The sequence below is a fragment of the Sturnira hondurensis genome, unplaced genomic scaffold, assembly GCF_014824575.4.
Source record: "Sturnira hondurensis isolate 20B ecotype Veracruz unplaced genomic scaffold, ASM1482457v3 Scaffold0008723, whole genome shotgun sequence".
NCBI lineage: Eukaryota > Metazoa > Chordata > Mammalia > Chiroptera > Phyllostomidae > Sturnira > Sturnira hondurensis.
The window spans coordinates 5,762,842-5,815,500 of NW_028081354.1; the positions used below are offsets into that span (position 1 = coordinate 5,762,842).

The following is a 52,659-nucleotide window of genomic DNA, read 5'->3' on the forward strand; positions in this document are numbered from 1 at the left end:
CCGAAGCTGGTTGTTGAGAAAAACTATCCAAAACTCAGCACACAGGCATATGCCTTCCAATCCAGAGGTTCGGCGCCCCTCTGCTTTCATTTGTACAGATAACCCGGCCAAAGGCTTACTTTAGAGCTTCCAGTCAGTCAGGACCTCGCCAACTTTTCTTTTCAATTACTTTATTGTTGTTCAATTACAGTTGTCTGCATTTTCTCCCCACTCCTCCCAACTTTTTATTTTCTTTGCTAAATGTAATTTAAATGGTCACTTTCAATACAATTGAAATGTACAATGTTTCTGAAAATGTGTTAATATCTTTGTGATTCATTAAAAAAAGTCAACTTGTTTTTTTGCCAGTCTCCAACAACTCCCTCCACACATGCATATTTCCTCCCACCTAACCCTTTCTGACTTCTTGGAACCGGCTTCCTACCTTTACCAGAGCCTCTAGTCCACATTTCCTCATCTACCCTCCCAGAAACCTCTGGCTCCTCTCCCTGCACCTCTTGTTAGTGCTCTAGAGTCACTGACCTTCCTGCTACATCTACTTAATGTCAGTGTACACAAAGTATTATTCCAGTAGACACTGGGCTGCATTTTTGAGACAATATCTAGGGAAATTTTCCCTAAAAGATAGCGACCAAGAAATTCCAATTACATAAGAGAGTTAAATGCTATACAAAACCTTTCTTGGTTAACTGGAATATTAATCTCATTATCCAGAGAACAAAAATGCAACTGGTTCCCTAGAGCCAATTCTCCAGACTGCTCTTAAAAACACCTTTTCACACCTCTGTGCCTTTAGGCGGCATTCTCACTGCGTTGAATACTGGTCCCTCTTCCTGGTTCCAAGAACCACTACTTATGCTTTTAAGGCCTGCCCGACCTCCCTCTCCTCCTTGTACTTCCACATTACCCTGTATGTGCTGCTCCACTGGAACTTTTCAGACTGTTAAGTCAGATGGTCGTCATGCTGAGTATAACCCGCACCCTCCGACTCCGAAGGCAGGAACTGGTTTTTACTCACTCTGGAATCTAACTTAGTCCCAGCACAGAGAATATGCAACAAAATGCTTTTTAAATTAAACTGAATTTTAATTTATAAAATTTAAAACTCTCCACAAGTATTAACCATGGGAAAATACAGAAAATCAGGTGAAGAAAATAAATAGGTAAGGGAAATTCGCATTACTGTCTTTACGTCTAATAAGGTCTCTTATGGGGACGCTCAACAGTTACAGTTCATGTTCAGAGAGAACCAAACAAGAGGATGTGTACTTAAGCAGAAGAGACTGTGGTTTGGCATAAGGAGACTCGATTGCTTGAAGACACAGACAGCTCAAGGAAAATTGCACAGCTGAAAAATGAAGTTTTTGACAAAGCATTGCTCTGCACACCCAGATGCGGAGAAATCCTTAAGGCCTGTTGCTGCTGTACCAAGGCAAGTGTAGTGGAACAAGAAGCAGTCTTCAGAGATCAGGAGCAGAGTCCCTAATGCCAGGAGCAAAGTTGCCGTGGTGAAAGTTCTGCTCTTCCTACCTTTTCTAAACTGTAAGAAAAAAAGTACCTAAATCTGGAGAGGAAAGAATCAGACAGCAGGAGAGGGGGCAGAATTCTGAAAAGGTTCATTTCATTAAAGTAGGAAGGAACTTTGTCCTCCATTCAGAGATGACTCTAGGAGGCCCGACTGGGAAGTTTCTTGAAGGATTTACTCTCGCCAAGAAGCCCTCTTGCTGTTAAATGAAGTTAAACATAGCTTAAGACCTGTTTTAATATTCTCACAACCACTTTAAACTGCCATAATATACCACAAATTTATATACACTCTTATTTACAAAAAAACAAAACAAAATCCCACACACAAAATATTCATCCAAAATAGTTATTTTTTTTAATCCCTTGAAATATCATCAAACTTGGTGGAAGTTTTTTCAATAGGTATTCTTGTGCATATTTCTCCTTAAGTATACTTTATCCTCAATGCATGACTTGTAAAATTAAGAGAAAAACAGCAAGCAAGTATACAATGCAATATGCATTTCATTCTGTTCCAAACAAGCAGCTTAAAAAATAATAAAAAGACAACATACATTAAACAAAGTGCATCAGTTCTAAGGAGTTAGTATTAGAAAGAGGCCTAAGGACAGTGCTGGAACCTGCCAGAAGTTCTGCCCTGTCAGGCCTCTGATTGTCTTTAGAGAATACTCAACCCAAGAAAGACAGGAAAAGAAATGAGTGCTTTCAAACCTCAAGAGAAACACACACTCAAACTATACTTTCCTAAAGACTTCTTGCAAAAGGAGCTGAAGAACTGTCCAGTTTTACTTTTGTCTAAACTTTTAACTGCCTTCAATCTCTGGCTTTGTGACCTGATTTGCCCCCAAAGCCTACCCTCATCCTTTCAACACTATTTGCCACTCTGTCAAGCTAGGCATGCAGTGAGAGTGAATAAACCACGAAGTCCTCAGGGCTGAGCTGCCGCCACCCTGAGAACAGGAGCCCCCATCAGCAATGGTGGCTTCATTTTACTACTAAGCATCGTCCTTTGCCTCCCACAGCTCAGGGTCACACTTTACTGCTGGCGTTAAAGACCTGTCCTGCAAAGTTACGGCTTGTTTCCCTTTTAAAACAGTCCTTTGTGATACGCTATAGCACCAGAATAGACCCAAAAGTTGTGTTAAGTCATAAAAGACATAAGGAGAGGGAGTTTTAGGGCTACTTCTCCCTTCCCCCAACCCTCACTCCTGGTTTTGCTGGTTCTTGTGAAAACATAAGACTTCTGAAACACTGGAACCAAGAAAATCAATCTCCAGTGCATTTACCGCCCACCAACCTTCTGTACCTTAACTCCTAAGGCAGCCCTCAGCAACAAGGCTACCTACGTGGTCTGGCACAAGTACAGAGGAAACCCCAAGTGAGCATATTTGAAACCAGACCATTCGGACTGGGCTTTGAGTTTTGAACTTTTCTGCAAAATTTATAAGGTGGCTTATTATTTGAATAAATTAAAATTTCCAAAGTATGCACACTTTCACATAGTGGGCAGGAATCATCAAAATTCACTAGCAAAACATTGCAAAGAGAATAAAGTCAAGGAAGAATTACTACTGCATGAGTATAATTGATTTCTTTTTGGTTTTGCACGAGGCTCTATCCTAGTTTCTGAGCCAGCACAATGAGTATGACCTGGGTCCAAAAACATTCAAAAGGGGGTACCCAGTCCCCAGCAAGATTTGTACTTCACTTGTTAGTGACATCTTTTCCTTCATCTTCATAAGGCCAACTATTCACACAGAACACTTTTAAACTTACACATACACACACACACAGCATCCCTAATATACAGGTCCAGAGTTCAGACTCAGTGTGTATTCCCATGGTTGAGGCTAACTCCTAACCACTCTCTCAGAGCTTCTATGGGCATCAATCAAACCAGCAAATGGTGTCTTCAATATAAAAGTCTTTGGTGATACATGCCAAGTAAATATACATGCCTGTGACAGTTTTCCTAATGTCCCCATCTAGATAAATCTTACCTACTGTTAACAATTCCCTGATGTTCTCTATAGTCCCTAGAAATACTTTTTGGCTTGAGATAGGGAAACAGTTCTGAGTCCTACACTACCTAAGGCCTTCTAAAGCTTTTCATCTATATTCAGGTACCACACTAGTGACTGAATTGGTACAAGAGAGTCAGTAAAATGTATTCAAGTCCTTGGGAAGCTTTGGTCTTTGCAAAACCCTGTCCCTCACAGTGAGAATAATTTTACTTTCAGAAGAAGAGGCATATAAAGGCCAAATTCTGAACATAGTTTTCTATGTTTGCCTCTATCATAATTCAATAAATATTTGCCAAGAAGACCATCTTTTCCAGAGTTTGGTAAGTATCCTTCTCTGACCTCATATATTTTATAATATAGATGCTGGGAGCCACCTACATTACTAAAGAAAGTCAGATAGGATAAAAGCCCCCGTTTACGCATTTCCTGCATTACCCATTTCAATTCTGCTTCAACTGAGAAGGATAAAGGTAATTTACAAAGGAAAATAGCATAGTTCCCACAAGCCAATAAAATATAGTCAAAATGTCACAGCCGATCTTCATGCGCTGAGAAAGGTTTCCCTAACACATTCACATAGCAGTAACAAGCTAACTTGGTCAGCTGCCTTCAAGGCCCAGGAGAATGATAGTTCATTCACCTGTCTCCAGCCTGGCAATTCAGGATCAAAAATGGATCACGAAATCTTGCTGACCTCAAGTAGGCCATAGGGCCAGCTAAAGGTGAAATTCCGATAAATGCAGTACCTCACAATGTACCTCTCATAAATTTAAGAAGTTGGTACCTTTAAAAAACAAAGTTCATGACAGCAAACTCACAATTATTAACAACCACACCTAAAACAAAAACAAAAACAAAGCAAACAACTAGAACAGGAACAGAACCACAGAAATGGAGATCACATGGAGGGTTAGCAACAGGGGAGTGGGAGGAGGAAAGAGAGGGAAAAGGCACAGAGAATAAATAGCATAGATAGTATGTAGAAAATAGACAGGGGGAGGGTAAGAATGGTAGAGGAAATGTAAAAGCTAAAGAACTTATAAGTATGACACATGGACATGAACTAAAGGGGAGAATGTGGGTGGGAGAGGATGTGCAGGGTCTGCAGAGGGGAGTGAAGGGGGGGGAAATTGGACAGCTCTAATAGCATAAACAATAAAAAAACATTTAAAAATAGACTAAAAAAAAACTCCACCAACAGTTCAGCACCTATGTGCAACATACAAACATTTCACCCCAACATGGTAACTTAGTATCGGGCTTAAAATGGTTCAGAATCATAGGAATCAGACTCAGAGCTATCCAGCCCGACCCAGCAGCTTTATGAGGCAAATGGAATCTAAACTTTATGCGCTGGAGTAGGGTGGGGCGGCAGCAGGGCGTGGAGAGAACCCCTGTGCCAACTTCCCAAATAAATATCCTCTCTTATGTAATATCTGGGAGTGGAGGCTGGGGGTATAATTCTTCTGTAATGCAGTTGCCTGATAAACTGTATCTCAGTATAAGAATGCAAGAAATATCAAGGAAAACCCTTACTTTTCCAATTCAGAGTCAGCCTCTCTCCAGGAGAAAGCTGAGTTTGAGTAATAATGGCATACACAGACAAGCTGGTTGGGCCCCAACTCAATCCAGACCAGATTACTCAGGGCCATTTGCTTCATCTCTCAGGAGCTTTTCACCTGTCACTCGTCAAGGGAGGTGTTCTGAATTCTATGGTTTCTGGGGAAGTCAAAAGAGAGGCAGTTATAACATCCGAAGGCGGGGGGGAGGGGGGGGGAGGGCAAAAGTAGATTTACAGTCTTGAGTACATGAAAGTTTATTCTTGTATTATTTATTAATTATTATATTATTTTCTATATAAACAGTAAATCCACTTTTGACCCACCCTGTCTGGATTCATTGTTACATGTGGAAATTCCCTCTTATAAAAAATAAATCTCATTTTCCTAAGACAACAATGTTAATTAATTTGACATTTTTTTGTCCCACTGATCTTCAAGAGGACAAAAAAATGTCCTGGTGCCTTGACTGCTGAGCTCTCAGGAAATTTTATTATTCAAGCTATATCTCCCCCTCCAAAGTCCATCTGCTTATCATGCTAATTGTTTCCAAGCATCTCTGCTCCTCTTCCATGGGCATAGAATTAATCAAATTTTTAAAAACTAGGTCTCTAAGTTCAAGCATACCAATTTTTACTTAAATATAACTTCTTTCCAGGTATATCTGGTAGCCTAAACAAAGAGCAGATGTTTTAATACACGGTTTGGTTGGAGGGCATGAGTTAAGGTGGTTCATAAATTAGCCAATGAAGAGAGGATTCAGACTACAGAATGTCTGCCAATTGTCCATAAAAACAGGTGGGGAATAAGGTGATGAAAAGGAAAAACAAATCACAGTCAGTTCATATTTGTAATAATGTTAGCCTATATTGGGTTGGACAAAAAGTTAAGTTTGGTTTTTTTCTGTATGATGGCTCTAGTTGTCTTTAATGTCATTTGAAACAATTTTGTTAGATTGTATTGTAACAGGTGTCATATCAGCATGCATTTTTTAAAAAACATCAAAATTGGTGAATTTTTATATAACCATTTTAATGTTGAAGATGGAAGAAAATAAGTGACATTTTTGGAATATTATGCTAAATTTATGATTTCAAGAAAGGTAAAAATGCAACTGAAACACCCCCCCCCCCCGCCCCAAAAAGAGACTTGTGCAGTGTATGGAGAAGGCGCTGTGACTGGTCAAACATGTCAAAAGTGGTTTGTGAAGTTTCATGCTGGAGATTCCTCATGGACGATGCTCCATGGCTGGGCAGACCAGGTGGAGTTGACAGCGATCAAACTGAGACATTGAGAACAATCAATGTTCTACCACACAGGAGATAGCCAACATATGCAAAATATCCAATTCAATAACATTACTGGTGAAAATGAAAAAAGGTGTCTTTTATTTTATGGAAAAAAACTAAACAAACTTTTTGGCCAACCTGATATTTTTATAGCTATTTAGAATTAGCCAGCATATAGTTTTAAAACATTTTAAAGTCTAAAGAAGAATAATTATATTATAAATTTGCAGGTGACTAGCATAATTTAAAAATATATACTTAGCAGAGCACACCATTCAAAGGAAGCAATCTACATATATGTCTTTCCTCTTTCCTCACGGGTGGGACAGTACAGCAAATGCCCTCCTTCTGTAATAGTTGGCAGTGCAGTCATTAAGTGAAAATCACCTGTAGTTTCACATCAGCTTGAGCTGGATCGAAAGAAAACACCTAAAAGAAAACTCAGTTATTGAATGGGAATCCTCAGACTACAGACTAGATTCAATTTAAAGATTTAACTGAAGAAAATGATAAACCTGATTAGGCAAAGAGGTTTCTAGAATCCTTAACCACCTCTCAATCTTTACCTAGCCACCTGAGGAAACAGTTACAGAAACTCCATGCTCTGCATAACCCTCCAAAACCTGTTCTTTCTGTTGTGCTTCTACACTATCTGCCTGGAAACACGGAGAAAGAAGGGGAAGTGGATTTAATCACGGGTCCAAGGAATACCTACTGACTTTTAGACAAAGTAAAGACTTTAGAGATGAAACAGACCAACAACTTGAAAGAAAAGTAAACACCAAATAAAAGCCACTAAAGTCTCTCTGAAAACTAATGGAGAGAGAGCAATTAAACTGCAATACCAACAATCTTTGTGATACTTCTTAAAATAGGTAGCCCAAGCTGGGTCAAGATGGAAAACACTGACAGCGGAGTTCTTAGATCAGGTCAGTTAAAGAACTGGTAGAAGAGCTCACACAATGGTTTTGAGAAAACGGTGTTTTTCCCCCTCCAACATCTGCCTTAGTTTTAGTGTTCATGTAGCTTAAAAATGACACCATACAAAAATCCTCACACATGACTGCAAACACAATTATCGACAGAGGTAGTAAACAAAGGAACTCCTAAGAACAAACTTTAAAATGGATCAAAGTGTGACTGCAAATTTAAAATCCTAGAGCCACATAATCATCCCCAAAAGGAACCGTTTTAATTTTTGAAAGCTCAGAAACACCATGACAATGGAGGGCTTGCTGATTTGCCTTAGGCACGGTCCCGAATCAGTGCTGAAGTAAAGCTGTGTCCTCTCTTTCCAAGAAAGAGAAAGCAGAGAACAAAGTTCAGTCTACAATGGGAAGAAGCAGAACAAAAAGAAAACCACCAAAAGGGTGCTTTCCAGCAGTCCAGATTATTCTTTGTTAAAACACCACTGGAAATGCTTATTCTTCTTATATTGAGTCTTTTCTTCACCATCTTTGTTTTTTAAAAACTGCCATCAGCTGAATGAGAGACACCGGACTCTTCACTGGCAGAAAGAAGAGCCACCTCTGTGCAGTTGTTGCTTCCTCACTGTGGGTCCTCCTTCCCTGAAAGTGCAAAGAGAACAAGTCCACACCTGTAGGGCCCAGAGCCCCAGCACTATTTCAGCTCCACTGACAGAGCCGGCAAAGGTTTTGCTGAGTTTGTGCTTCAAAGATACAGCTCACTTTGGTTGTCCTTCTTAGTTGGCAAACTGCTCATAAAAAGCAAACTTGATCCTCTCTATGTGATGGCAAAGTTTGATGGCAGGGCCTAATTTTAAGTCCATGCACTCTTGAACGGTGGGAAGGGTAAGGAGCAGCAGGGCCTGCCCATCAATTTCCTGTTAAAGCACAAAAATAAAAATTATCTATGATGTGCATGCAAATGACAGCTCAATCATGATTCACTCTGGCTTTGTCAAAATCACTGTTCCTGCTCTTTCCTTTCATTACTTTTCTGTTTTGAATAAGTATCACACATTTCCTTTTAGATATCTCTCACAGTCCTCCATACTAATGAATCTTCAGAATTAATTACCAAGTTTTACCTAGGATAAGAATACATTCTACAGTTTCTGCTCAGTAGAAATTTAGTAAACTGACTAGCCTTGTAACTGGCAATTAAATGTGCCAAAAAAAAAACCCAAACCACTTTTCTAGAGGACTCTTTCTAAATCTGAAATAAAGTATTAACTAAACTTCAATGTCCTGATATGCAGCATTCATATAAAAGCCCAATTAAGTTCTTTAAAGACGTTCATTTATTAATCTCCCCAAGTATCAAAACCAATTCTATTTCAATATTTATTTAAGGCCACAGGTGTTTGTGTTTCGGAAAACCTGCCTTAAAATTGATCATGACTCTAGAGCCTAATACATTACAGATTTTATTTTTTTGAAACAGGCAAGCTGTCATTTTGGAAAACAGGGGGATAATTAATCATAGCATACTTAATTTTAAGCCATTTAAATATCTGAGGGATAGAAAGATATTCTTAGGAAAAATGGGAATGCAGTAATAATCTGCTTCAACTATGGCAGAAATCAGATAACTTTTTCACATTGTACTACTCCTAAAAATGGAACTAAAATAATTTTTTCTTTTGCATATTAATATTTTTCCTGAGACCTGTACATAAATTGCTATTATACCCACAGTACTTTGCTACAGAAACATGTTGCTAAGAGTTAAAGGCCTTGGTGGTTACCTGGTCTAAGAATATCCTCGCCAATGGGGCGCAGTCGGTGGATCTGATGAACCGCACCACATCCGCTACGCTCCACTTCAGGGGGTTGCTGTCCAGGTGAAGCCTTTCAGCAACTTCGATCCTTAGTTCCTTCATTCCCCACAACAAAATCAAGCCAAATGGTGTAAGAGCTATTATATTCTTTAAAAGTCTCTCGATTTAAATTCATATCCCCTCAAGGGAGGATTTAAAGTACTTTTAAGGCCCTGGCTGGTGTAGCTCAGTGGATTGAGCGTGGGCCTGCGAACCACATGATCGAGGTTCGATTCCCAGTCAGGGCACATGCCTGGGTTGCAGGCCAGTTCCCAGCAAGGGACTCACGAGAAACAACCATACACTGATATTTCTCTCCTTCCCTTCCCCCTCTAAAGATAAATAAATTAAATCTTAAAAAAAAAAGAATAAAGTTTCAGCCCCAAGACCTCTAATCATTCGCTTTACCAGATAAAACTACGTGTGTGCGGGTCGAGTTCTGTGAGACCACCAGCTATCCTGAGGGAAACTTCAAGAAGGAACACACCAAGGCACATCATAATTACATTAGCCAAGATTAAAATGAAGGAGAGAATCCTAGAAGCAGCAAGAGATAAGGGTACGGTCACCTACAAAGAAGTACCCATCAGACTGTCAGCAGATTTCTCAAAAGAGACCTTACAGGCAAGAAGGGGCTGGAAAGAAGTATTCCAAGTCAGGAAATCCAAAGACCTACAGCCAAGATTGCTTTATCCAGCAAAGCTTTCATTTAGAATGGAAGAACAGATAAAGTGCTTCTCAGATAAGGTCAAGTTCAAGGAGTTCATCATCACCAAGCCCTTATTATATGAAATGCTGAAGGGACTTATATAAGAAAAAGAAGATGAAAAATATTAACAGTGAAAGGACAGCAAACTCTAAGTTATGAACAACCACACCTAAAACAAAAGCAAACCAAGAGGACAGCTAGATGAGGAGTGGAACCATAGAAATGAAGAACACATGGAGGGTTAGCAACAGGGGAGTGGGAGGAGGAGAAGGGGGGAGAAGGTACATAAAATAGCATAGACAATAGGTAGAAATTAGATAGGGGGGAGGGCAAGAATACTAGGGGAAATATAGAATCTAAAGAACTTGAGACACGTGGTTATAAACTAAGGGGGGGAAAGAATGGTGGGGGAGGGAGATTGCGGGTGGAGGGGAATGAAGGGAAGAATAGAACAACTGTAATGGTATAATCAATAAAAAATAAAAAATAAAAAGAATAGCCCTGGCTGGTGTAGCTCAGTGGATTGAGCGCGGGCCTGTGAACCAGAGGATCGCGGTTCGATTCCCAGTCAGGGCACATGCCTGGGTTGCAGGCTGGTTCCCTGCAGGCCAACTCCCAGCAGGGGATGCACGAAAGGCAACCATACATTGATGTTTCTCTCCCTCTCCTTCACCTCTAAAGATAAATGAAAGAAAAGAGAAGAGAAGAGAAGAGAAGAGAAGAGAAGAGAAGAGAAGAGAAGAGAAGAGAAGAGAAGAGAAAGAAAAAGTACTTTTAGGATGTGATTTCTCCCAGCAAAGATGGCAAAAGACCATATACACTAGGTATGCAGGAAATGTTTGTTTTCTATAACTAGGAATATCAACGGGGAAAATTTTACCTCAAAGTTTCAGCAGAAATCACTTGGACAATATAACAGAAAAAAAATAGTTCTTAAATCTCCCATTCATGCTTTGGTCTATTTCAACTCTCTCTGGTAGGTGCTAAAGTGAATGGGATGATATTTCCAATGAGAGAGGATTAGCTAAATTATCAGGAGAAGTCATTTATTGGTTCTGTTCACAGACTATATTTAAAAAGCAACCCAGTTTTAAAACACTAACTCCTATTCTTTAATGTGTAATGTTATATAACATGCAGACAAGTATATGTTAAGTATACTAAACAAGATGGCTTAACCAGAATCAAAAGGATAATTTACTTCTATAAAAGCATTATATTTCCATAAAACCATACATATTATGAAAGATATTAAAAAGGGACTTTTCCCTGAACTAAATGACAGGCTTTTATTATTTACAAAATAAACTAGCAATGAAACATTCTTTTACTTAAGACAAGCAGCCACTCTGAGACCTCCCTCTTGATAAAGTTATTTCCAAATAATCCCTGAAACACAAGTAAACCACAGAATGGAATCATTTAAAAAGAGACTCAATCCACTGGCTGGTGTAGCTCAGTGGATTGAGTGTGGGCCTTCGGACCAAATAACCGCAGTTCGATTCCCAGTCAGGACACATGCCTGGGTTGCAGGCCAGTTCCCAGTGGGGGACGCATGAGAAGCAACCATACATTGATATTTCTCTCCCTCTCTCCTTCCCTTCCCCTCTAAAGATAAATAAATAAAATCTTTAAAAAGTAATAAAATAAAATAAATTAAAAAAATAGAGAGAGACTCAGAAAGTTCAACTGAAGCCTGACTTTGAAATAAGTAGAATGCCAACATCACTTAGAAATTATACTCTAGAGAAACAGTCTAGAGAGGGGGAAAAGAAAGACTATTTTAAAAATAGGTACCTTTGGTGAAGGAGGCTTATTTTCATCATCAGAAAACGAAAAAGTGCGCAGCTCTCTTTTTCTCCTTTGTCTGTCTGGAGGCAGTGATGTGGATATCTCACTTTGGGTAGGAGAAGAGGAACATGACTTTTTTTCTGACATTTCTGACTCTTCCTGTAGCTCATCCTGCTGCTCAGAAGTACTACCCTCACTTAGGGAATCGTCATCTCCTTCATCTGGGTCATCCTCATCTTCACCCCCACTTCCCTAGAGGAAAAAGAGAGAAGGGTCATTAAAATTCAGGACAAACCAGTTCTGGGGCCACAAAACCATCTTCTATTGGCCAGAGATCTGTCTTAGAAAGATCTGCACGCATTCTTCCTGTGTCTGTGTTGTAAAGCAGTGATCCCCGGCTTCTAGACTGCACAGGCACATCATCAGACCTCATACCTGGGGTGAGCCTGCCGGGGTATTATCAACAGATGCAGAGGGCCGTTTCTTCTTATGAACAAAAACATTTTTCCGCCTCTTTCTCCTCTTACTGGCTTTTTTCAGGGCGCACGCTAAATTACTATGCCCACCAGGCGGCCTCCCGATTCTTTTACTTTTCTTCTTTCCATAATAGTGTGCTAAATGTGAATGACAAAAAAAATGAAGTAGCTTTATTATTTTTGTATACTTCAAACCACAAGAGATTCTATTAGCACAGCAGAAAACAGGTACATGTACATGGTATTTGATGTATTTGATTAAAGTTGAAATTGCATACAGAGGAATAATCTTAACTGTATGGATCTTAAATGTACAGTTTGATTAGTACTGACTAATGCATAAACCTGAATAATCCTTCCCCACCAAGACGGAACATCTCCATCAACCTAAAAAGTTGCAGGGTTCCTTTTCTAGTCCCTTTCCCTCTCACCAAAAGCAACCATTATTCTGATTTTCATCACTGTGGGTTAGTTCGACTCATCTCTGGAAAACTTTAGCAGGTACTTTACAGTGCAAGGCTTCTTTCACTCAGCATAAGGTTTTTGAGTTTTATCTTTGCTGTTGTGTGTTTGAATAGTTCATCCCTTCATACTGATGAATACCATCCCATTGTATGAATATACCAGTTTATCTATTCTCCTGTTGATGGGTACCTGGGCTGCTTCCAGGTTTTGCTATTAGGTTGCAATGAACATTCTTGTGCAGGCTCTCAGTGGACATATTTTCATTTTCCTTGGATAAATACCTAGGAATGGAATCGCTGGATCACATGATAGATGTGTGATTAACTTTTTTAAAAAGTGCCAAACGGTTTTCTAAAAGGGTTGTATAATTTTATACTCCCACCAGCAATGTATGAGAGATGTAGGTGCTTTACACTTTTGCCAGCATGGGGTTGTCAGTCTTTTTCATTTTAGCCAATCTAGTGGATATGTAGTAATTTCTCAAAGTAAGTTTAAATTTGCATTGCCCTGATGACTAATGATACTGAGTATGTTTTTAAGTGCTTATTGGCCATTTGTACATATTTTTCTGTGACTGTTCTATTCAAGTCTTTTACTCATTTTTTTGTTTCTCATTTTTATTGAGATAATTCACATAACATAAAATCCATCATTTTAAAGGGTACATATTCAGCAGTCATTGGCATATTCACTGTTACACAACCATCACCATAATCTAATTCTAGAACATTGTTTCTCTCTCTCTCTTTTTAAATTGAGGTAGCAGTCACATAACATAAAATTAATCGTCATTTAAAAACACATAGGATGGAGCAAAAGTAGGTTTACAGTTGAAAAATAATATGAAAATTATTTTTCCATATGAAAAATAATAAGAATACAAGAATCAACTATGTTGTACATATTCACAACCGTAAACCTACTTTTGCCCCACCCTGCACAATTCAGTATTTTGTGTATTCACAATATTGTACAACTACCAGTTTTCTCTAATTGTAAAACTTCTCTTTTTATTGAGTTGTGAGAGGTTTTAGTATATTCTGGAGAGTTCTTCGGTAGATATATATATATAAAGAATATTTTCTCCAAGACTGTAGCTTGTCTTTTCATTTTTATAAATGGTGTTAAGAAAAAGTTTTTAATTTTGATGTTTAACTTACTGATTTCTCCTTTACACTGGTGTATTGTGCTCTTCTCTACAAAATCCTTGCCTATCCCAAGCTTTTGAAGATAACCTCCTTGTTTTCTTTCAAGTGTTTTTATAGTTTTAGCTTTTATATTAAGTCTATGATATAGCTTAAATTACTTTTCATATTTGTGAGGTAGGAGCCAAGGAATTTTGTTTGTTTTTTTCAACCTGGATATCTAATTTTAACAGTGCCATTTGTTAAAAGAACTTTCTTTCCCCGTTAAATTTAATCATACGAGCTGGGCCCTACTTCCTGGGCCTCCTATGCAGTCCCAGCACTCTACTTGACTTACACTTTCTTCAATGCCCAACCAACTCTTGATTACTACAGTTTCATGGTAAAACCTGAAGTCAGACAGAGTAAGTCCTCCAACTTTATTCTTTTTTGGGTGGACTGTTTTGGTTAGCCTAGATCCTTTGTATTTTCGCATAAATTTTAGAATATAGAGAAAATTCTAAAATTGAAACATATTCGAACTCTGTTACATATTAAAGTATTATCAAAATATTATGTAATTTTTACCAAAAAAAGAATAATGATAATAATTCTACAAGATATAAAGTGGTACCTCAGTACTCTTTGTTATTTCATTCCCAAACTCATGACAAGTGGCAAAACCAATGTGCACTAAATGATGAAGCATTTTCTCTTGGGGGCAGGGGGATGGTATTGTCTTGGCTCATACAAGTGCTAGCAAGTGCAATGAGTCCTGAGCAAGCACTAAGTGCGGAAACACGTTTTTCTCATCAAAATGTGATGAGTACAAGGTCTGACAAGTTCTGAAGTCAATGAGTACCAAGGTATGACTATAATTCCATTTAATGTCATTCAAATTACTAATTGGGAAAAATCATAAAGACTCCTAATATCTAGGCTAATTTCAATTATATCATTAAGGAAAATAAATATAATAAATATAAGACAAAAATAAATATAAAAATAAATATCAGACAAAAAAGCGTAATATATATACATGCTATATATAAAAGTTGACAAAATCTGGCACGTGACCTGTTTGGTATGGCTTTCAAGCTAAGAATGGTTTTTAGATTTTTAATAGTGATTTTTTAAAATGTGAAAATAAAACAAAACAAAAATATGCAACAGAGACCATATGACCCACAGCCTAAGGTGTTATTATCTGGCCCTTCACGGAATATATTTGTATACCTCTGTTATGCGATTCTCTGCAAAATAAAAACTCTCCAGGGTATAAAGGTATGGTGAGCTACTAAAGTTAACAAGTTTGAAAAACACAACTCACTATATTTGGTCTTTGTAAGCACAGAGCAGTTCTCAGAACACTTATCTAGAACCATCCGTGGACCGAACAGATTGGGACAGCACTCCAGCTTTATACAGGTTTGCCGGCAGAATTCGGTCACTCGATCTGCCGTTTTCACTATTTCAACAGTAGCCCGGTAACTCTTTCCTTTGTATCTGCCATTAGAAGACACAAGAGACCAACTTTATTAGGCTAGTAATTATCCAGAGAAAAATCAAGTCTATCAATATTTGCTTGTGAGAAGACTCTGTCGTTTATGTTTTGGGAATTCTGAAAAATATATGGAGTTAATGTATTTTGTACTTAGGTCAAATTTATAATCTAGTAAACTATGACAACTAAAACCTAAGTTACTTAAATTAGCAAAATAAGGTCCCTGCTTTCTGTTCCTAAGTTTAAGGTTTTCTTTACTTTTAAAAAAGATTTATTTTTTTTAGAAAGGGGAAGGGAGGGAGAAAGAAAGGGAAACATCAATGTGTGGTTGCCTCTCACACACCCACTACTGGGAACCTGCCCACAACCCAGGCATGTGCCCTAGACTGGGAATCAAACCAGTGATGCTTTGGTTCGCAGGCCAGCACTCAATCTACTGAGCTACGGCAGCCAGGACTAAGGTTTTCCTATAATAACTTCTACACTAACTATTAAATGAAAAGTGACTTTCATTAAATCTTACTTTACCCCAGGGCAGTGATCCTCAGAGTGTGGTCTGCTGACCAATAACACCTGACCACTGCCACACGTCCATGACAAGATCCAGTCAGAAAACAAGAGTAAATGTTTTTGAACTTTCAAATTATTTAAAAAAGCAATTCTATGTCTCATATCTAATGACAAAAATAACTTATCTTAAATTTTATGCCTTTTAAATTTCACATTACTTGTAATTCATTTTCACTATATCTTCTAAAAGTATTTGTCCGTGACAGAATGGAAACACAAAAAAGAAAACAAACCTTCACCACAAACAGTTGGAGAAGCACTGCGCCAGGTAACCCACGTATCTAATACTATCCAAGGGGAACTGATCCTGTGACCCGTTAAGGATGAATACACACAAAAGGCAGAGGAGCTTACTCACTTGGCTTTTAGGACTTCCCCACATCCATGCCACACAGAGTCTTTGTCCAGCTGCAGTTCCCGAAGGACACGACTGGGTTTATAGGCTGCATTGATAAGTAGTGTGAGGACCTGTGCTCCATTTTTAAAACAGAAATATGGGTTGGGAAGGAGAAAAACACACCATTAGACCCTTGCTATCCCCTAGCATGTCATTTATGGTATTAATTCTAGTCATATTAGTTAATAAATGTTAACAAAATAACAATACTGAATATATAATAGCTGATTAAAGTTACAAATAAGAGAATAAAAGACCCTCTTAAATATTCAAAACCATTATGTTCAGAAACAAATAGACAACATGAATTTAAAATTCCTCTAGCATGTCCTTCCAAATCCTTTCCCAGTCATGGTATACTCAGATAATTATATTTGTTTAGGACACTTTGTAGATGGCTGAGCTTTCATGTTGTTGGAGTAGTCTGATCCAGAAGCTCCAGCCTCCCCAGACCCTGCCTTGCCACCCTAGGCACTGAACAATGAGCAGTCCGCACATCTGTTACCTTCAGTGCAGCACCCTTGCTGGGAAGCTCTGCAAGTCCAGCAGATGTGTAGCTTTTTTTACGGCCCAAATTAATGCCATACAGCCTCTCAGTCAGTCTGAGAGGACTGAGCATTCTCATATTCCCACTACCTCAGGCAGTCCCCCCCCCACTGTTCACGTCCATGGGTCATGTGTGTAAGTTCTTTGGCTCCTCCATTCCCTGCACTGACCTTTACATCCTCATGGCTATTCTGTAACTACCTACTTCCACTTTTTAACCTCCTTACCTCTTCACCCATTCCCCAACACCACCCTCCCATTTGGCAACCAACAAAATGCTCTGCATATCCATGATTCTGTCTCTGCTCTTGTTTATTTAGTTTATTTATTAGATTCAATTGTTGATATATATTTTTTGACATTTTATTGTTCATAGTTTTGATCTTTTTTCTTTTTAAAAATATTTTATTTATTTATTTTTAGAGAGAGGGGATGGGAAGGAGAAAGAGTGGGAGAGAAACATCAATGTGTGGTTGCTTCTCATGTGTCCCCTACTGGGGACATGGCCTGCAACCCAGGCATGTGCCCTGACTGGGAATCGAACCAGCGACCCTTTGCTTCACAGACCCATGCTCAATCCACTGAGCTATACCAGCCAGGGCTGATCTTTTTTTCTTAAATAAGTCCCTTTAGCATTTCTAATAATAATGAATTGGTGATGATGAACTCCTTTAGTTTTTTCTTGTCTGGGAATCTCTTCATCTGCCCTTCCACTCTAAAAGATAGCTTTGCTGGGAGCAATCTTTGGTGTAGGTACCTGCTTTTCATGACTTTAAATACTTGTCAATCCCTTCTAGCCTGCAAAGTTGACAGTCTTATGGGAACTCTCCTGTAGGTAACTAATTGCTTTTCTCTTGCTGCTTTTAAGATTCTCTCTTTATCTTTAATCTTTGGCATTTTAATTACAATGTGCCTTGGAATGGGCCTCTTTGAATCCATCTTTTTTCAGATTCTCTGTGCTTCCATGACTTGTATGTCTATTTCCTTCACCAAATTAGAGAAGATTTCTGTTATTATTTTTTCAAACAGATTTCCAATCTCATTTTCTCTTCTCCTTCTGGCACCCCCATGAGGTGAATGTTGGATCGCTTGAAGTTGTGCCAGAGGATGCTACACTATCCTCATTTTTTGGTAATCTTTTTTCTTCTTAATGTTCTGATTGGTTGTTTTTTGCTTCCTTGCATTCCAAATCATTGATTTGATTCTCAGCTTCATCCACTCTACTATAGTTTGTTTCCCTTTAAATTGTTCTTTATTTCATTAGTATGTCCTTCATTTCTGACTAGATCTGTTTTATGCTGTTGAGGTCCTCACAAAGTTCCTTGAGCATCCTTATAACCAGTGTTTTGAGCTCTGCCTCTGAGAAACTGCTTATCTACATTTTGTTTAACTCTTTTCTGGAGTTTTGATCTGTTCTTTCATTTGGGCCATGTTTCTTTGTCACCTTGATTTGACAGCATCCCAGTGTTTGTTTCTGTGTATTAAGTAGAGCTGTTTGACTCCATGTCTTGGTAGTGTTGCCTAATGTAGCAGGTGTCCTGTAGGGTCTCTTAGCCTCCTTATCACTCAAGCTGGGTACATGAGGTGTGCCCTTCTTGTGGGCTGAGTGCCCCTCTCCTTTTGTAGATGAACCTTGGTTGCTGTTGGCAGAACAATGGGAGGGATTTACCCAAGCCAGTCAGCTGCAAGGATTCGCTGTGACCACTTACCACCAGCCTCCACCCTCCATGGAGGACTGGCTGTGTAGGGGTAGGGAGATGGTGCTCCAACATGGTTACAGCTGTCCACTGGATGTGCAGGCCCTGGGATTTCCCAGGTGGTGAAAGCCAAGGTCAGCCCCACCTGTGTTTTGCCCAGGGCCACCGTTCCTGAGCTATAAAGCGATCTGAGATGGCCGCTACTTGTGCTGGGCTTGAGTTTCCCAGGGCAAGCCAACCTGTGAATTAAGGCTGGCTGCTGCTAATGACAAGCCTGGGGTTCACTGAGGCTAGCTGTTAACTTGTTTGAGAGGATTTAGGAAGCTCTGAAGGATGAGCCAAGACTAACCATTCCGACTGAAAAGCAGCTTGGGTGGGGCAGAGTCTCTGGGGATCTCCAAGGTGGGTCAAAGAGTGTTAGCTATGTTGATGGAATCTCAGATATGGCACCAGCTTACCAGCTCTGTGGTGGAGGGTTTAGCAAAGGGGCAATGGTCTCTGTTCACCTTGATGCCAGACACTTCAGTTCCTCCCTGTATGCCACTAGTGCCTTTCAAGCTGCTACCCCAGTGCTGGAGCTCAGAGGGAGTGAGTCTGAGTAAGTGAGCCCATGCGTGGGTTCTTTAAGAGGAGCTCTTGGGCTCTAGAAGTTTCTTCCACCAATTCAATCCCTGCTGGTTTCTGCAGCCAGAAGTTGTGGGGATTTATCCTCAGGGCACTGAAATACTGGGCTGCGGGGCCTGGTGTGGGTCTGGGACTCCTCGCTCCTGAGATATACCTCCACAATTTTTATCCATCACACATGGGTGTGGGACCAGCCTGTTCCGAGTTTGTGCCCTCCTACCAGACTGGATGAAGGTGGTTTCTTTAATTTTGTAGTTGTCAGACTTCTATTCAATTCAATTTATGATGGTTCTGAGATAGTTGTTCTATATTTTAGTTGTAATTTTTTCATTGCATTCTTATTTTATTGATTATGCTATTACAATTGTCCCATTTTTTCTCCCCTTTATCTCCCTCTGCCCTGAATCACCCCCATCTCACCAGCATTCCTTCCCCCTAGTTCATGTCCATGCATCGTACATGTAAGTTCTTTGACTTCTCCATTTCCTATACTATTCTTAATCTCCCTGTCTATTTTTTGCCTACCAATTAAACTTCTTATTCCCTATACATTTTCCCCCATTCCCCCCCTCCTGCTCTTTACTGATAACTCTCCACGTGATTTCCATTTCTGTGATTCTGTTCCTATTCTAGTTGTTTGCTTAGTTTTTGTTTTTTAGGTTCAGTTGTTGATAGCTGTGAGTTTGTTGACATCTTACTGTTCATAGTTTTGATCTTTTTTTCTTAGATAAGTCCCTTTAACATTTCATATAATAAGGGCTTGGTGATGAACTCCTTGAATTTGATCTTATCTGAGAAGCACTTTATCTGCCCTTCCATTCTAAATGAAAGCTTTGCTGGATAGAGCAATCTTGGATGTAGGTCCTTGCCTTTCATGACTTGGAATACTTCTTTCCAGCCCCTCCTTGCCTGCAAGGTTTCTTTTGAGAACTCAGCTGACAGTCTAATGGGAACTCCTTTGTAGGTAACTATCTCCTTTTCTCTTGCTGTTTTTAAGATTCTGTCCTTATCTTTAATCTTGGGTAGTGTAATTATGATATGCCTTAATGTGTGTCTTCTTGGGTCCAACTTCTTTGCAACTCTCTGAGCATCCTGGACTTACATGTTTAGTTCCGTTCACAAGATTAGGGAAGTTTTCCTTTATTATTTGTTCAAGTAAGTTTTCAATTTCTTGGTCTTCCTCTTCTCCTTCTGACCCACATAGATCCACTGTGGCACTGCATGTTGGGAAGGGTCAGAAAGGGGACAATGATGCTTGCTAGCTTGCCCAGCTCTTGCCCCACTTTCCCTCATTTCCCACAGGCAGATTGAGCCCTTCCAGGTGCTGATTCCGGGTGGTGGGCTTGTGTATGTTCTAGGATCCTGTGAGCCTCTCCAAAAGATTCTCCTGTGAGACGAGGAGATTCTCCTGCTACCGAAATCCCCACAGGTTTTTACAACCTGCAGTTTTGAGGATATATTACCCCATGCTGGAACTCTGCGTTGGGTAGTTTTTCTAGCTCCCCAGTTGTTCCTCCCAGCTTATCTGCACACAAATGTGGAACTGCCCAGCTGCCAGCTGCCTTGCCAGCCCAGGTCTACCAGCTGCTGCCTTGCTGCGCATCTTCTCTGCCCTGGCTTCCCATTTCTGCCCCTATTATCAGTCTGGATAAATGTTTCTTCTTTAACTACATGGTTGTTGGACTTCCATACAATTTGATTTTCTGGCAGTTCTGGTGGTTTTTTGTTTTTAAATTGGCTGTTATCCTTCTTTTGTTTTTGTGAGGAAGTGAAGCACATCTACCTACACCTCCATCTTGGCTGGAACTACTCTTTAGTTGTAATTTTGATGTGGTTGTGCAAAGATTCGAGCCATGTCTGCCTATGCCACCACCTCCTCTCATTCGCTCTTGCAGTTCTCATGTGGTCTCTGACAGAAGACCTTGCTACACCTACAGAAGTGAGCCTGCTATGTAAAGAACTGCTTAGAAAAAAATGTTCCTTAGGACCATAAATAATTGTGTCCAGTTTATTGTCCAACATGAAAAAAGTTAATCACTTATAATAAAACCCTAGAGCTGTCACTTCCATGGCACATAGATAGATCCTTGTATGAATGAGTCTATGAGACTTCTGTAAAATCCCCAAGTTCTTTGCTCTAGGCTAGAACCTTACCTCTCTGAGGACCAGAACACAGTTCCCAGGTCCTACACATTGAGGAAGCTCAGCAATTCGTCCTTTGTTAAGGTATGGCCCTGAGAAGCAACGATGGTTGAAGTATATCTTTGGACAGCAATATTTTCCATTAATCATAACTGGGAAATGAAGAGAAACAAATATTCAGAACAGAGTCATCTTCCAACCCATTTCCAAAGTTGGATTACGGGGACGGGGCGGGGGGGGCGGGGGGGAATAAGCACACTGACCACGATATAAAGTTAGAAATTACGTATTTTGAAGCTTAACATGTCACCCGAGAGATCCCTTACCACTCTAGTATGGATGGAGCTCATCACTCTGCTGACATAAGACAACACTCTGAATTACATGTAGGTTAACTCCTACAGGTTAATGTGACACTGTTCCAGAGCCATATACTTCTACCAATAAAGAAAATGGAAAATTTACTTCCAAAACCCATGATGATTCCTGACAAACAGCTATTCAACAATCTACTCTGGAATATTTCTAGGGAGTGAGATGGGTGAATACTATCTAGAATCACAGTTTGTCCTCTTAAAACCACCAAAGTAGTATGACGGCAGCCTTCAGTGATGTGGGCTCCCTTCCGTTTCTGGGATTTCTCAGAGGGCTGAAATTACACAGGATCATACCTCTAAGTTCTTTAATTACTGTGAGGTATAACTGGGCCTAGAGACCCCTCTTTTCAACTGTTTTTCTATATGAACACTGTACTCCAATATAACGTTTTTAAAATCCCCTCAGTGTGGTTAGCAATTCAGCTGCTGAATACAAAAAATTCAAAGACATCAAACCATCTTCATTTTCATATCAAGCAGGGAGAAGCTATTCTGATGGATGCTGTTAACCAATGTTAAGGAAAGGAGTTATGTATACATTGCCCACTGTTGACAGGACCCTGAAGTACATAATGTTCACCTAAAATGTAGTCTTAGCACAGTGGTCAGCATGTCCACTTCTCCAATTGAACTCTACCACCCAGAGCCTGCTCTTCAGGATTAAGGCATCTATGCTCCCTGCAGCTGGGAATGTTGACACTTTATAGCTCTCAGTTGTAAGTCTATCCTGGAACTACCCTCACTCAGCCTAGAACTGACCTCAGTAGGAGACCCACCCCGAAGATTCCCACCCTTTGTAAGGTGGAGAGGGAGCAGTAGCCTATCTCCAGTAACAACCTCAATCGGGGCAGATTCTGAGAGATATATCAGCACCAACGATCCCTGTGGGACTGGAAGAAACTTCTGTTAACGGTGAATTGTGGCTCGACTTCTTCCTCTGCCCAGTCCTACTTCCTTCACCCCTCCCAGAAGTTGTTCTCAAAGTTGTTCTCACCCCTTCCAGGAGTTGTTCCCAATAAAACTCCTACATGTAAATAAGAGTCTCAGATTCTTTTCCCAAGGTGACTGGACCTATCACAAAACCCAAACTCAGCTGCAGTCATATAGGAGATATTAATGTCTTAATCCTATAGTTTCAGTAGGCATTAGAATGGCCAGTAATACATCAAAAATAGAGTTACACAGCCCTGATTCTCTATGTATAAATGATAAAATGAAAAGGCGGTGGGTAGAAGAGAAAAATGCAGGTTTGGAACCTGAGAAAGATATGAGTTCCATTTCTAACCCTTCTACTCATAAGCTACATGATCTCTTCAAATTCTGATTTCTTTTCTTCTCTAGGCATTTACTGAATACCATCCAAATGCCTAACCTGTGCTAGAACACATACAGCCAAGATGCTAAACATAATACAACCAGCACAGGGAGAGTCAAGAGTAGTTCTGGGGAGAGGCTGCTGGACAAAAGATTTGGGCCTCCAGAAAAAAAACTTTGTCTCATTTATCAGGTATTGGGACAACTGTTTTTCCAGTGCTTTGTTTTTTTTAAATTGTGAAATACATATACAAACTGTGAACACCATAAAAAGGGTTTAGAGAAGAATATACATCCACCTCCCAATCACCCTACTTAAGAAAGAGTACTGCCTGGAAATCTAAACTCAGGGATAATAATATTGACCTCTGGAGCCCCCATACCCAATACGTGATCAGTAAAGAATAACTACAATTACTATAAATGGACAGAGATGTCATCCTAAAGATCATTAGTAATAAATACATCTCAGTCTATGGCCATACCACCCTGAACATGCCCGATCTTGTCTAATAAGTACATTTAGACTATTATAACTCTTTAAAATCACAGTTAAGAGACTCCTCTATGAAACTACATCCTATAAATCAAATGTATTGATATTTTTAGATATTGTCCATTAAAAGAAACTAAAGGTCCTCTTTTCCCTAAGAAAGCATGCACTTATACCTGAGTCAGTGGAATTCAGCTGCTGATTCTTCATGCCCTCATGGACAGTTCTTGAGGATGCTATTCTGAGTAAAAAAACAAAAACACCACATACACAATAAAATAGTAAGATAATCCTTAAAGTCAGTGAAGCATAAGAGTTAGTTTCCTTCAAATCTAAGAAGAAAGCAAAAGTGGCAGATTGCAAATTCTGTTAACAGAAGGTGCTTTCTTGATTATACTTTTTTTAAATGGCAACTGTTTCTTAAAACTATGTAGACAGTCTAAGGAGCCAACAGTCTAAAGACATGTGATACTACCTGTTCAAACAAACTTTCGTTCATGTGAAGAACAGTTATATAATTCCTTCTGGGATTCTTAAAACACAAGTAGACTATTAGTTAATTGCCAAGGAATGGAAACATTTTTAATACAGGATCTTGTTTTCTTTCATCAGTTTCAAAACTAAAAATAAATTATATTATTAAAAAAGAGAATTACTGTATTTGCACTAATCAATGAAAAAAGGGTAATTTATCTTTTTAGACTACTTCCTGACTAAAACTTTGGACAACTAAGTCAAGGAAAAACCCAAGGCCAGATTTTTTTTCCTGCTATCTCATGTCACTACCTCGAATAGAATTCTGTGGTCCTTCTCTTTACCTCTATTGTCAGCTTTATTACTCACATAACCACAAAAACAGCTATAAATTATATAAACTTGCTACAACCTGAATTGTGTCCCCTCAAAATCCATGTTGAAGTCCTAATCCCCCAACGTGACCATATTTGGAGACAGGGCTTTCCAGAGGTAAGTAAGGGTTAGGCTCTAATCCAGTAAGATTGGTGACCTTGTAAGAAGAGGAAGAGAGAGAGATCTCCTTTCCTCTCCATCCTTATCATGTGAGGACAGAGAAGACAGTCTGTAAACTAGGAGGAGAGCCCTGACCAGGAACCAGATCAGGCTGGTACCTTGACCTTGGACTTCCCAGATTGCAGAGCTATGAGAAAACAAATCTGTTGTTTAAGCCACCCAGTCTATGGTATTTTGTTATGACAGCCTGAGCTAATCATACAAAATTGAAAACCCAATGTTCAAAAACACATGCATACACACAGAAACCCTTGTATTTTTAAGGCAACACTGATCAATCACGTCTCGTAAACTATGCAGGAAGATATGCTGCAAAGGGTCTCCAGATGGGATACAAGGGCATTCCTTTCATGTGCCTTTTTAGTCTTGTCTTCTAGATCAGGCTTTTTCTCACTGTAACAAATAATATCCTAATCTACACTTTTAGCTCTACCTTAACAAATTCCAGCATTGAGACTCTGTTTCCTCTTATTCAAATGACTCCCAGCTCTAAAAGCAAAAGAAAACTCAAACTGGGGAACATCTTGAAAATGGATTTTACCCTTCTGTATATAATGACATTTTAGGCAATGTATAAAGAAGTATGTAAACTATCAAAAGCTCACTTAAAGGATTATGATTCTCTGAGAAAGTAACATATGAGGAGATATACTCTTAGTTATTTCTTTTTCTAGACATTCTAACTTCCAAATGTCAAATACACTATTACATTACTTACTGTTTTTCAGGTTGAACCACTGCAACTTTCCTCTGTTTGTGTACTGTAAGAAGAATACAAAAATGTGTATGTCAAGAAAAATTGAAAGACAGAGAAAAATTATGTATGTATTAAAATCACATCAGCATATTTTAAACCTGGTTATATATTTCTAACTAGCAGGTATTATAAACAAACATTGATATGTCTGAATATCTAAAATAAAGCACATTTCTGGGTCTTTACAAAAACCAAAAATAATGAAGGCTCCCCGGGTCAAGCAACTCCTATGAGTATTTTCTAAGCAGGAATAGATATTCAAAAAAAGAACTGATTTTGACAAGGGTGGTAAAACATTCAACAAGGGAAGTAGTCTTTTTTCAACAAATCGGACTGGGAAAACAGAGTATCAACATTAATGAAGTAGGACTTTTGCCTTATACCACATAAAAAAAGTAACTCAAAGTGCATCAAACACCTGAACAGAGGTAAAACTACAAAACTCTTAGAAGAAAACATAGGGGAAAATATTTATGACATTGTATTTGGAAATGATTTCTTGGGTACGATACTGGAAGCACAGGCAACAGAAGAAAAATAAATTGCAATACATCAAAATTTAAAACTTCTGTGTATCAAAGGACACTATCAAGAGAGGTATAAACAACCCACAGAATGGGAGAAAATATTTGCACATCATATATCTGATAAGGGATGTCGAGAATATGTAACAAAATCCTACAACTCAACAACAAAAATAGCCAATTAAAAAATGGGCAAATGACTTGAACAGACATTTCTCCAAAGAAGTTATGTTAATGGCCGATAAGCACATGAGAAGATTCTCCACATAATTAGTTATTAGGGAAATGCAAATCAAGACTACTGTTAAGATACCACCCCAAATGCACCGGGATGACTATTATAAAACACAAACAAAAATCCCCAGAAAATAAGCGGTAGGGAGAATGTGAAGAAAGTGGAACCCTAATACATTCCTGGTGGGGATGCAAAATGGTGCAGTTGCTTCATAAAACATCCTGGCAGTGATAAACACTGAGTTATATACTCAAGTGAAAAGAAAAGCTAAGTCCACATAAAAACCTTTACAGAAATGTTCATTAGCAACATTACTTGTAATAGCTAAAGAATGGAAGCAATCCAACTGTCTACCTACTAATGTATGAATAAACAAAATGTGGTATAACCATGAAACATTATTAAGAAATATAAAAGAATGAAGCATTGCCCTGGTTGGTGTGGCTCAGTGGATTGAGTACAGGCCTGCCAACCAAAAGGTTGCTGGTTTGATTCCCAGGCAGGGCACATGCCTGGGGTGTGGGCCAAGTCCCAGTAGGAGGCACATGAGAGGCAACCACATGTTCAAATTTCTCTCTTTCTCCCTCCCTTCTCCTCTCTCTAAAAATAAGTAAAACCTTTTAAAAAATTAAAGAAAAGAATGAAGCATTGATATATACTACAACGTGAATAAACTCTAAAAACACTGTAAGTAAAACAAGCCAGTCCCAAAAGACCACACAATGTATGATTCCACTTATAGGAACTGTCCAGAACTGGCAAATCTATACATATGTAAATTAGATTAGTAATATCCTATGGCTCCAGAGCAGGAGGTAAAGAGGCATTGCTAAGGAGTATGGGTTTCTCTTAAGGCAATGAAATGTTCTCAAATCGACTATGTTAAGAGTGGCATAACTCTGTGAATGTACTAGAAACAACTGAATTGTATACAAGAAGTCCTCACTTAACATCTTCAATAGGTTCTGCAACTTCAAGCAAAATGGCATATAACAAAACCAATTTTCCCATAGGCTAATTGATATAAACCAGAGTTAAGTTCCTATGGCATCTCATCAACGTTATAACAAAATGTTGCTGAACAAAACTACGTTATTCAAAGATCTGCTGTACTTTAAAAGAACGGATTTTTTTTATGTTATATAAATCAGGGATCCCCAAACTGCAGGCTGCAGACTGTTGTTACTGGTCAGGGCCTGTTAGGGACCAGGCCGCACAGCAGGAGGTGAGCTTGAATGTAATGCACTTGAATCATCCTGAAACCATACCACCACCCGGGTCTGTGGAAAATTGGTCTTCCATGAAACTGGTGCCAAAAAGGTTGGGAAACACTGATAGAAACGATATCTCAATAAAATTATTTAAAGAGGGAAGGGGAAGTGGAACGTTTAACATCAGGCTACAGAAATACTCTGACTTCCACCTTGCTCAACCTCTCTTACCCTCTCTTACCTGTCTCATTGGCTGATGGAGACCAACTGCCATTCCGTGAGCTCCCCTACGAAGAGCCCCACTCAACAAGGCACTGAGGGAAGCCTCCAACCAACAGTCAGCAAGGAACTAAGGCCCTCAGTCCAACAGTCCACGAGAAAACGTGTTCTGGCCAACAGTCCTCCACATAAACTTAGGAGCAGACCTTCCCCCCATGGGGACCTGAGATGACGAGAGCCCTGGCTGACACCTTGGTCGCAAGCCTTGAGAGAGATGGATCCAGAGGACCCAGCTAAGTTACACCCAGGTTTCTAATCCACAGAAACTGTAAAATAATAAATGTTCGCTGCAATAAATAATTTCCTATGCAGGAAGAGACAACCAGGACCTCACACTGTCTTTCTCTGAAATTTCCACAGACAGACAGGTACCTCGTGCTCGACGAGGAATGCTGAGGGGGTGGCCGTTGGCTTCGCACCAGCCCAAAGGGAACACATCCATGGACCCCACACTCACAATACACTCAGGTACGGGCTTCTTAGAACCTGTTTAGATTGAAAACAAATGTTTTAGACCATTGAATACTCTTCTTCATAAACTATTCCCTAGACAATCAGTGTTCTGCTATTGCAATAAAATAGACAAAATGTCTCTTGAACAAGTTCCTTTCACACAAAACTCATACTTTTTCATGTGTGACACACATTAAGAAAAAAAAAAGTTAACTATCTTTCACACATAGCTGTATAAAGACCAAAATGGGTAGTGAATACACAGGGTGCCCCTAGTTAGGGAATAGCAAGTAAGCAACTGGAACTACCAGGAGTATCATTCAAATGGTTGACAAATATCAGTCAACTCCCTGAAATAACTGGCAAACAAAGGCAAAAGTGACAGTTCTCCTCAACAAGAACATTAGTTGTGGTACTTGGAGACAAGCCAGAAAGTAGATCAATGAATTCAAATCAGTAAGTGACACTGGCAAGTTGCACAGCAAAGGTTAAAAAAATACTGAAAAGTCTACATTCAATACTGTAGTTGATATATACCAAATGCTAATTCTACAAACTTGAAATATAGGTACTGAGTCTATTTGGCAGCCGAATAAAAAGGAAATGCCAGGCCACGTACAGTAACTGCAACGCTGAGTACTCAGTCAACTCTTCCACCCACAAACCTGTCCAGGTGTTGAATATTACTTTTAATATCTTTTTACTTTACATACTTTTGGTTCTAATGAATGGGGTCAACCAAAACACTATCCCTTGCAGAAGCTGGTTGTTAATGCCCATGCTCATGTATTTTGATCATATCAAAATATATGCTATCTGACTTACACTTTCCCTTTTAAAAAAAATGAAAGACTCAAAAATAAAGGCTTTTTAGTCATATTCCTTTCCTAACATTTGAAAGTCAAGGATAAGAAAAGAAAATTTTAGCTTGGAATCTTGCATTATAAATTAGAAGTCTTTGAACAAGCCCCTGGTTTGGCTAATCGATCAAGTCTAACAAACCACACTGCAGGGGTGAACAGAAAGGGCAAAGAGCAGCCACGACAAGGCTTCCCAGGGATAATAGCACTCACCCTCCAGCTGGAGCCACAGGTAGGAGCCTCGCACTGCAGTGATGGTGGCAATGCACACTTCCTCAGGGAGAAGAGGGTTCACCGCCTCAAGCTTCATGTTCTCCTTAAACTCATGCTCAGAAATTGACTAGAAAATAAATGAATCAAATCTAAAACACACTAAGTATTTACTCATTGGCTAATCTACAACACCTTTTCCAAATGTTAATCCTAGAGTAACTTTAAGGCTATGAATTTACTTTTTTCTGTTTCTTAACGAAGCAAAGAAAAAATGTCTGTTCTCTAGGTGTTACATGTGGTCTCTGAAGTCAGAATATACCTGCATTACTGCTACCTCTGTGACACTGCTCAAGCTATGCAAGCTCTTTCTGCTTCAGATTCCTCGTATGTCAGATGACACTGAGAATACCTATCCCACTGAGTCATTACGAGGTTTCAATAAAATATGGTACCTAATGCTCTGTGCCCTGAACCAAATGGCTTTTCAGCACTGTTGGTTCACTGTCCCTCCCATAAAGGGCCCTATCATATAATAAACCACCTGGTTCCTACTGCTATGTGTATCATAAAAGGCAGTCAGGATAAGTAATGCTGATAAATAAGGAGAAAGGGTCATTTAAAATATGTTTTAAAAATTTGCAGGTTCTAGATCAAGATAAAGAACTGAATCTCTGTATTTGTTCTCTCTTTCTCTGACAATTCACAAAAATTAACGGGTTTTTAAAAAGACATAAACCTACTAGGATAAAGAAAAGGGGAAGTAACAACATTTCATAAGCTAAAATTTAGAACAGTGTCTAGACCTAACTTAGCAGATTAAAGAAAGGTAAATCTAAGCTGACAGTGAAGAGAGCTAAGAACTGACAGCACCAGTTACAAGGCAACTATAGGTAGAAGTAAAATAGTGAAAACAAAAAGGTTTGTTGAAATTCAGGTCATGCCATCAGCCCCTCCACTCCACACCACAGGGCCACTGTCCCTTCCCCTCTCCTACAGAAGATGAGATTTATCCCCCAGAGTAACACACAAAATCCCCAGGCGGGAAGACAAAGAAACTGCTGAGGGCAGGCATGCAGTGCCCACAACAGGGTTTGCACAGGGAATGTGAGAGATCCAGCCCTTGCCTGCACTGTTTAGGCAAGGGACTATAAGAGACTTCGTGCGGTAACATGATAAACCCAAGAAGAAACACAAAAATATGGATTATGTGACCCCAACAAATGAGCAGTCACATCCCACCCTACAGGGAGGTGCAAGATTGACAAGCCCCATCAACATACTCAACCTAGAGCTTTGAATCAGCTTTTTCTTTTAGTCCTCCATTCTTAAATATAAGCAAACAACCCAGAATTGCACGCCATCTAAATATATGAAAGCTAGAGATCAAAACAGACAAAGCAAGCAATTTGGAAAAAACAGATTATGCAAGAAGACAACTTCCCAAAAGGCAGGGATAATTAACATCCTCTGAGTGATAAAAAAAAAAACTACCACATCCTTAAAACAAGAATAATATGCATTTAAACCAAATATTCAAAACAAAAATAGTTCTGAATATCAAAAACATGATATTAAAAATTAAAACCTCAAAGAAGGGTTGAAAGATAAAATTTAGGAAATCATCCAGCAAGCAAAGCAAAAAAACTAAGAAACAGAAAACAGGAGAAGAAAAGTAGAGGCCTCATCCAGAAGCCCAGGATAGAAATATTTTAAAAACTGTAGACAAAAAGAAGAGAGAAATGGAAGGAGATCAAGGAAGAAATTCAAGAGAACCTGCCAGCACAGAAAGACACAAAATGTCCAGAAAGAACGTGCTCAATGGAAACCCAGCATACGGATGAAGACAGGTCACACCATGGCTCATCACTGTGAAACATGGTGACAGAGATTCTATGACCTTCCAGAGAAGAAGCAAGAGGCAGATTGTCTACAAAAGATCAAAAATAAGAATGGCTTTCAACTTCACTGGAAGGCAGAGAACAACAGAGTAATGTTTTCAACTCTCAAGTAAAATAACTTCTGACCTAAAATTCCACACTGAGCCAAACAATCATTCAAGTTAGTAGAATGAAGACATTTTCAAACATGCAGAGCCTACAAAAATTTACCTCCCTTGCATTCCATTTCAGGATACTACTGAGAGATTGGCTCCATCAAAACAAGGCAGTAAACCAAGAAAGAAAGAGGAGGCAATAAAATACACAAAACAGAAAGGGAAGAGTCAATTCCTTGGGTTGCGCTGGAGGGCAGTTTTAATTCCCAGAATTAAAACTATACTGCAAACCTAGAATGCAGAGAAAATGGAGGTTGCTAAGAGAAATCTCTAAGAAAATATTAGAAATGACAGATTTCCAACATCAGGGTATCAGAGTGGCCATGGGTATGTGAAAAAGAAAACATGCCTAGAGAACACACTGTACTTTAAACCCTTTTACCCTAAAACAACAACAAAACCCTTTGACTAGAAAGAAAATACGTAAGTCTAACAACCAAAGACTTCTGGGAAATGCTGAAGGGCGGCTGCCTGAGTATTTGGCTGCAAACATGGGACTATGACCCAGGCACAGGGGCAAAGGTGCTTGTGTTCTGCACAGTCATCTCACTCGGGGCCCATTTCCCAGGTGGATGGAGACAAAGCGAAATGTGCTAATGGAGGAACTATAGACACCTGCAGAAATGGTTGGTTGCTTAAAAATTTTGTGTTCATATTGTTTCAAAGTATCAAAGTTGTCATTCTACTGAAAAATCACAGGGTTTATGTTAGGTGCAGTTTATATAAGAAAAAGCTCTGGTTGATAATCTATTCTCTAAGGAAAAGCCTTACCCAAAGGATTAACAAATAAAATGCATATTTATACATTATAAATTAAAATAGACTCTTTCATCAGAAAGATGATTCCCTGATTCATCTGACTTTCAATTAACCCACCAATTATCTGTCTGATAGAGCCAGATAAGGGAACTTTTGCATATATTTTCCATGTCTCTCCCATCTCTCAAATATATTGTTTCATAAAGGAGGGGAATTACAGATTTCCTAACGTGACTGCCTTTGTGGAAATAGTTTCAAAGGCTACTAGATGGTGTGGTAAGCCAGCAATAAGACAAAGAAAATTAAGCTATGAAAAACAAAGACAAATTTAAAAAGGAAACAATCATAAAATACTGTAGCGCTCAGCTGTGAATAATATCTGAATGCACATGATAATGTAAATAAATACTCAATTCAGATTTAACCAAAAATTGCAATATAACTCTAATAGAAAGAAGAGCTGACAGTTGGGGTAAGATAGAAGAGAAAGGTAATATAAAATAGCTAAATGCTTATTTACCATAATGTAGAACCAACAGACATGTTTAAAATTAATGATTCAAAAGACTGCAACATATTATTTTGAAAATGAGAAATATACCAGAGTAACAGTAAGAACAGGCAGTGAGTACTCGTGGGAAGGGAGACTGTGGAACGGGACAGAACAGAGAACTGCTCTGTTTTATGTTCTAAGCTTTTTACTTCTGTTCAGACACAAAATTTATTTTGATAAATTACTATTGTATTAATATCAATAATATTATTAAATAAGTTTAACAAATTTTCTCCACTTGATTTTTTCATAATATTGAATCATCAAAAATAACTATGAACTAAATGTTTAAATGTACACTTTCAGCCAATAAAAAATAAAACTGATAAACTTTAAATACTAACTAAATAAATTAGCTTCTGCAGTGAATGGATTTTTCCTGTACCACTGTATTACAATCAACAAGAAGATCACTGGGTTGAATGAGAGGAATGACTTCAGAACAGCAACCATAAACGCACAGGAAGCAGTCCCAAAGCAGTGACGGTGAGGAGCTGGGCGTCTCACCTGAGGGAAGCACCTCTGGGGAGCAGCTTCAGCACCACACTGTTTGAGGTAGTCGGCCCAATCAAAGTCCTGGCCTGAATAGCCTAGGTAGAAACAAAAGAACAATGACTTGTACCACAGAGGCTTCCTGGCTTTACACTCTGCCCAGTGTTCACTCATAGCTTTTATTTTTTAATTAATTAATTAATTAATTAATTAATTAATCTTTGAAGGGGAAGAGAAGGAGAGAGGGAGAGAAAAATCACTGTATGGTTGCTTCTCATGCATCCCCTGCTGGGAACTGGCCTGAAACCCAGGCATGTGCCCTGACTAGGAATCGAACCTCAATCCTTTGGTTTGTAGGCCCGCGCGCTCAATCCACTGAGCTATACCAGCCAGGGCTCATAGCTTTTAATTTTGCTAATTTGGGACTCTGATCATTTTAGAGAGGGGAGAAACACAAATCTAAAGCATTGTTAATTTGATAAAATAGAGCAAATGTGGTCAAATTACATGACAATACAATTCTTTGGATAAATTTTAAACCTTTCATGTTTCAAACTAGGCATTAATTTTGAACAGTATTTTATGATTAGTCACTGCCAATTTACAAAAATACTGAAGACAGCTATTACTGGATTTGATTTGTACCAATAAATCTAAACTTATTATCAATTCTATTATGACTTAGGCTCTAAAGGAAAAGAGACACCAATACTATTTATTCAATAAAGACTTCTTTTCTTTCATAAAGCTATTTCCTTAAACGTTATCTTAGCTCCTACAGATCCAATATTTTTGACACTGGTTTTCAGATTCATGCCTTACAGAATCTCAGTGGTCTTATAACCTGAATCATGAATTCATTTCAGAAAAAAAGTTGAGCTTAACTCTCCACTTAAGTTTACTAAGGTTTCCGGAAGAGGCCTCTGCATCTGTGTGCCAGAAGCTGGACTACTGTGTCTACACTGCTCTCTGCTCTGCAGAGCTTATTATCTCACAGGCACAAGGCAGGCTACTCAAGACTATGCCACCCTCCAACCAAACCAGCCCCTGCAATCACCTATTTTGCCTAACTGAGACTGGTTTCCTGTTCTCCCCCTGCATTCACCTCAATTCCTCACAGCAAATTACCTGCTATTTTCAATTACATATTCCACTACTTTCTTTCTGTCTACAAAGACAGTTGAGTTGTCTTTAACAATACTGAAAGCTCCAATAGCTTTAATAACTGGATTTTCTTTTCACATAAAGGTAGCAGGCAGGATATAGAACTTGGGATGTCCTGAGCCTTCCTACAAAACAGAACTTTCTCTTGTAGATGTGTCCCTCACCCCATCACCACCAGGCAGGCATTCCCACTCTCTGTTCACTGATGAAGGAGAACCTAGGAGGCTCTGTTACTGTTTTCCCTCATTTGCTCCTTGAAGGAAATGTGTTGTACTCACTTCTGTCTCCCCAATGGCAAGCCCATGCCTGGTTCATAGCAAACATCCCATAAATGAATGTAGGATGAATCAAAGCTGAATGGAACACAAAAGTTCTGGGTTTGTGACTCTTGTTAACAATCAGAGCACTTCAGCCACATGTTCCAGCAGTCAACACTGAGAGAGTAAAAGCCCTGCTTTATCAAAAGCCTACTTAAAAAGAATAAACAGACTGCCAAAAAATCTGGTTGACATAAAAATCAGATAAACATCTGGCACTTCCAGATACTCCAAGTTGTAAAATACTAAAAATTTCATTCAAGTCCTGGCTGGGTGGTTCAGTTGGTTGGAGCATTGTCCCATACACCAAAAGGTTGTGGGTTTGATCCTGGTCAGGGCACATTACCTAGGTTGTAGTTTCAATCCCTAGTCAGGGTGCATATGCAAGCCAACCCATCTCTCTCTCCCCCTTTCTCTCTCTCTCTCAAATCAATAAACATACCTTTGGGTGAGAATTTAAAAAAATTCATTCAAGCTCAACTAAGTCATATTTATGAGCCTTGATTAAAAGGTCAAAGACTCTATTTTGCAAGTTGCAAACACTAGAAAATGAGCTGCTACTTTCCTGTCTACAGTCTCTCCACATCCTACTCTTGACTATAAACCTTTTTCTGGAATCTCAAGGGTCTCCCTCTAAGATGAGGCCCAGAAACCCCCAAATCACCAATAATCTACCTCCTAGCTCTGGCTCTAACATCCCTACCCCCATTCCTCTGCGACCTCCCAACAGAATCACAACAGAAGGAACGACCATGGGATCCTAAGTTGTCATGAACATGCATCTGGCAATGCAGAGGATGGAACATACTTCATGAAATAGTTCAACTTAATTTATAACTTTTAAATATGTAAATATATAAAATCTAGACCTTCGTTTATACTTGTCTTCGGTGCCCAAAATGTTAAGGATAGGCTGGGGCATGAAGAGAGAGAGGGACAAAAGATAAAGGTAATTCCATCTGATAAGTCTCATTTCCAGTGAAAGTTCCTGATAAACAATTCAAAAAAGAATGAATGCATACCAGGAGGGGGGCTAATGTGTAAACCGTTCTTCAGACTCCACTGCACAGGGAAAATACCAGGGCTATCGACATGACACACAAAAGATCGCCTTGTATGATTCTCCGGTCGCAAATCATCCATTTCCACCAGAAAGTACTTCTCATCAAAAACCTGTACATACAATTTAATTGATAAAACAGATGAATGGTTTATGTGTACGTGTGTACACGCACACGTCATTTCCTTGGCATAGCTGAACATGTCACAAAAAAAAGTACTACTACTACATACTCAATAAATGTTATGTGTGTCAGGCACTGTTTTAATTTAGTGCTTTTCATGTATTAATTCAATTTTAATCTTCCTAACATCTAACAAGGCAGGCATCAGTATCAACCTCATTATGCAGATAAAAAGACTAAGTTTAAAAAGAGGTTAAATAACTTGCCCCATGTTACACAGCCAGAAACAAACAGAACCTAGATTCAAATCCAAGTATTATGGCCCGAAACAAAATTTAGTTTAGGGTTAGTGAGGAGTCAAGCACACAGGTATACTAGATTTTCAGATCCTAGCCTAGATTCAAGTGCCAAAGAGGTTTTATGAACCTCTGGCTCCCTCCAATCCCACAGCCCTCAGCCTCCAGTTAGGGCCTTCTGACCCCACTGAAGGTTCAGAATCCCTCCCTGTTCTAGGAATAATCTTCTTCCAAGGCAAGGGAACTTTAAATCTCAACAGACTGGATGACTCAGTATCAAAGCAGCTATTCCTCTAATCATACTTGACTGTTGGTTCTACTTTCAGTAAATCCGTTTTTAACTGAAATCCTCTCCTTTTTGCCTCAGTTCTAGTAACTGAGTAACTGTGCCTTGACAACCTGCCCAGTTCTTGTGTTTACTCCTAATAAGAGCCTTATTTCTGTCAGTCTTTCAAAAGATTAAAGTCTGAACCTGAACCCATGGCTGGAGCAATCTAACTGGCAGATTTTTTGACACTAGTCACCTGCTCCCCACACCTTGAGCCTCAGCTCAAGGAGCCCTGCACCAAGTTGGACACTGATGACCCTGCCCACCTCTATACTTTTTAGGTACCACAGCCTGCCGGCCAGTTAAACCTTCTCTACTACAGCTAGACTTGCCCCTCAAAAAACATGCCCCTCTACTCTGGGGCTCAGACTCTGGGAGGCTGGGGCAACCAAGTTCAGAAGAAAGAATGGGCCACAGAGAACTGGACAGTACAAATACAAAATGTATACAGAAGTAATTCTAGTCTCACAGCTTAGAAAGAACAACGGTTGAATGAGGAAAGCCTGAAATCAAAACACTACCAATTTACTAAACCAGTCACCCTGACAGGAATTCTTACCGAGAAAGGCGCCCTCATTTTACCTTAACAACTGTAGCAGGGGAGATCCCAAAAGGAGACCAGGGATCCACAGCTTCCAATTTCATATTTACAGAGAATGAATGCGTACCAATCACTTGCTTGTCCTGAAATGCAAACACCAACAGGGAATAAAAATTGAGTATTCTCACGGTAACTTTATACTTATATATAGCTGAATACTACTCCTAATTAAAATAGTGAAACTGTCTAGCTTCTGGAAAATCATCTAACCCTATCATTTTCTTCCCTAAAAAAATAATTATTCAGGAGTAAAACCACAGGAGGCACTCCTACTTTCCACATTTGTAACATAAGGACTACCTGAAGGAAAAATAAGTTTATTTAATAACAGGTCAAGGCTATGCAGTTAGTAGTAGAAAAGAAGTAGTAAGAATTACAAACTGCCAGTTATAAAACAGTCACAGGTACATGAAGTAAAGCATAAGGGAATATAGTCAATAATATTGTAATAACTGTGTACAGTGCCAAGTGGGTACTAGAGTTATCAGGATAACTGCTTTGTAAGTTACATAAATGTCTAACCACTATGTTGTACAACTGAAACTAAAATAATAGTGTGTCAGCCATAATCTAATTTTTTTCTATTTTTAAAGAGCATAAAAGTCTCAAAATGATTTAAGAGAACTTTCGCAGATAACCTAGACTGCTTTTAGAAGAAAAGGACGACCATTACTCCAGCCTTCAAATCTCTCCCCTCCTCCTCACCGAGGCACTCTCACTGGCTCCGGGGTTATCTGATGCTTTGCACCTCCTTCAAATTGCTTTACTCTACTTGTTTTTGCATTTACCTTAAATAAGTAAGATGGTAATGGCTCTTCCTCCTCCTCTTTCACTTTAGCCAAAATCATTTGCCACTCAGTTTCATTTTTCAGATGTCTGATGGCTTTAGTAAAATAAGACAGATGATTTTAAATAAAGACAGAACTTACACACTTAATAACTATTCTGAAAGCATTCACATAAATAAAAGTCAATTTCCATTGGGAAAAGAAAAGGGTTTAAGGCCACTTATACTATCTTTGCTCAGAGAATTTGCACTTTCACTTCAGCACCCTGCCTCCTCTGTTCAGAGCCCAGATAGTTAAGTATGCTGAAATGCCTATAGAGACAACGTAAGGACTACTGTAGCCCACAAGTAATATAATACAACATCCAAACTGGGGCACGTAATATCAAATGCAAGTTGATTTAAACAGTAACTCCAGTTGTAATTTCTTGATCAATAATGAGCTTTAAACCTAAGATCTGTCCCACTCTTATCCTATATGAATGCCACCTAGGGAATTTTACTTTCATTTTGGATAAGAGGTCAGTCTGAGGTGGGGCAGAAGTCTATGAGGTATATCGGTATCTGTGGAAAATTACAAAAGCAATAAAATTACAAGAAAAAGAGGTGTTTAATTTAGTAACGCCATATACTTTTTTTTGCAGTATTTCTATCATGCAAGATAATGAAGGCTTTTGTAATATGCAGAATAATGAATTTCTCAGTCTTATAAATATTAATAAAAATATAACAATAATGTAATAGTTTAAATAATGTTATGTTACTCTTTACCTAATGGTGGCTGAAGTTCATACCCCTGCTGAGCTGCCCAACCAACATGATGAAGAAATGGATCCAAGTAATACAACCAATGTTCAAAGTTGTCAGAACTTTCAAGGCCTTCATAATGTAGCTTCAGCCTTCCCCCAATGTTTTCTACTACGGTAACAATCCAAGCGCTTAAAGAGTCCTGGAATGCTTGACACTCTAGCCTGGAACCTGGAGCAATGAGATCTAAAGGATTCCTCCCATTACGAAGCTATAAGCAAAAAAGGTGAAATGATTAAATAAGTTAACATAGTATTTTTAAAAATCAAGTTTTAAATAACCTCAAACTAGCCTTTATATTTTTACCCATCTAAGGCCAGTGATACTGAATTGTCTAAAACCATATAAGACCCTACAGTGTTATTTGTAGGTGATATAAAAATGTTCATCTTCAAAAAAAATCTACCTGTAATGCAACAAAACTGTTCTAACAGATCTTTACTTCTAGAACTATGTTATATACTTTCATCTAGTAAGGATCTTAAAAATACTGTCATTAGTCTCTAATTGTAAAAGCAAATATGATCATTAAAAAAATCAAAAAATTAAAGTCAAAATCCCCCACAACCCCACTTTCAAGGAAAAAAAACACAATGAATACTTTGGCATGAATTCTTTGAGACTGGACACTCACTCTCTTTTTATTTTCTTTTTAACACTTTTTTTGTTTTAAAAGGGAGCACCATATACTGTTTTTCAATTTGTGTGTTACTTAATACATCATAATCACATAACCATTTCTTAATATTCAAACTTACATTTTTTTCTAATAAGAACTGCTCTGTGATACTTACATATTCTTTTTTTGGACACATATTCTTATTAGGCAAAAGAACATATGAACAAATGGAAAAATCCACTGACCGCTAAAGAGCAGAATGACAGAATCAAGGTCAATGTAATGTAGAATTTTATTACCTAATTTTTTCATGATTTCACTCATTCATTCAAATTTTGCTGAATGTTTAGTATATGCCAAGCCCTTGCTTAAACATAATGAAATGAGTCAGAGTATACAATACAAAGATTAGCTTGAAACAGAATGCTCACCAAGTTTTACAGGGTTATAAGTCGATCACAGAAGTAAATATATAAGCTAAAACTCTTTAAAAAAAAACCTTACAAGAAAACATGAGAGTAAATTTTCATGACCTTGGATCAGGCAAAGCCTTCTTAGATATGACATCAAAAGCATAAGCAAAAAAAAAAGAAGAAGAAGAAAAACAGATAAATTGGACTATATTAAAATAAAAAAAACTTTTTATGCTGCAAATGATATCAATAAAGTGAAAAGAGAATCCAAGTAATTGAAGATAATTTCTGGAAATCATCTATCTGATAGGACTTGCAACCAGAATTTATAAGAAATTCTTAAAACGAACAAAGACAGTTTAAAAAATTACACAAATCACAAATAAATACATAAGAAAAATCTTCAACATCATTAGTCATTAGGGAAAAGTGATTTCCCTAAATCAAAATAAGATACTACACACCACACTTGCTAGAATAGTGTTAACCAAAAAGAGAGTAACAAGTGTTGTCAAGGATGTAGAGAAATTAGAACCTTCATACACTCTATTTTATATATGCCTCGAAGAATAATACTAGTCTGACAGAAATAACAAAACACAACTTAGAAATGTTTTAACCAACAAACTAATTTCATAAAAACAAGAAATCTATAATCACTAACAAGCTCAAAATCTACATAACTTAAAGGGACTGCTGGAAGTAGGCGGTGAGAGAAGTACTACAGACACACTACCTCCTGAGTGGTGGAATAAAGGGAGTCGCACATCACCCACTGTGGGAGTTACGAACGCCCATCCTCAAAGTAGAGTCAACCCCTACTCAGTTACAGAGTGGGAGCCCCAAAATGCCACATTTTCCAGATGTATAAAATAATCTGGAAAACTAGATTTTTATGTGTTAGCAACTAATTCAGAATACTGACTAGGGCTGTGTCACGCCGCATGCAGCCCAGGATGGTTGTCAATGCGGACCAACATAAAATCATAAATTTACTTAAAACAGGCTTTTTTGTGATTATGTGTCACAATGTATTTAATGTGTGGCCCAAAACAACTCTTCTTCTTCCAATGTGGCTCACAGACGCCAAAAGGTTGGACACCTCTGCAGTCTAGGTACTGAGCAAGCTAACAGTTTGTAACCTTTCAGGGTTAAGTTCAAACCTCCCAATACCCCTGCCTACGTCTGCAGTAAAAATGCTTATTTGCCTTGGGGTAGTAAATGAGCAACCAATTTTAAGATTCCTCGAACAGAGAATAAATACCACTAAAGACTGGGAGGGTTTTCCAGACTGATTCTGCAAGCAATAATACTCACGCCCTCTAGCAGCGGAACAGGAGGACTACAGGCTCCCTTCAGAGTCTGCCGCAGGAACTCCTCCCAGTCAGAAACCTTATCTCTGATGCCTAGATAAGAGAATAAAATGAGTGATTTACTCATAATGTCAGCCACAGAACACAGAGAAACTAAACAGAATACAAATTAAACCAGTGAAAATGCTTTACAGGTGTGTGGATCATTTTAATATCTAAGAGTCTGGGCAATGGTTTGAGAGCTTGAGACAAAAATCCTCCTAGATACAGCTACTTTCTGGTTAGTTTACTAAGAGTTGTATGCAAAACAAGGGGAATAGTCCCAAGTCTCTGTTAATATAATTTGTCCAAAAGTTACCTAGTTTATTTTTTATTATGTAGATTTTCAAATACATATAAAAGCAGAGAAAACAATATAGTGAATCCTCTTACACACAGATTCAACAACTATCACTTCATAGCCAATCTTTTTTTTTAAAGATTTTATTTATTTTTTTAAGAGAGAGGGAAAGGGAGAGAGAAAGTGAAAGAGAGAAACATGATAAGCTGCCTCTCATATGCTGGGGACTTGGCCCGCAACCCAGGCATGTGCTCTGATCGGTAATCACACCAGTGACCTTTCGGTTCACAGGCCAGTGCTCAACCCACTGACCCACACCACCCAAGGGAATCTTTCCAACCAGATCTGGAGTAGTTAGCAAACATGTTCATATACACACTCATATATGTTCTCCTTCTCCTTCATTCTGTACACAATTTTTGTTTTTTGTAAAATACAATATACTAGAGAACACTCCTTGGCTGTCTATAGATAGTCTGCGTCTCCTTTTACCACTGCAGCTCACCACTATGAAGTGCCCTGTCTCTTGTAATGAGACAAAGAAGTCCACCTGTGTCAGACATCAGAATGAGTCTCCTACTTTCTTTTCTATTTGCATTTGTCTATGTATCTTTGTCTATACTTACATCCTTTTAGAATCTGTCCATTTAAGTATGATGTTTCCTGTACATGACACAGAATTAAGTTTTGCTTTGTGAGCCAACTTAAATTGTTTTTTACTTTTAATATGAGTAAGCCCATTAACATTTATTGATCTTATTAATACATATGGCCTCAATTCTGTCTTATTGTTAAATATTATATGTTGTTGTGTATAACAGTCTTTTACAATGTGACGTATTTTATTTGAACATATACTTTTTCTTTCTTTTTAATCTATCTTCAGTATTTAGAAAGTTTTGTGTTTTATTCTTCTGGCTACAATTATGTAATACTTTAGTTGTCTCTATTTTTGGACTACTTTCTCTTTCTTTGTTCTATAAATAATACTCAAGTTAGCTATGATCTCTTTTTTCTCCTTTTCTTTAGCATCTCATTTCAAGTAACAGGCTTTTACTCCCAATTAACACTTAAAAGGCAGTTAGTTAAACTATTCAGCAATAAAGCTAATTTTTTTAAAAAGGCAGTGAGTGAGCTTATACCATGCATATGACATGCTCTCCCCACTGCTGTTCCGTATTTCTTATAGTCACATTGTTTATACTGTCAGAACATGTCACCATTACAAACCATACCATCTCCCTCATAACCATCATTTAGTTCTAAGTTCTATATCTAAACATATATTTAATGTTTCATAACATTTCTTATGCTAATATTTCCTCAGTCGTTTGGTTTTCTGAAGCTCATTCTCTAGTGGACTTCTTAGGAAGGGTTCATAGAAACAATATTAATTGAATCCTTACATCATAACAGTTTGCATATGGCTTTTATGCCTGAAGTTCAGTTTAGCTAGATGTAAAATCCTTGCTTCATATTTTCTTCCAATGAGTTTTTAAAATATATTACCGTATTGTCTTTTGGCATAAAGCATTGTTATTAATTAATCTAAATAACCAGGGGATTACTTTTCCATTTAAAGTTCAATAATTTCATTAAAACACTTCTTGATGTTGCTGTTCTTGTCTGATTCTCCCATGTACACACTGAGCCCTTTCTGTAAGTATTTCAGGTCCTATTTATTTTAGTAAAGTTTTCTTGAATTACAGTTTAAAATATTTTACTATTTCATTGCTTTGGTTTTATTCTTCAGGGACTTCTATTTTTTGCCTATTTATATTATTTTCTCAAGTCCTTTATATTCCTTTCTTCATTTCTTTTTAAATTTTTTCTCTTTTTCATCTTATTTCTCTTCAGATACTATCCATGATTGATTCATTCCTGTGTTCACTTTACCTTAGTCTTCATTTGTAATATTTTTCAATTTCCAGTTCTGTACTACCTTCTACTTTCTATTTTTAAATCTTCCTTTTCTCAAATCACCTCATTTCTGAATTTTAATAAATTACACGCATGCTTTTTCCCACTGCTTGTATCACTGTTACTTTAAAAAACTGCTTATTTTCCATTAACTGTTTATTTTTCATCAACCTTATTTCCATTTAATTTAAGAACTTATGGAAAAATAGCCTAAGACCATGATGAAGTGACGGCCCATACCCATTAAGTGGCCTGTGCAGTGGGGGCTGCAGACCCGTCTTCAGTGTCAGCTGAGCACTCAAGTCTTCAGAAGGAAAGTGCTGGACAGGCACAGAGGGCACCTGCGTGCCTTCAGACTAGTCTGCAACCTCAGGTTGCACAGCAGTGAACTTAGGAGCTAGAGCAGTCCATGCACCCTGAAACGCCTCCTTGATGAAAGAGTCTTCAACTGCAGCCTGCTCTTCCTTTTCATTCTCTTCAGAATGTCTGTAGATTTAGAGATCAGGCATGATTCCCAGGGGTGTTCATGGGAGATGGTGCCACACATGCACAGAACTTCCCAGGCCAGCACCCAGTACATCAGACCCACTGAGTGAGGCCCCTTGTTATTACAAAGTATGGCAATGTTCACACAACAAGAGGAGAGTCTGTGTTACACAGAGCAGTGCTACACAGGTCAACATTAAGATGCCTCTTTAAGAAACTGGTGGCCAGCCCTGAGAACAGTAACTACCAGAAGTCTCAGCTCCAAGAAGGTAGGCTGGATCTGGCTAGTGAAGGTTCCAGGAGTGAAGTGACAGCAACAGCATTGGCTCCAGCGGCAGCAGCGAACATCAGCATGGCTCACTGGCCAGTATATTCTTAGACAATACGACACTGACAACAGCAGCGTTTTCAATGGCAACCACGGTACTATCTGTGAGCAAAGCTTGTCCCAGGTTCTCTTCAGATCTATGGTGTAGATATCATCGCTCTTCCTTGTTCAGCAGTACTGTTCCTTTTGGAAATCAAGATTGGTGCCACCTAAGGGGGATCCTCCTGCAAGGAATTTGAGGAAAACCTCCTCCTTCATTTGCAGGATATCAAGAACTCTGGACACTGTGAAAGTGTCCCTTTAAGATATGTAGGAACCTACCCTGGCTGGTGTGGCTCAGTGGAGTGAGTGCTGGCCTGCAAACCAAAAGGTCACCAGTTCGATTCCCAGTCAGGGCACCTGCCTGGGTTGTGTGTGGGCCAGGTCCCCAGTGGGAGGCACATAAGAGACCACCACACATTGATGTTTCTCTTCCTTTTTCCCTCCCTTCCTCTCTGTCTAAAGATAAATAAATAAATGATCCTTTTAAAAAAGATCTTCAAAAAAAAGATATGTAGAAACTGAAAGCAATGCTGCATGGGACTCTCCCTGGGTAGCGCAAAAAAAGGCTATTACTTTCTTTCAGCTTGTTTCAAATTTTTTTTGTCTTTAAAGATTTTATTTATTTTTTTAGAGAGAGGGGAATAGAGGGAGAAAGAGAGGAAGAGAAATATTCACTGGTTGCTTTTCAAAGGCCCCCGATCCCCCGGGGACCTGGCCGACAACCCAAGCAGGTGCCTTGACAGGGAACCAAATCAGCAACCTTTTGGTTTGTGGGACAGTGCCCAATCCACTGAGCCACACCAGTCAGGGTTGATTTTTTTTAATCTGACACAGCATTCATCTCTTCTGTAGTTCTGCTCCTCTGGAAGAATTCTGTCCTACCCTTTTCTTAACCTTTTATGAGATTCAGCTGAAATCACTGTCTCTTGTTCAAATTAAAATGAGATGAATTTTCCTATAGTACTCTTAAAATGAGATGCTGGGCCAGATAGTTTTATGCCTCAATCTTCCTTATACTGTATTTTTGCAAAATGTTAAAAATATGGTCGAACAGAAGCTCACTGACATCCCAGAACACTAACACCCAGATCCTCATTTTTAAATACCATTCTTCACCAAAAGGAACAAAGATTTCTTGGGGAAAAAATGGCTAATTTCAGGGCTAAAACTACTTGAAGAATATAAGAACATAAAGGACACATTAGCCAGTTTGAAGAAGTACCCACTGGCCAAATCTAGGACAATCTGAGTATCAAAATAAATAAGATAGCAAAGGATTATAACCCATTAAATAAAATAATCATGAGTCCACACTGACATATGAGGTCTGTCCAGAAGGTATTCAGACATGTAATGTGAACAATAGAGACATTTACTGTAGAAGATACAAGATATAAGAAACCTTGTACATAGGACAATGACATCTCAGCCCCTTGGGACCTCACACAGTTCTCCCAAGGCACCTTGGGACCTCATACAGTTCTCCTAATCACCATCAGCTGTCCCGGCATATTCTCCTGAATCTCATCAACAGTCTGAAATCTCTTCCTGTTCAAAGGTCATTTTAGTTTTGGGAAAAGCCAGAAGTCACAAGGTATGCCAAACCTGGACTGTGGAGGGCTGACTCACAAGTCACCTGGATGATTTGTTCTTTCACAAGAAAACCCTGCACAAGACATGAACCATGAGCAGGCATGTTGTCATGATGAAGCTGCCAATCACCAGTAGTCCACAGCTCTGGCCTTCTGAATCATCTGAATAGTTTCCATGGAGGAATGTTCAAGCTTCACACAAAATTCGATGCAGATTCGTTGCTCTACTTGTTCAGTCATTTTGAATGCAACAGCCACACAGTACACATGCTCACTCAACAGTGCCTACCGCCCCCCACTGACCGGTACAGTGAAGCTGTCATTGTTCACACATAAACATTCCAGTCCACTCTCCTTGGCTGCCAGGTTATACTGATGTAGGGCAAACCATTCTCATTATATGAACAATGACTAGACTTTTTCCAGATAGACCTCGTATATATGTAAATACGCACATACATTGTAAGTGTATGTGTGTAAACAGAAGAAAAGGGAAAGCTCTTTCTATAGTATAAAGCCAATTATAAAGTGTAGAAAAATTAGGAAAAAAAAACTTGGTAATCATTGGCATGATAATTGTTTCAGACAAAAATTATCAATGGATGCTAAAATAGTGAGTGAAGTATCTGAAGAGAAGTGGGATATTTATATAATCTCAAAGTATCTTCCCACAAGATACTTATTAATTTAAAAGAGTAAAAGCAATTTTATGGTAGAAAAACCTGCCGTAGCCCAACTTAATCAAGCAATGAAAGTTAGCACCACCAGTTACAGGACAAACCAACAACATGTCTCTCCTGCTAAGATACTCTAGAAGGACACAGCATCACTTCTGTATTTCTCCTAAAAAAGTGCATGATCTGAATCTAAGGAAACATCAGACAAACCCAAACTGTGGAACAGTCTAAAAAATAACTGACTTATATTCTTCAAAAATCAACACCAAGACAGACAAAGAAAGGTTAAGTAAACTATATAAAAGATATGACAACCAAATGCAATGTATAACCCTGGACTGAATCCTGGGCCAGGAAAAGAATGGGGCATAATGAATATTATTGGCCCTATGCATAATGAACATTATTGGGAATATAGGCCTGTACCTTTCAAAAATGTCAAAGTCATGAAAGACAAAGAAAGCTTGAAGAGGTGCTCCCAATGAAAGAAATCTCATGAGATGTGCCAACTGAATACAATATATGATCTAGAATAAAAACACTACTGGTAAAAACTGAATATAGTATGCAGACTGAATAATAGTATATATCAAAGTTGATTTCCTGATTTTGTTATTTTACTATGTTCATGAATGTCCTTGTTTTTAGGAGAACATTAAAGTAAAAGGCATGATGTCTACAATGGACTCGAATGCATGCGCATGCATACAGGTATGTTTGTGATTTGGAAGAGAGAAGAAAAGAGAGGGAGGGAGTGTCACAAAAACCTGAGGCTTTATGTAACACAGAAAATAATTTTAAAACATGAAAAATATGCATTATTCCTTATATTTTCCTTCAAAATGCTAATACAAAAAAGTGAGAAAAACCTATTTGCTTGGAACCTCAAGATTATGGACAAGATTACCTATAGCAGTAATTCATATTACATCATGACAGAAAGTACTTTTTTACCTTCTGGGGCTTCGAGGGTCTTCTTATTCTGCTGGCACCACCCAATGGGGTACAGGCCAGCCTTCCTGATGTCACACCAGAAGTCCGCTCTCCGGTCCTCCCCGTAGCCATCATAGCGGAGGAGGAGCAGCTGCTCACAGGTGGTGACGATGGTGGCAACCCAGTAAGTTTCAGGATCTGTTTTCACAATCACCTCCAGTTTCATCCCAGGAGCAAATCCATTTTGCAGGCGTGTGTCCACCTGAACAGGAAAATGTTATTAACCACCAGACAAGTATCTCAAATGAGTATTTCTTTGGCCAACATTCTTTTTTAAGACTTACAACTCTGAAGCACTAAACGCAATAAAATCTTCTCAAGGGAAACATGAGAAACTCCGATTCTAACTCATAGAAGTGATCCAAACAAAACAGGGAATAGCAATGCTGCGGTTCCATCTTAAAAGAACTCAGTATTTTTACCACAGCAGTCTATTATGATTACAGAGAATGTTTTCTATTAAGTGTATAAATCATTGTGTTCACCATTTTAACAGCTTTTGACACAGTAAGTTTTCAAGAGTGATTTCTAGATCATTCAAAAGAAAATTTATGACTCTAGAAAAGAGAAGAAGCAAAAATAAGCTAAATAATAAAAAGTCAGTATAATATGTAGGGAGCCATAACCTCCCAGTTTCCCCGACACAGTGTATGTTTACACCTGTTGCCCTTGAAAAATAATTAACAATGCCCCTTTTCTCTCTCAAAAGTATCTTAACTTAGATGATAAATTATATGGTCACAAACGTATAGGTTAGCAATTCTGGGACTACTGTGTGTGTGTATACTAGGAATAAATAAATCAATATATTGTGGATGATGAGAGACAGGTTTCTTGCTGTGGGAGAAAGAAATAAAAATAAGGAAGGGGAAGAAGAGAAGGAACCTGTGGTGCTAAACTGGAATCAAGGCATCTGAATAAGGTGATGACTGCAGACACACAGAGAGACAAATAGAAAGAGGTTTTTTTAAAAAACTAATGTGTGTGTATGTATGTATATGTTAATATACATATATTTCCTAGCTCTGTGAATTGACAGAAACTAGAATTAATAATACTCGGCCAAATCAAGTTTAGTTTCCATATCTTGATTTCTGAACATCATCCTCCAATAAAAAAGAATAAGGGCTCCATGAAGAAATAACTGACTCTATTTCTGGGGTGGATGGAGAGGCTCCTAAAACAGAATAGGAGCCTAGAATATCTGGTGATAACAGAAAGTAGAAAAATGCTCTAAAAATGATGGGGACATTTGCAAAGGACATGGGAGCACACTAGAAATATCTCCCAATGGTTACATGTAGGACAATTTGAGCAACAACATAAATAATGAGAGTAATGGATTATAACCCATAGATTTACAGAGATATCCATGTGTTCACACTGTTAAAAATGATTAACAGAGAGGAGGAGACAGATCTTCCTTAGAGTAGAAAACCAATTAATAAAAATAGAGAAAAATAATGGAAATAGAAAATAACCTTTAGACAAACACCAGAGAAACACTGCAGGCAAGAATCATGGGTCAGTGTTAAAATAATTAGGATGACTATGATATTTATATAATCTCAAAGGTTCTCCCTGTAAGATTCATATTAATTACAGTAACAGGCAAAACAGTAACATCAAAATGAAGAAATCTGGCAGAAACCACCCTAACTAATACCATTAGCATCACCACTCTGAAAACATCGTCATATTCCTTTGATAGCATAACAAGGAAAGCACAAAATCACTTTTATGGCATTTTGTCAAATCTGCATAAACTCGAGTTAATTTAAAGGAGAAAAATCAAACCTAAATTGAGGTATACTCTATAAAATAATAAGTACTGTGCTCTTCAAAAGTATCAGGACCATGAAACACGAAGAAAGAATGAGGAACTGCCACACACTGGGGGAGGCGATGGGAATCTGAGCACTAGATGCAATGTGGTCATAACCACCACTGGAAAGTAAGGAGAGTCTAGAAAGTAGAGAGCTAGAGTGGAAAAGTCCCACATGCTGTGTAAAAATACCTCCCCCTTCTAATCACAACCCTGTTGTACTCCTGAAAGATAATCACTATCCTGAACTATAACACTACAGTTTAATAGTGCAGTATGAATGTTGTTCTGTGTGGGGTTTCTCTTTCCCAACATTGCTTATAAAACTCATAAATACTGCTGCATCACAGTAGTTTATTTTTCATTGCTGTATATTATCCCATTTTTACAAATGTGCCACATTTATCTTCTCTTTTTTAAAAAGATTTTATTTATTTATTTTTAGAGAGGGGGAAAGAAAAAGAGAGGAAGAGAAACATTAATGTGTGGTTGCCTCTTGTGTGCCCCCTAGTGGGGACCTGGCCAGCAACCCAGGCATGTGCAAATTCCAGGCATGTGCAACCCAGGCACATTTGATTCCCTGACTGGGAATCAAACCAGCAACCCTTTGGTTCACAGGCTGGCACTCAATCCACTGAGCCACACCAGCCAGGGCACAATTTATCCTTTTGAATGCTACTAAGAGTAGACATTTTGGCTAATTCCCAGTTTTGGAAGACTGTAAGAATACTGCCATGATTATGTGAATATTTTTGTATGTCTGTTGGTACATGCATATAGGGAACTGATCTGCCTGGCAATGGCAAGTGTAGCCCAGCTCTACTAGAAAGTTCACAGGTGCGTGGGGGCACACAGGACACCAAACCCATGAATCAGTTCTCCAGTGGGAGACCAGGCCTGCATCATACCTAGGCTGCTTTGAAACTTGCTCTTGTTAAAACTTCCTCACCCTGAGGTGAAGCAGAAAAGGCTTACTGCATTAACTTTAAAGTAACCTCCTGAAATCTGTGCCAATTCTCCCAAGGACTGATGTGTAACCAGACCAATTACTCTTATCTTTCCCTTGCATTTGCAACATTTTTTCCTTGTTAATCTGTAAGAAGTAATCAGTAACATTCTTTCCTTTGCTATCCGTAAAAAGTAATTACTGCCCTGGCTGGTATAGCTCAGTGGATTGAGTGTGAGCCTACGAACCAGAGGATCGTGGTTTGATTCCCAGTCAGGGCACATGCCTTGGTTGCAGGGCAGTTCCCAGCAGGGGACACATGAGAGGCAACCATACATTGATATTTCTCTCCCTATTTCTCTCCCTCTCTCCTCTCCTTCCCCTCTAAAGATAAATAAGTTTAAAAAATCTTTTTGAAAAAAGTAATTACCTAAAGCAAACCTAAGCATAATGAATGAGAATCTTCTTTAATGTATGCTATTAGAAAGCCAACAAAAGCCTGTCAAGGCAAGGGTCAAGGTGCTCTCCCCAGGAGAAAGTGGCTGAGATGCTCTCCCCTTGAGAGAGGTGGCCATGCCATCCCTTTTCCTCCACAGGACTCAGGTGGTCTGTGTGAATTTGTCTTGTCTCATCCACAATGCCACAGACACTGCTGGCCAGAGCCCACACCATATACACACATGAATTTCTATAACAGAGGGTCAAACTGTTTTTTACAAAGTGGTTGTACCAATTTACTTTCCTAGTAGCAAAAATCCTTTTGCTCAAGATTCTACGCAACATTTTTGTGTTTTCTGTCTTTTTCATTTTAACCATTTTGGAAAGTGTGTAGTATATCTCATGATTTTAATTTTCAGTTTTCTAATAATAAAGTTGAGAACTTTTATATTTACTAGCTATTTATAGTTCTTCTTTGGGGAAATGCCTAAGTTTCTTGTCAGTTTTTTACTGAGTCTATATTTTGGGTTTCAGTTCTTTGTCAGTTACTTGTGTTACAAACATTTTCTTACTTCCTTGGCATTGTTGTTTGAGGGACAGAAGTTCATAATTTTAATTCAGTTTGATTTATCAGTGTTTCTCCTTTAAAAAGCTAGTGATTTTTCTATATTTTGAAACAAAATTTTCCCGTATTTCTAGAGGTCATGAATATATACTATATTATTTCCTAGGAGCCTTTCATATTTAGGACTAATATCCACCTCAAATTAATCTCTGTGTATGATATTTGGTAGGGATCAGGCTTTATTTGTTTGAAAATGCATATATAATTGACCTACCATCCTTCCTTACCCTTGTAAATTTCTACGTTTGTTATAAATCAAGTGTCCCTACAAAAGTAGATGTTTCTGATTTGTTTTTCCTTAGAGCAGAACTATACTGCCTTAATTAACTTTGATATCTAGTACAGCAAGTCTTTTCATCTTATTCGTTAGCTGTGTCTGACTATCCTTGCTCCTTATATTCTAAACTTTAAAATCAGCTTGTCAATTTCTACCTAGATTTTTTTGGGGGGGGAGGGGAGCATCTGACTTTGGTTGCAGTAAATCTATAGATCTGTTTTGAGAGAACTGACATCTTTACATTAGTGATTCTTCCATTACATAAATGAGGCATATTCCTTCATTTTAACTTATATCAATAATGGCTTGGAGTTTCTTTACAAATTTTTGTTATACTTATTCCTGGCCACTTGACTTTTTAAGTGTTACTATATCAATACATCACATCTTTCAGTTTTCACTTTTGTTTATCTCTGGTATAAAGAAACATAATAGATTTTTAAATGCTACCTTGGACCTAATGATCTTACTGAAGTTAATTAACATATCTGCAAATTATTGTATTTATCTGCAAGTAATGACATTTTTCCTTCCCTCCTAATCCTTATACATCTTATTATTTTCCTTACTTAACTATATTGGCTTGAGGGAGGGCAACAACGACAACCCTATGAGAGAACTAGTCACAGGCACCCTCTCTAACCAGCAGGCTGCAGATTGGAAAACACCAGGAGAGATCGGTTTGCCTGTAGTGGCAGAGAGAGGAGTGGGCACTGGGAAGCAAACTGGAGAACTCTGATAACCCGTGGAGTCAGGCTGTGTTTGCCAGTTTGGGGAACTGAGGGGCCCCAGCATTCCCAGTAGCCTGAGCCAGTGCTCCCACAGTCTCGGGGGAGCTTCGGGATATGGTCAGTGCCCCTGGAAGAGCACCAGTCACCAGCTCCCTCCCTACCCAGCCAGGCGCAGGCTGAGAAGCACAGGAAGGCAGGCTGTAGTTGCCGGCTTGGAGGTCTGGGTGGCTCGCATTCGCATTCCCAATACCGGGGGACTCCAGCCGGGGACTCCAGGCGCTCACACAGCCGCGGGGCGCTGCGCGAGACTGACAGGGCCCCTGGGGAAGCGCCAATAGCCAGATCTACCCCTACCCAGCTGGGCTCAGACTGAGAAGCACCTGGAGTCAGGCTGTGGTTGCCAGCTTGGAAGAATTGTGAGTTGCCCAGTGTGTGCAGCCACAGCACTGGGAAAGGTCCAGTCCCAAGCCTGCGAGACCAGGAAACCTGGCTGGGAGTGCGTGCCTCACGCCAGGCCAGAGTTGGGAAGCCTGGGGAAAAACCTGCTCTCAGTGGGGCACGGGAGAGCGGCGCCATTCTGGATCTTGGGAGGGCACTGGCGAGACCAGAGACCAGCTAAGTTCACCTAGACGAGAGAAAGGCCACACTAATAGCCCCTCAGGCTGCTGCAGCTAGGGAGACCAGAAGAAAAGGTTTGACCAGCTGGGAGCCAAAAAGAGGAGTAGGTGGCAGTGGAGAACACCAAAATACCTGCAGGAGACTGCACCACTGAATCTCACAGG

The 52,659-nt window shown here is 38.9% G+C and overlaps 1 protein-coding gene across 1 annotated transcript; it reads right to left on the reverse strand.

Moving 5' to 3' along the window:
- Positions 1-6,589: 6,589 nt before the first annotated feature.
- On the reverse strand, positions 6,590-47,252 carry SFMBT1 (Scm like with four mbt domains 1; the record flags this gene model as incomplete). Its single annotated transcript, XM_037055583.1, has 18 exons — positions 6,590-8,242; positions 9,110-9,238; positions 11,688-11,933; positions 12,117-12,295; positions 15,077-15,252; positions 16,179-16,288; positions 21,239-21,378; positions 23,587-23,651; positions 25,158-25,200; positions 27,818-27,931; positions 28,972-29,098; positions 32,844-32,926; positions 35,332-35,482; positions 36,700-36,801; positions 37,507-37,601; positions 38,277-38,523; positions 40,662-40,750; positions 46,997-47,252. Coding segments are annotated over 18 exons (2,493 nt in total), but the record flags the coding sequence as incomplete, so codon positions are not given.
- Between the last annotated feature and the right edge of the window lie 5,407 nt (positions 47,253-52,659).